Source organism: Talpa occidentalis, unplaced genomic scaffold (genome assembly GCF_014898055.3).
Source record: "Talpa occidentalis isolate TD23 unplaced genomic scaffold, MPIMG_talOcc4v2.1 talOcc4.14, whole genome shotgun sequence".
NCBI classification, from domain to species: Eukaryota; Metazoa; Chordata; class Mammalia; order Eulipotyphla; family Talpidae; genus Talpa; species Talpa occidentalis.
The window spans coordinates 10,113,589-10,185,677 of NW_023601433.1; the positions used below are offsets into that span (position 1 = coordinate 10,113,589).

At 42.6% G+C, this 72,089-nt stretch overlaps 1 protein-coding gene across 3 annotated transcripts; it reads left to right on the plus strand.

The window, feature by feature from the left end:
• The first annotated feature begins 30,364 nt into the window (after positions 1-30,364).
• ARRDC4 (arrestin domain containing 4) lies at positions 30,365-43,502 on the plus strand. Of its 3 annotated transcripts, none has more exons than XM_037510049.2 (8): positions 30,365-30,659; positions 34,764-34,830; positions 35,145-35,292; positions 37,407-37,509; positions 38,724-38,980; positions 39,499-39,661; positions 40,212-40,366; positions 40,749-43,502. In XM_037510049.2, exons 1-8 carry the CDS (start codon positions 30,365-30,367, stop codon positions 40,803-40,805), a joined length of 1,245 nt encoding a protein of 414 aa, XP_037365946.1. In that variant the 3' UTR covers positions 40,806-43,502. The 3 variants fall into 3 exon arrangements, with proteins under 3 accessions (XP_037365946.1, XP_054550730.1, XP_037365947.1); XM_054694755.1 differs by lacking the exon at positions 30,365-30,659 and adding an exon at positions 31,019-34,216; XM_037510050.2 differs by lacking the exon at positions 30,365-30,659 and adding an exon at positions 31,020-34,177.
• The last annotated feature ends 28,587 nt before the right edge of the window (positions 43,503-72,089 follow it).

A 72,089-nucleotide genomic window follows, 5' to 3' on the forward strand; every position in this document is an offset into this window, starting at 1 on the left:
ACTCTCCCACACCGTGCCCTATGTCTTCCGCCCATCTCCCATATAACTCAGGAGTTACATCCTTTTATAATAACTGATGATCTTGTGAGCTTAAAAAAATATAGCAATAGGCTTGATCCCTTGAGCTAACCCTGATTAATGGTTGAACCTGATCGATGACTATCTGATTACTCATTAACTCTGATTAAGAAGTTAATGACTTCCTGCTTGAGGAGTCTGACACGACATGTAGCCTTAGTGCCAAGGAGTCCTACTACCCACTGGGGATACCCATAATAGGGTTAGGGAGAGAGAGAGTGGGGTTGGAGATGCCTTCTTTTGTATAGCAGATGCTCAAATAATATTTCCGTACCCACTCCCCAGTCTCAGCGTAGCCCAGACCAGGAAGGACAATGTCTTAAAGTTCAGAAACATCTTCTGGCCGAAACTCAGGTCACAGAAGAGAATTAAAAAAAAAAAAAAAAGAAAAGATAAATAGTAGTTATTAGTTATATAGGAATTGTATATAAAACAAACAGATGTGAGCTATGGTGCTTCCATTTGTTTAAAAAATAAAAGGGGGCCTCCCTGGTGGTACAGGGGTTAAGCACAGCACTGTGAAGCTATCTGCAGCCTCTTCAGCACCAGTTCAATCCCGGCTGGCCAGGGAGCTACCCACATGGCGTAGCAGACCTTGCTTATCTTGCCCGCTGCTCCCCTCAGCAGTGCATTTCAGTCAATCCACCTGTTCTGTTCCCCACTCTGTCTCTGGTGAATCCTCTCACCCCCAGCAGCACCGCTGGCCTATACCCCAGTTCTTGAATGCATAAATAAATAAATCTTAAAAAAAAATGTTCAGGAACATCTTCTGGCCAAAACTCAGGGCATAGAAGGGAATTTATTATTATTATTTTTTTTATAGAAGGGAATTTAAAAAAAAAGATAAATAATAGTTAATGGTTATACAGGAGTTGTATGTAAAACAAGCAGATGTGAGGTATGGTGTTTGCATTTGTTTAAAAAATAAAAGCAAGGAGCAAAGGCCTTAACAACAGGCCCACTAGTTTGGGTTGGTGCTTCCTACACATGTAAGAGACTTTGACGGGAACAGAGGGGCCTCATCACAGGTTTTCAGGCCATACCAGCCTGTCTTGTTAGCTCATCTCCCTGCATCTTTTTGACTCGTCAGTGTTCTCACAAGGTTGGACCTTGTGTCCCAAAGGTTGGTTTGAAAAATAAATTTCCCAGGAATTCAAGCCTCTGAGAAGGGAACCAAAGAAGACTTTTAATGCTTCCCTAGTGGAGAGAAGAGTGTTGAGAAGCATAAATCTCAAAGACATGAAAGCAGAAAATGAAGCAGTTACCAGGTAACAAGGTAAATATGGAAAGAAAATCTAGAACAGTGTTTTTAACCTTTATGGAGATCCGTGACCCCCATAACCTTTGAAAAGTTGCTGAACAGCATAGTCTTTTACCAAAAATAATTCATACAACAGTATTTTTACAAAAGCATGCATATTGTTTCAAAAGGTTCACAAAACCCTGCAGGCCCTAACCCTGGACACCAGCTTGAGAGTCTCGATAATTCTTTCTCTCAATAAAAATACTGTTATCATAGGTTTTCATCTAAATTAGCACCACTAATTTTTATACTATCTGATTTTATTGATCTCATTCACTCTACAACTAATTCTACCTTTCTGTGTACCTGTAACCTCAATCAACTGAAAATCACAAAGTCTAATTTCCACCACATCAACTATTGCCCAAATGGCATCCAAACTCCCAAATGGATTTACAAACCTAGAATCAAAAGTATCACACTATGCTTAAGATGCCTTGGCCTCTCCACATTAATATCTGTTCTTACAGGGGTCTCCCTAGAGGCGCAAGGGGTTAAGAAACAACCTATGAAGCTGTCCACAGCCTCTGCAGCATAATTTCAATCCCCAGCCAGCCAGGGAGCTACCCACATGGTGCGGAAGTCCTCTCCTGACTCGCCCACTGCTCTCCTCAGCAGCACACTTCAGTAGATCTGCCTGTTCTGTTCCCATCAAAGTCTCTGGTGAATCCTTTCAACCCCCACATCTCTGGCCTGTACCCCAGTTCTTGTATGCATAAATGAATAAATCTTTTTTAAAAAATCTGTTCTTACAAATAGGTATTTGTCTATTAAACAGATACACACATGTTCTTTAACATTCTCTCCACTATCCAGCAAATTATGTAAATATTCACAATAAGTCCGAACCTAGCAATGGTCCTGATTTCTTAATGGAGCAAGGGAAAGAATAATTTGAAGGGAAGAAATGATAGCGCATTCTGTATTGCTTCTACTTTTGTCCCACATTGCTGTAACCGAAAACCTTTGATTAGACCTCTAAAAAAAAGACCACACATTCAATAATTTGAAGCAAAAGGTCAATGGTGTTGTTACAACTATTATCCCTTTTAAAATCATTATCCTCTTGTTTTTTACGGCTATATTACCTTCACCTTTGGATGAACCCACTTTACCAGCTGTTTCCTTCTGTCATAAAGTTTGCTGAACATTATCGTAGGGATAGGATAAATGCCACGTTCTATCAATCAAGCCTAAGGGAATCTGAGGCTTCTTATAACCACAACTGTAAAGAGAGTTTATTGCAAGTTTCTGTTTTGATTTGTAAATTGTCCTTAAGTAAAATACATATCTGATGCCAAGGTATAGAAAGTAAAAATGCAAGACGGTATACTAGAAAAATATGCATCATAAAGTTTGATAGGTTGACAAATGAGAAAACTACTGAAAAACATGTACAGCCTCACTTTTTCAGTGAGCTGACATCCACCAGCATCCCTGAACCAGCCCACACCTGGATTCCCTAAGCCTTCACTCCATACTACCCCAGCCAGCCAAGGTACACATGACAGGTAGACAGGTGTCACAACTGACACAGGCCATGCAGAGATTCCACGGAGTCCCAAATTTGATATAATAGAGAAATTATTGAGTTATCATGCAATAAAATGAAAAAGGAAATACAACAAAAGTTCCAAAATACCACCATAACTTAGAAACTAAAATCCACATTTCTAGTTTAGAAAACATGATGAAAGATTGATAGCTAAGTTATAGCAAATATTAAAACTTGCAAGTTGTAGGGAAATGAGTACTTGGAGATTTGCAGCTTTAATAAGATGGAAAACAGGTGAATGAAATAGTCAACCACAGCAAAAGGGTAAAAGAATAAATCCAAATAAGGTAGAGGAGTAAGTATAGGAATAACAATTAAGGCTTTCTTAGAAAAATAGAGATGAACTCATAAAAAAAGAGAAGCCATAAGTTAGCACAATTAGCAAAAAGGGGAAAAAAAAAAAACACATAGGGATAAGTTATGCCAAAACTTGAAAGAATCTTGTACTGAAGTACTGAAAACTTAGAAGAGGGCCTCCCCTGGTGGCGCAGCGGTTGAGCGCTGGGCTGCGAAGCTGCCCGCAGCCTCTGCAGTGCCAGTTCGAGCCCGGGCCACCAACGAGAGTCCCACACTGCGCAGCAGACCTCTCCTGCGGCCCGCTGCTCCCCTCAGCAGTGTACTTTGGTCCTTCTGCTTGTTCTGCTCCCTGTTCTGGCTCTGGTGAATTCTCTCACCCTCCCGCACTTCTGACTGTACCCAGTGCTTGTATAAATAAAAAAAAGAAATCTTAAAAAAAAAAAAAGAAAACTTAGAAGAAATGTAAAATTGTCTTAAAATATTTAACCACCAAAATGACTCAAAACAATTCTGAGTAAGGCAGAAACCACTGAATAATCTGAATCAGCCTTCTAAAATATCCCCCCAAATTTCAGAGCTTTACACATACAAAGTGCTTCTAACTGCTCCTGAGAACACAGACTCTCCCCCCCCTTACCTAGACAGCACTGTCTAGGAAAATTTTATTCACTTGATCAAGCCCCCCAATCTCCATTTTTTAATACAAACTTTTTTTCAGAATAAAGAAGGAAGGAAAACTCTTCATTATAACCCTGTGCTGAAGCCAGTCACGGGCAGTGCCGAAAGAAAATTAGACTCAACTCATTTATAAGCGTAAATACAAAAATAACCCAAATAGGACCTCCCCTGGTGGCATAGCGGTTGAGCGCTGGACTGCGAAGTTTCCCACAGCCTCTCCAGTGCTGGTTCGATCCCCGGCCACTGGTGATGGTCCCACATAGCTCGCAGACCTCTCCTGCGGTGCCCGCTGCTCCCCTCAGCAGTGTACTTTGGTCCTTCTGCCTGCTCTGCTCCCCGCTCTGGCTCTGGTAAATTCTCTCACCCTCCTGCACTTCTGACTTTACCCAGTGCTTGTATAAATAAATAAATAAATCTTTAAAATAAATCTTCAAAAATAACCAAAATAGTATCAAGTCCTATGAACAGTGTATAAAAATAACCTATCATGGATGAGTAGGATTTATGTTAGTAAGGCAAAAATATTTCAAAAGTATAAAACCAGTCAACTGTAAAGAGTAAAGGACAAAAGAATATGATTATTTTAACAGATGCAGAAGTGTTAGATATCATTATTTATTTATTATGAAAGGTAGGAGTAAAGAAAATCTCTTGATTTTATGTATCATTCTTAACACCAAATTTTTTTTAATGGATCCCAATAAATTCTGGATAAAGGCAAGAATTCCTACTTCTGGCACTACTGCATAATAGTATAGTAGAATTTCTAGCCCATGAAGAAAGAGGTTTAAGGTATGGCTTGAAGAAAAGAAATGTTTTCCTTTTTAAGTAAAATGATGATCTATACTAGGAGTATGCAAAATAAGCCCATGAATCAAAGAAGCCACACCCATATTTATATCGTGTCTATGGATGCTTGTATCTTACACCTTCAGAGTTTAGTAGTGACAGAGACTGCTTGACTCTCTAAGATTAAAATATTAACCATCTGGCCCTTTCCAGAAAATGTTTTCACATCTCTCATCTCTGTAATAAATCAAGCAGAATCCACCAACAAACTCATAGAGTGAATAAGAGACTAATGTAAGATATAAACTGAGGTTCAGTTTTTTGTCTATAAATGACCAATTGCTCAAGTACCATTTGTTTAATAATCTATCTTTCCCCCATCAAACTTCTTTTTCATCTTTATCAAAAATCAGTTGATTATATTTGTGTAGGTCTCTCTGCGTTCTCTCTGCTGTTTCTTATCCACACATCTATCCCTCCACCAATACTACATTATCTTTATAAAATTCTTCTGACGGTGCTAAGTCTAGGTAAGGAGGGGAAGTCTGCATTGTCAGGAGCAGACAGCAGCACTTTGTATGTGTAATGTTCTGCTTACTTCACACATAAAAGCCTATCTCAAAGAAAACAGCAAAAGACCAGCATTTGTTAGATCTAGGTGGAGAATACACAGGTCTTTCCTTCATTGTTTTCTGAACTTCATTTATAGTTTTAATTTTTAAAAGTGTAAATCCAAATAGGAAAAAAAAGCAAAGAAAAGCTAGCTGATATGGAAGTTTGTAGTTCAACAAATACCTTCAGTCGTGCCTACCACGTCTAGGTAGGCATCATTCTAGGATCTGGAAATAGATCAGAAATCCAAGCAAGGTCTCTTTTTTCTTAGGATTTAATTCTAGTGGAGGAAGAAGGAAGGCAGAAAATAAATTGGATCATGCAGTGGAAAAACAAATTATTGATAATGAATTGGAGAAAAAACTGAATCAAGGAAGGGTGGGTGGGAGAATGTGGGCTCACATTCAGATGGGGTGGCCAGAGAAGGCTTATGTGACAATGATCAAAAACCCTAGTGGGGCTTCTGGATGTCTGGAGAAAGAGTTTCCCACAATGAAAAGCAAGCACAAAGTTGTGCTTGGAAGTTTGTAGGGGCAAAGAGGCAAGAGGGGATGAACCACAGTGAACACAAGAGCAGATGCAGATCAAATTCCTGGGGGCATCAGAAGTTAGGTGCTGCTTGGTGAGCTACTGGAACTACACTGACTTTTACTCTATAAATAATGAACAATTGTTTGGAGGACTCTGAGCAAATGAATGCAGTGATCTTCTTTATGTTTTTAAGGGATCAATCGACCCCCGCACTTAGGAAAAACTACTAGGGGAAAACTCAGTGCAATCCTATGAGCTCTTAAAAGCAGAAAAGGAAGGCAGAGGAGTCAGTGAGAGAAATGAAGCAGGAGGGGAGGTCAGAGAGATGTGATACGTGAGAAGACCTTGACCTGCCCTTGCTGTTTTTGAAGGTGGAGAAAGGGGCTGCAAACCATAGAATGCTGCTGTCCTCTAAAAGAGGCCAGCTGAGAGTTAACCCCACCTGATAACCAGTAAGGGACCAGGGCCCTCAGTCCTACAGTAACAAAGGACTGAATTCTGCCAACAACATGAAAAAGCTTGAAAGCAGATTTATCCCCAGAGCCTCCAGAAAGGAATGTAATCCAGGAGGCTGCCCTTGTGAAACCAGGAACAGAAGACGGGAAATAGCAAGAGATTAGATTCTAGATGTGTCAGAAGGCAAGACTTGACATAAGTGAAAACTATTAAAAAATGAAAATTTCAGAACCAAAAAATATACAAAATCTAGAAACCAAAATATGGAAAATTCATTTGATGGATTTAAGAGCAGAATAAACACAAAGGAAATAGCCAATGGCTTGTAAGTACACCAATAGAAATTACTAAATCTGAAGAAGGAAAATGATTTCAAAAGAACAAATACTCAGTCACTTCTCTGCTAAGACTTTCCCTTTTTTCATAGTTACATTCAACTAGGTTGTACCCATAGATACATACAACAAGGTTGTATCCATAGAGACATACAACTAGGTTGTATCCATAGATACATACAACTAGGTTGTATCCATAGATACATATAGCTATGGATTATACATGAGCATAAGTATAACAATGGTTTAAAATCTTTGTCAACTCCAACATATGGTTTACCTTTTGGTCAGTATCCATTGCTTTTTTCACTTGAATCTGGGTCATGTTTATCTGTTTCTGTGCATATTAAGTAATTTTGAAATATCTTAGACATTGTGAATGAAGCATTACAGAGAATACGGCTTCTCATATGTTCACCCAATATGTCTTTTTAATAAAGCTAATGTAACTGAACTGAAGTTATAAGCTCTGTGCCCTCCAAAGGGGGCTGGGGTTTAATTTTTTTAGACTCAGGTGGGCTGCTTAGAGTCAGCCCTGAGTGTGTGTTGTTCAAGTGTTAGAATAAGATTAATGAGTTTATACAGAATTTGGGATTCCTCCTCTTCCCCCCCATTTTCTGGATATATGCCCTACTTTCTAGCTTCAAGTGTCCTATATAAATTTTAGAGTTTGCATTTCCTATCTAAATTTTTAAAGCTCACCATCATAACCCCAAGTGGAACCATCCCTCAAGCTAGAAAGTCCATAAAATATGGAATGCTCTATATCATTCCGTTCACTAAGTGCCATTTCTACTACATTTTCTGCCTGTTCTTATGAGCTCTCCAATATGTTAAAGTTTTCAAGACCATTTTATTGAGTTTATGCTAATGTTCAACAGAACAATGCATGTAAAACACACTATCTCCATTGCCAGAATCAGCACTTCCATTAAACCTGATATAACTTGAAACATGTCTATAGGCAAAACTCACTTAAACATACATGGACTTTTACAATCTTTATTTATAGCAGTTTGGTTGAAGGGGGAGAGAGAGAGAGAGAGAGAGAGAGAGAGAGAAGAGAGATTTCTAAACTTTGATGGGAATATTTTTTAATAACCATTATATGCTGTCATACTTGAAAATCAAATAATTTTGAAGCACACCTGTGTCCAAAGGATACAGACAAGTGATTGAGAAGTTGTATCCATTTCACAAAATGCATTTGGGAAAAATAATATAACATATATAAAAAGAAATACCCTAGTGCATAATTCATTATAGATACATAGCAAACCATAATGTCTTTATCCCACTTGAAATGATCAGGAAGACAGTGGTACTAGTTGAAATCAGGCAGATGGAGGCATATTTAAGGTCTTTCTTGTCAAATTACATTATTTGTTTCTTTGGCAAATTGTCCAATAACAATATATCCAATAACTGTCCATTTTTAAATTCTCAAATTTTCATTGACTGCCTGCTTGACTCTATTTATTTCCAGATTTCTCAACAATAGGTGTTATAGATAAACAAAAGACAAGTTGGAGGCGATTATATTCAACATGCACAGATCAAATAAAGGAAGAAATATGAAAGGGGAGAGAGGGAAAAAAAGAAAACCACTACTTACATTTTAATGTATTATGATAATCATAAAAGATTTAAATTTATTGAATATTTATGATGTGCTAAACTCTAAAATAAAATATAATATGATTATATTTTCTATCACAATTCTATGAGGACGATATCATTATTATTTTCAATTTCTTAGCCTTGGAGAGATTAGTGACTTTAACAAGTCAAACAATGAGGTATTCAGTGGGGATTCAAACTCAAGCAATCTAATTCCAAACCTTTTTCTGTTAATCCTCACCCGTTGAGATAGGTATTATTCCCTTTGCTATTAGATATCATATTAGTATCCTCATTATCATAATATGAGAAAACAGAAGGTTGGATCCATTTAGTGACTTAACCAAATTCACCAGCCTACAAAGTGGTGGTGCTACAAAGTGGTACAGTACCGCCCAAGTCTATATTATTCTTACTGCACCCATCACAGTCCCAGATTCAAGTGACACAGGTAAGGCAGCAGGGGAAGAATAAAAAACTTCAAATATGAATTATTCAGCAGACATGATTCAGCAGACATCTGATTTGGTGTGTAGCACACCTTCAGAAATGTCAATAGACAATTCATTATTCATTGACTTATCAAGGTCAAGGATTTAAATATTTAAATCTTTCTACCAGTGTAACTTAGGTAGCAAACGCATAGTCACTAAAAGCTGTTTATCACACACTAAACATCTACCTTTCACTGGTGAAGTATGACTTCAATTCATCTAGTTCCATTAATTTTCTATAGAAAACAAGCTAAGAGTCTCTGGAGTGCAGAAGTGATGGGTAGGGAGGCAGCCCAGATTACTGATCTACAGTCTGCAAAGATGCTTCCTTCAACTGCTATATCATCCTTCACATCCTTGCATTTCATTCTAGGTAGAAATTTAATTCTTGGCCATAATAGTCAAAATAATGTTTGATGTTTTATTTTCCTTTTATTTCTACATGCTCATCATAGATTTAAGAAGAGAGATAATTCTTGATAAAATGAACACCCATAATAGCCATACTTGAACATCAAGCACGTTTTAAAAATTGAAACTAATCTCCCTGGGAACTACCACAAAATGTGCTTCAGTCAGGAGACTTGCTCAGATGGGAACAGTGAGCCATCAAATTATTTGAGATTTTGGGGGGCAAAGATGGAGTTTGTGATGGACTTTGATGTCCAAAATTAAGTGGATAGCAATCCAAGCTACTGTGTGTAAAACTTGCATTCTAAATCCAATGAATGAACCCAAACAGCCAAGTCCCAGTCTCTGAAGCTTCTGAACAGAGAATCAAAGCCAAATAGATGGAGCTGTCAGCTCAAGCATCTCTATGGATCTTGACATGTTCCCAGGCAGCTGCTGGAAATATTACGTTAACACAGAAGCCTCTAAAGAAATACATCTCTCAATGCCAGTCTTGAGTTAAAAGCCCCATTCAAGCAGGGTGAATTTCAAAGTCAACTCTAGGTGAGAATTAACTATACACAAACCCAATTATTTGCATATTACTATTAAAAGTTAAGCAAGGAATCTGAACCGCAGGGATCCACCCAAGACCTGAGCAGGAAATGGGTATGTCAACTGGTTGGTCTGTTTCGATGTCTAATCTGGCCAGTCCTACTTCTCTGAGGCTGAGAAGTTGGGTAAGACTAAGAATGCAGGTGGGGAGCTAAATGATACTAAAGTGACTAGTAAAGATACTGTTGGTAAGTATTGAACATGGTAAGTATTGAACATGGATCAGTCTTGCTGAATTTCCAAATTTTCAAGAGCTGTTTATCAGTAAACATTAGCACTTCATTGGACAAAGCAATAATAATAGGTAAAGTTTGTCCCAAGTAGTAGGATTTGGTTAAAACTGATCAAAGAATGTCTCTTGCAATATGGCAAACAAAGCACATAAAAAATTATCAATTTAGCTTCCAAAAATCCTAAAGAGATGACAAAAGGAAAATTTAAAAAATTGATAGACGCACTAAAAATCCAAGAACTTTCCACCAGGAGATCAGAAATGCTGGAAATTATCTACAGAATACAAAATAAGGTAGAACAGAACTAAGGTTGAGACCAGAGTAAGTTATGATCTAATCCCAGAAAACAAGAAAGAGGCTAAGGGAATGAAATAATAATTTTTGCAAGAGAGCACCCCCAAATGTCTAAATATAGTAAGGCATGGGGAGCAGGGGCAGGCTGGGGCCTCTTGGGGAACTCATGGCATGGCTCTCAGAGCCAAAAAAAGAACTAGGGCAATATCCAGGCAACTTCAGACCACCATAGTGGATGAGAGTGTGCATCTTAGAAGAAGCTTACCCATCTCTCCTCATCCCATTTTACTCTACAGATAACACTCCCACTTATGGCTGGGGGAAAAGGGACCACCAGTAGCTCTACATCAGTTACTATTGTTGGCTCTTCTAGAAAGTAATATCTGGATATATATACAACTAGGGATCACTGGTATTTAAAGAAAAATAATGGCATGAAAGTAAGGAATCATCCTATAAAATCAAAAGAAGTGATTTCCCAAAACAGAATGAATGCAGAGAAGAATTACAAAAAAAACAATACAAAACAAACAACAACAAAAAAAACAAACAAACCTGAATGTTATTTGTAATAGTGAAGTCAGGGTTGCTCCATATAGTGAGAGCAGACTGGTAAATAGGCACATTCAAAAACTAAAACATAAGTATGACTAGCATAATATACACCATGGAAGACAGAATAACAAAATATGTTCACACATTAAATCTCCAAAAATAGTCATTTAAAAGCCCAATTTGAGAAGGTTAAGCAAAAGACAAATGAGATGTACATTATGTGAGAAAGATTTGAGCCTAACACTAAGCCATCTTATTCTAGTTGCATGAAATTCATTTTATAGTATTTCATATTTTCTCCTTTATGGAAGGATTTGTTTAAGATTATTGGTTATTTAAAGTTTTGGTAGAACTCACTCAGAATTGTTTTAACAACTGATTTGGTTTCTTAATGTTTTTGTTACAGGACTACCTAATTATCTTACTACTTCTTGAACATAGTTACTTCCCGATTATTATTATGGGAAATTGTCTCTCATACTGATGTGACTCTCTCCCTAGAAAGCCCAAAACGCTCATTCAGGACATTTTAGAAATTCATAAGAAGTCATGCAAGATGCTAGGTTAGAAAAGCAATAAATAAAAATTGGTAACAATGAGTATTTTTCAAGACAGTAGAAATAGGCAATGATGACACTGATTCCTAAGAGATGAAAAACTCAGAAGGCAAGCCCTGTGATTTTTGCAGCATACTGCTGGAGAAAGTTTCTAAGCCTCAGAGCAGGAAGAAGGAACCCAGGAGGGAACAGGACAACTTACTAATTGAAAGAGACAGAGCTGACAGTCTAGAGAAACTGAGTTTACTAGAGTCTGAAGAACAGAGTAACAGAGAGAAAAGAATAGGTGATATAATTGGTGGTCTGTAGAGACTCTCAAAGATTCATCTGAGTACTAGTCAGCGTGTGTGTAGAAACAACTGACACTGAGGAGTGAATCACCTGGAAATATTTGAGGTAACGGCTCTGACTCACACAAGACTGAAAACAATGTCTGTTTCCACTGGCAAAACTGGAAAACCTCATGATTCACATGGGATTAGGTAGAGTATGCAGCAGGCTTTCCTGAGAATTGCTCCTGTTTCTCCTAACAAACATACAAGATGTGAAGTGATCAAAATCTTTCCAGATAACTGTCTCCCAGAGCAGAACTTAAAAAGATCTATAGGAATAAAAAATATGCAGCACCCAAAATACAGTAAAATGTCTGGTAGCCAATTAAAATTGCCATGTATGCCAAGAAAGCAGGTTTAAATACAGCTCATAATAAGGGGGAAATTCAACTGAAACCAACACAAAGTTAACATGGCTATGATAATTAACATACAAAGACATAAAACTATTTATGATATTTGTATTCCATATGTTGAAGGAGTTACTCAGAGACAACAAGTGTAATGAAGATCCAAACTAAAGATCAAGAGATGAAGACTACAATGTGTAAGTGGAAAAAAAAAAAACTGAGATGAATAGCAACTTAGACAATGCAGAAGACTGGTGATACGAAGATGTGACAACAATAACTATGCAAAATGAAACATAGAAAGACTAAAAAACAACAGAATATCATGCTATAGGACAACTGTAATATATAATAAACATGTAACTGTGTCACTGAAGGGTAAAGGGATGGACAAAATAAGCATTTGAAACCACTGAGCATTTCAACCATTAGTATTTCAACTAATTGGGCTGAAAACTTTTCAAATGTGACATCAACTCTAAACTCACTGATCCAAGGAGCTCAATGAACTCTATATCATAATCCATTGCTCCAAACCAGTGATAAAGAAAGTGTTAAAAGCAACCAGAGGGAAAGGAGACACTATGAATAGAGGGACAAAAATGACAGCATATTTCTCCTCAGAAACAATGCAAACAAGATGATGAAGCAACATCATTAAAGCAGTGAGAAAAAAAAAAAAAAAAAGGTCAATCTAGAGCCTCCATGGTGGCACAGGGGTTAATCAAGCACAATCAAGCAATCGCCAGCCACTGCAATGTGAGTTCAATCCCCAGCCAGGTAGCTGAACCACATGGAAGAGCAGACCTCTCCTGTCTCTCCTGCTGCTCCCTTCAGCAGTGCATTTCAGTCACTCTGCTTTCTCTGCTCCCCACTCTGTCTCTAGTGAATCCCTCTGCTCCGCACCCCAGTTCTTGTAAGCACAACAGAATAAATAAACCTTTTTTTAAAAAATGTCAATAGAGAGTTCTATAGCCAGTGAAAATATCTCTCAAAAACTGAAGTCAAAATAAGAACAATCTCAGACTGACAAAACTCTAAAATAATTTATTACAAGCAACCTCTCACTACAAAATACGACAAACGAAGTTCTTAAATCAGGGAGAAGAAGACACCAGGTGGAAATATGAATCTACAAAAGGGATGAAGAACACAACAAGCTAGGAATGCATAAGCACAGATGCTTTATCATTTTTAAAAGATAATTGATAATTTAAGTAAAAATGATAACATAGTGTAATGCTTATAACTCATGTAAAAGTAAAATGTATGACAGAAAAAAAAAACACAAAGACTATCAGAAGAGAAATAGAGATATGTTCCCATAAAAAAAAAATTGTATATTATCATTTGAAAGGAGACTATGGTAAGTGAGGGTGTATTTTATAAAACCAACAAATCAGCCAGTTCATGGGTGAGGTGATGATGAGAGATTTATGAGAATTACACCTGAGGGGAAAAATCAAATATTGTACAAAAATGAACAATGATGTGAAAAAACAAATGAATAAATAAAACCAATAAGTCAGCAAAGGGGATTAAAAAATAAAATCATATTGGGTTATATTACATCTGCTTTTATCTCTAGTTTTCTGTTTTGATTTTCCTTTGACATTAACGGTGATGTATCAATCTAAATTTTAAGACATAACCATGAGTAAAAAATCTATATGGGAAACATGGGTAAATAATAAACATTTAAAATATCTGATTAAGATAAAGATGAGAAATTAAAGACCTATTTAAAGGTGGAAAACATCTTAAGCTAAAACTAATTACTTGCATATATATGAGAAAACTTATTTACAATTAATGTGTTGAAATTCCTGTAACATTCAAAGATATGACTTTATCATCACTTAGCTGTCCAGGTGGAACTATCTTTTGGGGTTAAATTATAAATATAGAAATATAAGGGGTGGGGGAGAGCAAAACAGACTACATTGTGTTGGAGGACAAGGTGCTTTGGTGGTAGAGCTATGAGGCCCACACCAGAGGGAAGAAATCCTATATTTTCAAAATATTAACAAAGATGGAAAACAATGGGAATTCATTAATATAGATACCAAAGAATTATGTAAGTACCAAACAAACTATTGCAATGATTTTACTATCTGACATCTTCCTGTTCCTTGCAGAGGTGCCAGTTCTTTGAAGACAAGTATTTGAGTAGACCCCTTTTTGAGTCTAGCAGCATCCTTGGAGACTGTCCGTGGAGAACCACCCCTTCCCACAGCACATGGTCTTAATAGGTATGTGGATTCATTACTGCTGCACAAGAAACCATGCCCAAACCTGGTAGCATTGTTTTAGCTAATGGGGCTGCAGGATGGCTGAGAAATGTTACTAATGTGGATTTACCTGGCTGATCCTGGGGGGTTTGCCTAAGCATTTTTTTTTTTTTGACGCTAGCGTTTGCTTCTTTATTTTTCCTTTATCCTTTTCCTACTTTTACATGTCTTTCTTTTCCCTGTCTTTCTTACTTCCCTGGCCTTCTCTCTGCTCCTCTCGCAGTACCCCTTGCCGTATCTCCTTTTTACAGTCTCCTCGCAGTCTTTACCTCTCTCTCGTGGTTCCCTTCTTATACCCCGGTCGCTCCTCCCATCGTACCTCTCAGTCTCGTGTGATTTACAGGAGAATGCAGGGGTTTCTCCGAAGGCGAAACAGTAAATCGAAATCTAATTTATCGAGCACATGTGCAACACGGCGCATGCTCCAGGCGGCTCCGGACATCTCCCCCTTTTTTCTTTTAAATGAGACACCTGCATTTTTATTCAACTGGAGGATATTTAGATACTGACTCTTAGTGGTGGTTTCAAGTAACTGGAAATTCTTTTATATTCTTCCTTACAAAATGTGGGGCCTAATTCCTCTCCACCCCACTTAGAAAGTGGGCCAAACTTAGTGACTCATTTCTAATAAACAGAATGTAGCAGAGTGATTGAGACCTCTGAGACTAGGTTATAAAAGTCATTGCCACTTGCAACTTGATCTCCGGGATCACTTACTCTGAGCAGGAGTGGGGGCGGTCCTCCTTTTTAGGACACAAAGCAGCCTGTGAAGAGAAGACCCCCCCACCCCCGACCCTGCCCAGGACTATGGTGATCTCCAAACAACAAACACTACCAATTGCCAGCACATGAGGGAGTCCTTGTAAGTGATACCTCCAGCCTCAACTAATTACAGGTCCCACCAATATCTTATCTGAAACTTCCTGAGTGACCCCAAGTCCAAACCTCTTAGCTAAGCTGCAACTGGACTCCTGATCTTCAGAAACTGAGGTGATAAATGTCAATTGTTTTAAGCTACTCAGTTTTGAGAGTCATCTGGAACACAAGAGAGATGCACTGATGAAGATGACCTCAACTGGGACAATTGTCACCCCTGCACATAGCCCCCCTTCTTCCTTCATGCTGACCACACTTGTTCTCCATGCTGAAGGCCCCTTCTGAGGGAAGGCCTCTGAAATGGCATGCTACCTTCTAGTGGCTAAATCAGGTCATCAGGCCAGCTCAGGTTCAAGACATGGAAATAAATATCTCCCCTTGATGGACAAAGATTCAAAGTCACACAACAAGGTGCACAGATAAAGGAAGGGGAATAATTGGGGACATCCTGGCAATTGATCTACCATAACAGATCATCAGTCAAGTCTCCCCTTGACTCAAGAGGAAAATAAATAGTTTCATCTAGACAATGAGCACTATTTTTGGTTGGGTTTTGTCTTGTTTTTATGATTGATGTAAAGCTGGTTTACATCATTTATTTGTTTTAGGGGTTATAGGTTCAAACTACTATAAATGTATGTTTTCTCACCATGCCCACCATCAAAACCCCAATAATACTCCATGTGTTCCAATGAGTCCCCACCCACCCCATTCCACCCTGCATCTTCTCCTTCTGATTGCCTCAGCTTTGCAATCAGATGTCAAGGGTTGCTTATTGGTCTGGTTTTATCTGATCCCTTCTTTTGTTTCTCTATATCCCACATGTAAGTGAAACCATTGGTGGTATTTGTCTTTCTCCTTCTGACTTATTTTGCTTAGCATTATCCTTTCTAGTTCCAGCCATATTGTCATAAATGGCAAAAGTTCATCTTTTTTATAAATAGTAGTAGTATTCTATAAGTATGAGTAGTATTCCATTGTGTAGATATAGCACCTTTTTCTGAATCATTCCTTTATTCTTTGGCACTAAGGTTGTTTCCATCCCTTGGTTAATGTAAATAGGACAGCAATGGAACAAACTACATATAACCACAGTGAATACAGTCTGTGAATAATGCACACTTTGAAAAGGCAGAGTACTAGTTCCTGGTATCTGGATTTCCAGAGATTTCCTACTTCCTGTCTTGTCTGGTTATTGAGGTAAACCACCACATGCTTTCTAATAAACTCCTAGACTTTCTGTTCAAGTTAGCTAGAGTCGGATTCTGTTGCTTGCCACCAAAGAATCTACTCAGCACATGACTACATGGTAGCCTTAGGAAGTACTTCTAAAAAGCATTTGTGTTCCTTGCAAAGGCAGAAGCCAGAAGATTCCATATACAAAGCAGTGAAAGATCCTGTGGATAACAACTACCCTTTTAAAAATACCATTTAAAATTCTTTACACAATCTTAAGGGCAAGCATAATACAAACACAAAGCAGTAACAATTAGTGCCATGTAAACTTATCTTGAAATGTTATATTCCTCAAAACCTGAATTATCTAGCAGCCTTTCCATGTGGCATTGCTACAATATGCCAGGGCCCACCTATGCCAGAAGAGGCCAGAGGTTTGGTGATTAGATGAAATATTCATATTCAGGCTATGAAGGCAATTGTCTCATACTTTGTGCCTCCAGTTGACATATAGCAGCTTCATGGTGAAGTTCTATTTGCTCATTTATTACAGCATAGCTTTACAATCACTCCAGGCATGAAATACTTAGCGATGTCCACTTTTTGCTGCTCTTGCTTCCTTACTAATTCACCACACCAGTTGGGGATGACAAGATATCAACTTCCTTCTCGCATATTTGAACTGTGAGCAGTCACCTAGATGCACAAAGGGTGCAAGTGAACTTTCCAGAACTTTGCTTATGCAGAGCCCAGAGTGCAAAGGCTGCAGAACCAAATGCTTCCCAAAGTATTTCCCTGGATGACACTCAGCATTCAATTAGTGGTGTTTTAGGTCAAACTTCCAGCAGTTGTCAATCAGGGAGAGGACTTGGTCCTCTGCGTGATCTTGGACAGTTTCCTTTACCATTCTAGACCTGCATTTCCCCATTGAGAAATTGTGCCAAAGTAGAAATGGTCTCACCGGTTTCTTCTGGAAATCAAATGTCACAATGCATATGACACACTTAGTCCAGAGCTTGCAACATAAGAAGTACTCAGTAAGAGCTAATGGTTACCGCTTCAATTATCCCACTACTAGCAACAACAATCTAGCATGCCAGCAGCATCCAGGGCTGGAACAGCAAAGGTCAGTGACTTTGGACTCCCCACGTTGCAGGACTGGCCTGAGCTCTCCACTGGGAAAGCGCCAAGACGTGATGGCTCAGGGTCTAATTTCCATCACCAAAGGAGGTCAGCAGCTCATCTTCACCATCCATCTGGGTTGGACCAGCGGTATGGGCAGCAGAGCCAGGTCTCAGAGAAGGGAGGCAGGAACACTTCTAAATTTCAGGGCTGGGATACAGATCCAGGAGAGAACAAGGGACAGTCAGCAGCATCCAGCCTCACACCCATGGACACCAAGGTTCTGGTATCACTCACCTTCTGTCTAGTTCCAGATTCCTCCAGTCATTGGAAGAGCATACAGAGCTGGCCAGAAATGCTCTCCTGCAGCCGGAAGGTGGCCATGCCATGTCAGCTGCCCTTGATTGCCCTTGATGATGGCATCTCCCTCTGGAGCTAAAGGATGGAGTAAAAGCAACCAGGAAAGGGAAAGCCAGGGCCCCACAGATGGCACTTGTGCAGCAGCCAGAGCTCAGGGCAGGACCAGGGTCTAGAACCCGGCACAGGAGCCACCCTATTCAGGGCCCACAGCCCCCTCCAGCCTATGGCAGACAAAGCCCAGGGCTTCCAAACTCTAGAAGAGTCCTTCTTCACAGAACCCTCTGGGACTTTGCTACTCCCCACATTTTCCGAAGGGAATCAGAATCTGCATTTTAGCAAGATACCCACAGAATTCATATGGTTACATGCAGTTTCAGTGCCTTTATCAGCTGGCTGGATTTACTGACGAATTCAGTTCAAACCCATTGGCCATCCCTGCTTGAAAAGAGACTGCAGGTGAGAATGTGGAAGCCCTGAAACCTGTCCCCCATTCCAGAAACTATAACCAAGTCTCTCAATGGTCTCCAGGGTCTTTTGGCTCCTGAGATTATTCCCATGTGGCTAAAGTAAGAAGGTCCCAGCCAAAATAGGGAAGCTAATGAAAGCACCCGGGAAGCGCAACCGAAAGTTGGGGCACATGCACAGTCAGAAAGAGAATTCTCCCCCTGACCTGAGGTGCTTAGGATTCATCCTTTGCTCAACTTGATTATTGGTTCCTCTTCATCATTTGCAGTTTGGATATTGGACTCATTCAGTTGTGTTAAGGGGTATCAGGGAATGATGACTTCTCTGAGCAGAGTGTAGATGGGAGACACTGCAGTCCCCTGGGAACCAGAACTTGTAGGAACCAGGAAAGGTGAGAGTTTGGGGAGCACTCAGGACCCTCCTGCCTGGGGGTTTTCTTTCTTAAAACCTTTGGGTGAGTCTCTGTGTGGGCATGAAATTTATGAAGGTAGCTGCTTCCTTAATGGTTCCTGAAAGATTTGCTGTCTGTAAGCCCTGAAATATAGAGACCCACAGGTGCATTATCAAAACTGGGCATTATTTCAGGGTGTTGTGGAACCGCTGTAGTCACATGGACCTCAGGCTAAGAACTCACCCCTGACACCATCTGTATTTCTCTGTTGGATCTAACTTTAAACCCTGATATTACCTTGTTTCTAAATCAGTGAGGAATACTAAGTTGTTTCCCACGGGTTGAGATCAATGAGAACTAACCTTTTAAATAGACAATGTTCGGAGCCAGGACCTCACTCTGGATGTGCTGATGAAACTGAGTCACTGGGACAAAGAAAACATGGTACACAAGAGGCCTGGGCCAGAAGCTGGAATTCAATTGGTCCAGCTGGAGCCAAGCATCTACATTTTTATGATTCTCCAGATGACTCTAAAGTGCACCCCAGCGGCCTCCCTGGTGGCACAGGGGTTAAAGTCTCAGCGTTATCAAGCTATCACCAGCCAATGAAGCTCGAGTTTGATCCCCAGCCACTGAGCTGACCCACATAGCATAGCAAACCTCTCCTGTCTCGCCCACTGCTCCCCTCAGCAGTGCATTTCAGTAGATTCGCCCATTCTGCTCCCTACTCTGTCTCTGGTGAATCCTCTCACCCCCATACCTCTGGCCTTCACCCCAGCTCTTGTATGTATAAATAAATAAAAATAAATATTAAAAAATAAGTAAGGTGCAACCCAGGTTCAGGACCTCTGGTCTGGTTGCTTTTGCCCTGCACTGGGTCTGGGCTAAGACTCTAGTCACCCCTTTGCCTTTCCCTACACTTCTTACTCCTCACCTGTATGGGAAACAGGTGTGCCCAGGTGTGGACAATGTGAGATGGAGAAGCAGTTCTTCTATTTATATCCTTTCCCCTTGGGTACAAGTCTGTTTAAGTTCTAAACACAAAACCTAAAAAAGGTACTAAGAAAAGTCAAGTTTAACCAACACCTGTCAATAAGCTGTGAACTCCACCTCCACCTCCTCTCTGCCAAGGCCAGAGGTCTTTCACAAGTGAGGCGGGGTCATGCCTCTGACCTCTCTCACCATGTTTTTCATCATCTGTGGTTGTGAAACTTCAGGTGAGTCACTGGTGTTTAGTAAACAAGGGTCAGAATCCCCAAGATGCCTACCTGTGAAACCCCAACTCTGATCTGTGTATGTCTAACATTTCCACATGCTGGATTTTCCAGGCAACCCTTAAATTAGTGAGCAATAAATTTAAAGCTTATGGGGCCTGGCAGCAAATGTGATGAATGATTTAATTGCCAGACTTGAAGTTTTACTTGGAAACGTCCACTATTTCTGATGGCTTCTTTAGAAAATTCTCTCTTTGTTGTTGTTTTTCCCAAGGACAAACACAAGAATACCACCTCTTGGCACATGGTGAGCTTCTCCACTAGAATGTCCAAATGAGCTGCTGTTCGGTTGCATCAAGGGAAAGGGAAGCTTTCCCAGGCTGTTTAAAAAACAATAAACAAACCCAAAACCTCAACTATAGAGTAAATGATGGGTAAGTCTAACTACAGTAAGTGAATTTATAATTAATTCAATTTAAATTAAAAGCATCTGTTAGACAAAAGAGTAAAGTGCCCAAGAGGAGAAGAAATATTTGCAATATTTAATGCCAAATTTCAATACTCTGACTGCATAAAAAAGAAGTACAAATCATTGAGGGAAAAGGACAAATAACTTAGGAGGAAAAAAAAAAGCAAGAGAGCTGGCTTGCTATTTTACAGAACAGCGTGATTTGAAAACAGGTAAAGTCTCACACATATTCACGAACAAGTAAATCTGAGCCCAATGAAATATCATTATTTACCCATCTGATTGGCAAAAATTTCAGACTGATTATATACAGTGTTGGCAAGATAAGGAATGATCCCGTGCTCTGTTAATGAGGATATAATCTTTTTGTAGAGCAATTTGGCAGTATCTATTTGAATTAAAAATGACTTATCCTTTGACTCAGCAATTACACTGTAGGGTTTCTCTCCTAGGGGAAATAATTACGCATGTATACAGAGAGACTTACACAAGAGGGTACAGCATTACCATCATTATTAATAGTCCCAAATCTAATGGAAACTAAATACCTATTAGTGGAGCTATGATTATACAAACAATGGTGCAGACACACAATGAAATCCTATGTTACTCATGAAAACTATGAGGCAGACTTTTATGTACTGATATAAAAGCTCCAGCATACTCAGAAGTGAGAAAAACAAGATGTAAAACCCACAGCTAGAATGTGATTGTGTGTGTGTGTGGGTGTGTAAGACAAACATATGAGACTACATAAATCCTTACAAATGTTATACAAAGCTGGGAACAGCAGGTATGGGAGAAGGAGGCCGGTGGCTTACAGGGTCACAAAGGAACCAGCACAGGAGGGGGTACTTGCCCCCCACCCCTTTGCATGAGTCCATTGGAAAAGAGTCTAAATTCTTTAGCCCACAATTCATAAGGTGATTTTTTTTAGGTTTTAATAATTTATGTTTTCACGATAATTTTATTATTTAATCTGATTAGAATTTTTCTTGAGTCCCTGAACCACCAAATGTTTGCAAGGAGGTGTATGAGATTAGCAACTGAGTCAGCTATCAAGTAGCCTTTTCCACTGGAGCAGACCTTTGTCTGGACAAGGGATGGTAAAAGACAATCATGGATAATAACTGATGTTTGGTCACAGGCGGGCCTTCCTCATTGATGCTGCACTCAATATAAATGGAATTATATTTATTTAAAACCCTTAATTGTTACTTATCTTACATGTCTTGATTTCATGTTTATTTGTTCAGCTTTAGTAATGGAAGTGTAATCTATGATTAGTTCACTTGCAGAAAACACTTTTCCTGCTTTGCCCATTCAGTTGCCATTTCAATACAACTCTATAATGTGTGTGTGAGCCATGCAAGAAAAGAGGACTTTTCTGACATTCAGAATAAATTATGCTTAGCAAAAGAGTCCTTGTGTCCTATCATTAACACCTGTTTCTCCATCAAAATAGGGAACCAAACAAAAAATCTGCAGCCCCTTTTTGGTTTTGCTTTGCTTTCTCTTGTTTCTCTATCCTCAGTTACTTTCTTCTTCTTCCATAAGCTTTCTCCCTTTCTTTCCTTCAAGCAAAAAAAAAAAAAAGATCATTTCAGTTATTTCCTCTATGGCTGCTACAGATCATTTTTGAAAGAAGATGGAGAGTAAGGTTAGGCCACTGGAGAAGTAGTGAGCCACAAGAGCACTGCTAACACAGAGGAACACCTCCATGCTACTGAGCTAAGGAGTCCACAATGGTAGAGCTCAACACCTGTCTTTCCTACTTATTAAGTTCATCTCTTTGACTTGCTGTTTCTCCTCCATCCTTCTCTTCTGCCTTCCTTTCTCTTTTCCTTTCATGATATTGAAGGCAGTGTAGTCAAAAGGATCTCACCTGGGCCCTGGCAGTTTCTGGCTGGCAAATGAAGAAAGATGCTCCATTTTTTTGAATCTTGGGCTCCTTGCCTGCAAACTTGGACCCCTTCACAGGGTGATGTGAGATTGAATGGGTTTGCACAAGTTGAGCATCTAGACTGGCAAAAGAGTATTCAGTAAATGCTGGCTCCCTCTTCCCCTTCCTAGACATCTTTGCTTTGTAAACCGTATGCCCAATTGTGAAACAGAAATCCAGGCCATAAATGAATTTAAAACATCAACAAGCATGCAGGTGTGGCTCCAAAATTAAGAGCTTGGTGTGAGTAAGCACAAATTAAATCTGCAAAATAATAATGTCTAAGCAAAAACAAGATGAGTGTATGCACCATACAAAAATACAATGAAGGCACATTTGTACTTATACAAGTTAATTACTTCTATAAGAACTGAAGGCTCAGGAAAGATATGGATCAGAAATGGCCATGTAGAATTGACACACCCTAGTCTCTCTCATAGTGATTACAATGAAAACTCTGATAGTAGCACAATAAAAAATCATGATAGTAAAAACAATGATAGTAGCAATAATAGATAAGCAGATCGGGAGGTGGGGAAAGAATTCAAAACATGAAAAGCAAATCATATGAAATTTTGAACTTTGTGACAGGTTTTCTCTCTTTTATCTCTTGTGTTGGAACCAAGGGTTACCCCAGTGTGGAACTATAAAGCAGCACAGGAAGCAAATAGAGAGAATCTCATCTTTTTTAGTCAGAGAATCAAGAAAATGTACCTCTACAAGCAGAGAGTATGGGGGAAATCCCTGCTGTTACTTTTGTTGTGTCAGTAGATTTTCACTTTGGAATAATTTTACATTTACAGAAAACCATGTAAAGATAATATAAAGTCCCCAAGACTACACCAACCCCAACTAATTTCTACTATTGTTAAAATCTTATATCACCAGGGTCCATTTTAAAAAAACTAAGAAACCAAAGTTGGTATATTGTTATTACTGAAATTCAGGCTTTATTTGGCTTCATTAGTTTTTCCACTAATGTCCTTTTTCATTCGTAGGATCCAGTCCAGGCTACTATTTTGCATTAAGTTCTCATGTCACCTTTTCTTCTTGGGTATATGTGTTTCTCAATCTTTTTGTGGCCTCAAGGGTTTTGAGAACTGCCCACCAGGTATTTTATAGAATTCCCTTTAAATTAGGTTTACCTGATGCTTTTATCATGTTCAGGGTTTTGGGCAATAATGTCAAAGAGATGAAGTGCCTTTCTCATGACATCATAACAGGGGTGCGTATCAACATGAGTTATCATTGGTGAAGTTAACCTGGCCAAAATAGTATTTGCTGGGATGGAAGCAAGTCACTAAATAGAGCACACACTATTGGGGAGAGGGAAGGGAATCAACATTAATCATTGAATATTTTTCTATAAGGAAGATCTGTTTCTTTTCTATTTATTTATTTGCATAATCATCTACTGACATCAGGATGGATTCAGGTAGATTTGGGTTTTTTCTCTTTTCTGTTTTTCTCTACTTTCTATGGTTCCTGCTCTGAGGATGGTTCCAGTCCTCGACCTGCATTAAAGGGTCATGGTGGCTCAGGAACCAAAAACCCAAGGAAAAAATTCATTTTTAATTTTACAGTGGAAACAAGAACCCCCGTGACCTGGAGTGTAAGGAAATCTCCACTTTTCTCTTTTCCATCAGTACTTTGCATTTAGAGTGATCCCAATTAAACAAAGCTGCGCAACATTATGTGTGGCTAAAACTTCTAGAGAAACACCAAATATCTATTGAGACACTTGGATAAAGTGACCACTGAGAAACATAGGGAACGGGAAAAATAATGAAGAGGAATGAAGTGGATAAGAGCATTCCTTAATTCTATGGCAGAGTGAAGAGTTAGTGAACTTGCAAATAGATCAACAGAATTCATCCAATCTCTACAATAGAAAAGTTTAAAAATATTCTCTGTGTTCAATGCTATTCCAATCAAAATTTCAATGTCATTCTTCAAAGAAATAGAACAATTATTGATGAAATTCATATGGAATCACAAAAAAACCCGAATAGCCAAAGCTCTCCTGAAACAAAAAGAAGGAAATGGAGGCATCACACTCCCAGACTTCAAACTATACTACAAAGCCATAATCATCAAAACTACATGGTATTAGAACAAGAACAGACATACAGACCAATGGAATCGATTAGAAAATCCAGAAATAAACCCACAGATTTATGATCAACTAATCTTTGACAAAGGAGCAAAGACTATGCATTGGAGCAAAGAAAGTTTGTTCAATAAATGGTGCTGGGAAAACTGGGTCGCTACATGCAAAAGAATGAAGCTTGACCACTACCTCACACCATACACAAAAATCAACTCAAAATGGATTAAAGAACTAGACATAAGACCTGAAACCATAAAATATATAGAAGGAAATATAGGCAAAACGCTACGTGATTTGCACATCAAAGACATCTTTACAGACACATCACCCAAAGCAGTGATAGTGAAGGCAAAGATAAACAGCTGGGACTACATCAAATTAAAGAGCTTCTGCACAGCAAAAGAGACAATAACAAAAACAAAGAGAAAACCCACCAACTGGGAGAACATTTTTGTACACAACACTAATGATAAAGGACTGATCACAAAAATCTGCAAAGAGCTGATGAGACTCAACAACAAAAAAGAAAATAATCCAGTCAAAAAATGGGCAGAAGAGCTAAAAAGAAACTTCTCTGAAGAGGAAATGCAAATGGCCAACAGGCATATGAAAAAATGTTCAACATCACTTGTAATCAGGGAAATGCAAATCAAAACTACCATGAGATACCATCTCACACCAGTGAGAATGGCACATATTAAAAAAAAACTAGCAACAACAAATGTTGGCGAGGGTGTGGAGAAAAAGGAACTCTCCTGCACTGTTGGTGGGAGTGCAAACTGGTCCAACCATTATGGAGAGCTGTGTGGAGATTTCTGGACCTACTAAACATAGAGCTTCCATAGGATCCAGCAATTCCACTCCTAGGAATTTACCCAAAGTACACAGAAACATCAATTCCAAAGAACACCTGCACCCCTATGTTTATAGCAGTACTATTTACAATAGCTAAGCTTTGGAAACAGCCCAGATGCCCAAAAATAGATGACTGGATCAAGAAGATGTGGTACATATATACCATGGAATATTACTCAGCATTTAAAAAAGATAAACACATGCAATTTGCAGCAACATGGATGGTGCTGGAAGGGATCATGCTCAGCAAAATAAGCCAGAAAGAAAAAGAAAAATACCGGATGGTCTCACTCATAGCAGGAATCTAGAAAACTTAAATAAGGGACCAGGAAATTGAATAACTATAAGAAAGTGAAAATCAACAAAAATTATGAACCAGAGACACTTTTTGTGGGGTGGGGGGAGGGAGGGGAGGGATTGGGGTCAGAATGGAGGGGTTGAAATTGTATGGGGAATATAAAAATAAAATTTGTTATTAAAAATAAATTAATAAATTAATAAATAAATAAATAAATAAAAAACACAGTGCTTTGTACTGCCTGGAATGATAAATTCTGATAATCAAAAAAAAAAAAAAAAGTATCATCTACCCAGCCTTCTGAGGCCCTTCCATGAAATAAGGAAGGGGTCTCTCTGAAAAAAAAAAAAAAAAATATCCTCTGTGATCAATGGGACCATGTCAAAAAGAATACAGATAAAAAAAAATTAAACATACAAGACAGAAAAAAAATTTGGTAAAAGACATAAATTTGCATCTGCAAGACCACCCAACAAAATAAATTCAAATAAAACCAATCCATTCATATTATAATGAAACTGCTGAAAACTAAAGATGAAGAAAAGCATACAGGAAAAAAAAAATGACCCATTAAAATATAAGAACAACAGTTTGAAAGGCTGCTTGGTTTTTTCATCAGATACTGAGGGTCTCCAAAGACAGTGGAATAGCAGCTAAAAAGTGCTGAAAGAAAAGAACTGACAACCCAGAATTCTATATCCAGCTCAAATATCCTTAAGTAGCAACATCAAAATAAGAACATTACCAAAGGAGAATGTTTAAAAACTGAGAAAACTAATTGCTGGCAGGTCTCTTATGAAACAAATGCTAAAGGAAATTCTTCAAACTGAAATGTTTCCTGAGGGAACATGGAACTTCAGGGATAAAGGGCACTAGATGATAATTAAAATAGACTAGGATAATTACAACATACTATTTTGGTAATCTGTGTAATTAAAAGAGAAAATTTTTCTCTTGAGTTTTTTTATACATATATCTGAACCAAAAGTGTTAACCTTGTGTGGTGGAGTTGTTAGTATATGTACATATAATAAACCTGCCAATTATCCCATAAAGAGGGCCTAGAGAAAATGAGTAAAACAACAGCAAGCTACAAAGAGATATAGTTCAAAAATCAATGAGTACATTTAAATGGGTTACTAAAAGATACTCAAATGATTGTAAAGAAGGCAAAAAGGGAGTACAGAAACGCACAAAGGCACAAAGGCAAATAATGAAATGATATCCTTACAGCAAACCTTACCCATGATTATCATGTAAGCACATCAATTAAAAGACAGACTGTCAGAGTGTATTTTTAAAAAATGGCTATATGCTGCCATTTATGTATATTGATGTTAACTGAACTTGAATCACCATTGCAATGTACACACAATAACAATGAAATTTTATCTGTGATTGAAGAGGGTCACGATTTAAATTATCCTCTCTCTAGCTGCAGAATAGTTTTCGGTGTTTAAATATCCTCCTTTTTAAAGGTCTGGCTGAGGCAGCTCTGCTCTATAGCAAACACAGCCCGACCCTCTCAGACCACAGAGCAGCTCTGTGTTGCCACCCAGCAGTCCCTGGCCCCTCTTCATTATTTAGAGTTCTGACTTCATTCAGCCCTGGAGAAGAAGCACTGGTGTGAGCTGTAAAACTCTTTTTGTTTTGCAAGTTAATGATCTGTGTGTCCACTTATGACTCAGATTTGGCTAAAAATAGGTAAGAAGACTGTTGAGGAATCTAGGAAATATATTTTCTTTGTGAGAGGTGAGAGGAGGAAAAGAAAAACCAGTGTCTTTCCCCTTCTGTTTTTGGTGGGTGTGTACTTCTTTGCTTTTTTTTTTTTTTTAATTCTGTTATATGTGGCCTCCCCGGTGGTGCAGTGGTTGAGCGCTGGGTTGAGAAGCTGCCGGTAGCCTCTGCAGCACTGGTTCAATCCCCGGCTGCTCCCCAGCCACCGGAGGAGGGTCCCACATGGCACGCAGGCCTCTCCTGCCACCCGCTGCTCCCCTCAGCAGTGTATTTCGGTCCTTCTGCCTGCTCTGCTCCCTGCTCTGGTGAATTCTCTCACCCTCCCGTGCTTCTGACTGTACCCAGTGCTTGTATTAATTAATTAATTAATTAATTTTTTAAAATTCTGTTATATGAAGATGAGACTTAGAGCTGTGGTAACCACTGCCCCAGGTAAGGAGTAGGGTAAGCAGAGGAGAGAGATAAAAGGAATCCATTAAGCCAGCCCTGAGACTATCAACCATAGCACTTCTTCCCAAGTAAACAAGAAATATACTTATTGTTTCAGCCACTGTTTGGTCATACGTTCTGCTACCCATAGTCGAAGTGTTATTTAACTGACAAGTGAGCAAACTGAGTCTGGTCATTCTCAGCACAGAATGCCACATGTTTAACATGTCCTTTGGACACTGGTTGGGTCCAAAGGGGTGGAGAAGAATATCTGACTTCAGAGCATGAAGGTGTGTAGCACCATTGTAGTGTTCATTCACTGCAGAGCTGATACCATACTACTGCACAGGCTTGAGTTCATTTGATCATTCCACATTGATTGAGTGCTTACATAGGCTAAACTCTGTTAGGTACTAGAAGTACCACAATGATGAAAAAAGTTCTGTGCTTAAAGTGGGGTGATGGACAATATGCAAATAAGTATACACACTCAGGTGGTATTAAGTGGCAGAGTAAGAGCATATGGGGATTATTGTAGGTAACAATGTGAAAGAGTAATAGCTATTTCAGAATTGTATGCAGACCTAGATTTGTGGCCTTTTACACTTTCATTGTGAGGTGATAAGGAAACTCTGAACTTAGAAAACCTTTGTAAAGTTCCACATTAATTAGCTAAACTCAGAGAGGACAGTAAAGCAACCTATAGTTTGGGATTGTTAAAAAAAAATAATAATAAAAGACACAGCAAGATCACAAATGAGTTTAAATCTTAACATGTAGCATCAAGCCCTGAGAACAGTGGACAAACTTGAAATTTTTATAAGGAAAGAACTTAAAGGGTTTGAAAATGATAGCCAAAGAGTAACATCTATGTTCCATCATAAGAAATCTAGACGAGGGGACCTTCCTGGTGGCGCAAGGGGTTAAGCACTGCACTATGAAGTAATCCACAGTCTCTGCAGCACAAGTTCGATCCCCGGCCGGCCAGGGAGCTACCCACACAGCCCAGCAGACCTCTCCTTTCTCACCCGCTGCTCCCCTCAGCAGTGTATTTCAGTCAGTCTGCCTGTTCTGTTCCCCACTCTGTCTCTGGTGGATCTTCTCAACCACCACCACCCATGTCTGGCCTGTACCCCACCTCTTGTATGCATAAATCTTAAAAAAAAAATGTAGACTATGGACGTGATGGAGGACCAAAGAAAATGAAAACAAGAATGGGGGGAAAGAACTGTGTACACAGGGAACGTGTCCTCCAGCACTGGCCACTTCCCTCAGCTATGCTGCTGAAGGTCAGGGAGTGCTTCTGGGTGGGGCAGAAACTTGGGTAGCAGATATAGTTTAGAAACAACCTGACTCATGACACTATTTAGAGCAGAAGGAAAGAGAGGTTCAGCTTTTCCTGGTTTAGAGGCCATTGGGTCCAGGGCAGAACTCCTCAGGATGCTACCAGGTGGCGAACTGCAGCTGTCTTCATTTCTGTCTGGTCTCTTGGGCTGGGAATTCTTAACCCCTGGAGGCTGGGCTCAGGGATAGCACGTTGTCCACTCAAGTGTTTTTTTGTTTGTTTGTTCCAGTTGGCCAGCCCCTAAGTCTCCCAAGGAAACATTGCTGAGTTCTATTTTTCAGTGGACCTACTTCCTTTCGCGTATGGCAGGTGTCATCAAAACCACAAGACGGGGCCTCCCTGGTGGCACAAGGGGTTGGGCGCCGCACGATGAAGCAATCCACAGCCTCTGCAGCACGAGTTCGATCCCAGCCAGCCAGGGAGCTACCCACACGGCACAGCAGACCTCTCCTGTCTCACCCGCTGCTCCTCTCAGCAGTGTGTTTCAGTCAGTCTGCCTGTTCTGCTCCCCACTCTGTCTCTGGTGGATCCTCTCACCGCCCCCCCATCTCTGGCCTGTACCCCATCTCTTGCATGCATAAATAAATAACTCTTTAAAACAAAAACAATAACACAAGCAGGTTGCAGGCACAACTTCACCTTCTCCTCAGAGCCCAGGATCCTGCCATCCCCTCGCAGCCTGAAGCCGCGCCCCGCGTCGTAACCATAGGAACTTTGACACGCCGCAATTCGCAGAGTCCCCGGGTTCCGCCCCCTCCCTGTCCAATTCTGTTTCCCACTCTCTGTCCACATGGGCGCACCGCCTCGCTATTGGTCCGCGTGCCCGGCCTGTGCCTTGCCGCAGCCTATGAGCGGCCTGTGCACGTGCGCGCCCGCGTCTCCCAATTGGTTATTACCTACTGATCACGCACAGCCGGGCTGCGCCAGCCCGTGTTGGGGGCCGCCAATGAAATGACTCAGTGGCCAGGCACCACCAATCGGCGTGACGCGGGGCTCACAGTCGGCCTATGGGCGCGCGCGGGGGGCGGGCCGCGCCGGCCCCTTTCGCATCCCAGCTGGGTCTGTTAAAGCGACAGGCCCCGCGGCTCGCGGCTTCCTCGGGGCAGCTCCCGGCGGCCGCCACGGCCCTCGCGCGCGGCGGGCGCCCGTGACAGCCGCGCGGCTCTCCTGGCCCGGCCGCCTGCGGGCCGGCGCCGGCCTCCGCGGCGGGATGGGCGGCGAGGCGGGGTCCCCCGCGGCCGCGGGCGCCGGGGGCCGCGTCAAGAGCTTGGGGCTGGTGTTCGAGGACGAGCGCAAGGGCTGCTACGCGAGCGGCGAGACCGTGGCGGGGCACGTGCTGCTGGAGGCGGCGGGGCCGCTGGCCCTGCGCGCGCTGCGCCTGGAGGCTCAGGGCCGCGCCACGGCCGCCTGGGGCCCGGGCGCCGGCGCGGCGGCCGCGGCCCCGGCCCCCGCGGCGGAGGTGGAGTACCTGAACGTGCGCCTGAGTCTGCGCGAGCCGCCGGCCGGTGAGCGCGGGCCGGCCCCGGGGATGCCCACCTGGCAGGTGGGCTGGGGGGGGGGTGCAGGTAGCGATGCGCGCGGCCCCCCACCTCCCGGCGCCGCGGGCGTGCGGCTCTACCTGCTCTTGCCGCGCACCTGGAATCTCTGGACCGCCCAGGACCGCGCCGGTGGGAGCCGTTGCCATGGGAACCAGGGAGGGCCGGGCTGGAAGCCCCATCTGGGATGGAGGTCCTGCCCCTTCTGGCCGGAGGAGTGCAGGGGAGAACCGGGGTCTGCGAGGTTCCAGGCAGTGCGGCTTGCTCGGGGTTTTGTGGGCTCCCCTGCTTCCCGCCCGCCCGCCCGCGCGCGCATAGACCCGCGTTCTTGGTCCCTAATGATTTAGCAAAACCTCAGTCTGGGGCAGAGGGAAGGAGTTCCTGAGTGGTTCAGAGCGCAAAGAAAGTATTTCTTGCCTTCACCCTCAGATTTGATTGCCCGCTTCTGGAGAGCGGGGTCTCCTGAGACTTCTGCCTCTATCTACCCTGTTTCCTTTGTCTTTAGTCTTTGCTGCTTCTTGTTTCCTTTGCATCCTGTTCCTCCCACCTCATGCCACCCCCATATAGGCCTTTAGGAACAATGGGATCTGGGCCTGGTGCAGGAAAGATGAGCTTTCCTACCCACTCTTGTCAAGTCCAGTTGTAGTGTAGGCTTCTCCAGACGTGCCGCTTGGGAACCCACTACATGGTGTTCCGTTAAAAAGTGCAAAAATGATTCTGTGCATGCAGCAAATACTGCCAGTAGCCTCAGTTTTCAATCAGTTCATAGAAGCTATTTTAGCTTTGTGTCTCATGGGCTACAGCTTTTATCTACCAAGAAAGAAAAGGGGGTGGGGGGCTAGATGCTCTCCACCCCCAGCAAAATGCTTTCTATCTGTGTTTAACCTTTACTGTATCTTAATACAAAATCAATAGAAGATGCGATCTTGCCTTGCCCTGCTCTTGAGAGGTAGAACATCCACAGTAAAATCCTCAAGATATGTAGTCCCAAATCAAGTGACCCCAGAAGTTTTAAAGAGGAAAAACATTTTTGGAAACAAAGCTCTCTTTGGGATTAACAAGGGCAGGGCATTGGGTGCCAGTTCTTTGCTGCCCTCAGGCCTTTCATCAGTAAGTAGGGTTTCCAGGACCAGCCCATTCCTACACCCCCAGTGGCGACAGACAGCACAAGTTTGCAAGATGGCTGACTTGGCCTTGGAAAGAGAAGTGAATTGGTTTTTTGCAGAGGACTTTGGACTCTCTGTATCTCTGGGCCCATAACTATTGAGTAAATAGATGTGAGATTAATAGCATTTGGACCTGGAATTGGCAATCAAAACTTGTTTTAGTAAACTCTAGGCTAACACATAGTTTCTTGATACACAAGTAAGATCTGTTGGGTTTTTTGTTGTTGTTTTGTTGGTTTTTTTTTAATTCTGATGGAATAGAATATTGAAGCTTAGTTTGAAACTAACTTGCTATAAAATGTATAACAAATGTTGACAAAATTCATGTTTTACTTAAAAATTATAGTCAGTATTAGTTGATCTCATTGAGGAAAAACAATCATCTCTCTATGTAGATGTCAATTCCCAGGACGGTCTTGGTTTTATTCCAAGACCATCTGAATTTTGGTCACCTGAAGAGGTTTTTAGAAATTCAGATTTAAGGAAGTGTGACTACAGGAATCTATTGTCAAAAATCCCCAGACAAGATGAAGATGTTCTTCATCTTTCATGGAGAGTTGTAGAAAGACAAAGCAGACCGTAGGTTTCCATGCTTGGTTATCCACCAGCGGCGTGACCCTGAGCAAGTCCCACATCCTTCCTGAGCCCATTGTGCCTCTGTGAAGGTCTTCTGGCTCCCACATCTCACAAGTGTCTTGACTTTGCATTTGGCAGGGAGACCATGAATGGTGAAACTTCCTGTGACACTGCAGTCCTCCGTGCCTGCGCAGAAGTAGTCAGCAGGAGGAGAGACGCAGGGATGGGTTCAGCTTGCAAACCTAAATTTGGGTGGAGGAAGGAAGGGCGATTTGATACTAGAACCCGTATTTATCAACTTTCTCGGAAGTGGTTGAAACGCCCCTGTTAAATGGCGTCGTTCCTAGGTTAATACGTTTTTTCGATAAAGAATGAGCATCATTTCTCTCTTACCCATTTTCAGTATTCTGGGAAACTCTGTTCTCCACACATACCTGTACCTATCACCCACTTCTTCCTGCTGTTCCCTTCACCTAAACCCCAGCCCACTTGTGTCCATGCCAGCTCTCACCTCCATGGTGGGCATGGTCCTCAAGGTGCCAGACCCCTTCCATGGGCTCCATCAGTCTCTGCTCATCATTGCCTGTGCACAGGTATCTACAGTTCTCCCCTCCAGGGGGTCTGTATGACAGTTGATCTTTGTATCCACACTTTTAGACATTTTAAAGAACTTGGAAATAGTAAGCTAATGATCACAACTGTAGTTCTAGGTTTCCTGAGCATTCTGTAATTCTCAAAGTCTAGAACCTGGCTTTCTCAGCAGCATGAGGCTTGCCTGAATCTCTCATGACAGCCACTGTGTGCACGTCATTGGGTGTCTCGGGCTGGGGCTGCGCTGGCACACCCAGGCCAGGACGCACTCTGCCACTGTCATTAACATGACCTCATGTCCCTGTGACTGACTCACTTTGCCTCCAAGTCACCCACCTGTGGGATATTTCTGTATTAGTGAACTAAGTGGCAAATACTTTTGCCCCTATTACACATTGAAAACAGAGTTAGGGGCCTCCTTGGTGGCGCAGATGGTTGAGCACAGCACTGTGAATCTGTCCGAAGTCTCTGCAGCAATGGTTTGATCCCTGCCAGCTACCGAACAATCCATATGGTGGGGCAGACCTCTCCTGTCTTACCCGCTGCTTCCTTCAGCAGTGTATTTCAGTCAGTCTGCCTGTTCTGTTCCCCACTCTGTCTCTGGTGAATCCTCTGACCCTCCCACACATCTGGCCTGTACCCTAGTTCTTGTATAAATCTTTTAAAAAAAAAAGAAAACAGTTATATCTCAAAGACCTGATGGGCCAAAGATGTGTGCCTTGTCCAGAGAATATACAGTCTGACTTTTGTGGTGCACTCAAATGAAGTAGATCCATTTTATCTAAATTAGTTATAGATGTAATTTGATATTGGTATCTCATGTCATTTTCATTTTCGTATCCAGCCTATCTCTGTTCTTTAATTGAATCATCCCACCTAAAACTTGAATCTATTATGAGCAGAACATGAGGGAGAAGTTTGTAACTCTTGGAGAGCCACCAAGCCAGCACTGCAGTTGACTTTGCATCTGAGTGGGGCGGCGGGTGTGTCCGTCAGAGCCCTGCAGTGTACTGCCCTTCACGGTCCATCCTCACACTGCGTCCTGGCCTTCTCCCAATCCAGGATCACTCTTCTGCCAGAAACAGTTGCTGGTTGACTCAGGGAAGGTAGCAAGGGCCACAGCCATGCTTGGCAGAGCCTGTTCTGCATTTCAAGGTAACCCACCAAGATCCAGTTCATCAGGAGAACTTGAGTGTAAATATGCGACTCTTACTTAATAACGTCTGATTGGTTGGATTCTTGTATTATACTCAGTAATCATAGTAATACCAAGTAATTTTTCACATCCTTTTCTTTGTCCAAACAATACATAGTCTGATTTGCGGTGCACTCAAATGACGTAGATGCATTTTTTCTAAATTAGTTGTAGGTGTAATTTGACATTGGCAACTCACATCACATAGTATACTGCTGTTAGTGTGGTCACACCAGTGTAAGAGCAGATGTTAGGGTGAACAGATGTTATACGTGTATGTACATAGATTTGTGGGAGCTCTGGACTCTGGCACATTATGGTAACTACTTTTCGTGACTGGTCTGTTTGAAGATAGATGCTATATACCTGGTTTGAAACAGATTAAACTTGGTAAAAATAGATTCAGATCTCAGTTTTACGAACTTTTTGGTGTATCCTGGATATTCGAACCAGGAGGACCTCCTTGAAAGAAAATCTGACTTAGCTTGTAAAAACCCATCATCTAATAGCCGCCGGAATAAAATGAGCCGTGTTCTCTCTCTTTAGGGGCAGGCACCCTGTTATTACAGCCTGGAAGACATGAGTTTCCATTTAGCTTTCAACTGCCATCCGAGTAAGTGAAACACTATAACTTTTTTGAATTTGAATTTCTGATAAACAGTGAATATTTTTTATCTTCTTTTTTGGTTGGTTGGTTGCTTTTTGGTGGAACCATCTACCTTTTGAGTATCCCGCGTGTCAGCCGCAGCCAGGCAGACATAACGCTGCCAGCTGTCCTCAGAGAGATGCACGTCTGTCCTGGATAGACCTGCTCACCTTACGCTCTTATTTTTCTTATTTTTTTTTTTTTCTTTAATGAAAACCACCATTTCAACAGCTTTGTTTAACTGAAAAATGACCTCAATGAATCTCTTCGGTTTGCTGCAGGCCTTTGGTGACCTCCTTCACTGGGAAGTATGGAAGTATTCAGTACTGTGTGAGGGCGGTTTTGGAACGGCCCAAGGCTCCTGACCAGAGCGTCAGGCGAGAGCTGCAGGTGATTAGCCACATCGATGTCAACACCCCAGCGTTACTAGTAAGTTCTTCCACCTGCCCTTCCTCTTCCCTCTCCCTTCCTGAGGTGGTGTCCACACGTGGCCAGTTCTGTGGTCGTCCGTCCTGTCAATTTCTGAATAGTCCCATAACCCATAGGCATTTGCTATAAATATGTGATTCTAGGTTGAACAAATTACTAATTGTGTGTGTTAACACTATTGATTATGTCCCTGTTGTTTAAGGCTGCTTTTGCCAAAAAGTTATACAGGCTTGAAATGCATTAATGAGGCTTAATAATAATAACGCGCACACAGAGAGTAGTTACTTTTACCAGCACGGCCACATTCACAGAACTGTGGTATTCTCAAGTCCTCAATAATAGCAGGTTGAGGAACAGTAATTACGGAAGAGCATCAATCAGGCACAGCCTGCTATTGAAGCACAGGCCATTGTACTGGCGGCTTCCATTTTGCATGTCATTTTCTCACATTAAGTAAGTGTGTGCAGCTGCTGCGGGGCCCCTTTCACTTATTTCCTTATGACAGATTTGGCCACATTAAAGCATTGAACTTCTAATAATCACCAGAAATACTGTAGCCTGATAAGAAAGATTAGGCTATAAGTAACAACAGAATAGGCAAGATGGGCGCTAATGAGCTAGATTCTTTTATCTAAACCCATATTATCAAAATAATATAAAATTATACCTTGTACTTTCATGATAGCTACTAGGACCTAATGGTTCTTCATTTCAATATGAATGAATGATTTTTTTACTTCCTAGAAAATACTGGGATAATTTAAACTTTCCATCATGATGCTGATGTTACAAAGATGTATTTGTAGTATTGGAGATTTCCTTTTCGAGCCAATGTTTTTAAAGATAAGGGGGAGAAAAGAGAACCGGGAGTTTAAAGTTGTCAAACTCTATTTTCACACAAAATTGAAATAGAATGAACTCTCACGTTCATCTTTAGACTGTGAAAGTGTAACAAAGATGCCCCGGTCTCCTGGTTCCTTGTGGCCACAACCATATCCTGCCTCGTACCTGGCTGACCTCACACATAGCTCCTCCTCAGCACCCACTTAAAACTGATTTTGAAAATTGATGATGATAAATGTCTAGTTTTTGGGGGGTTTTTGAGGGGGGGGGAAAACCTACATAGAATTGGGAGGTTAACTATTTCTAAACTATGATCATTGTGCAAATGATTTAAAGGTTTTTTTTTTTAAAGATTTATTTATTTATACAAGAACTGGGGTACAGGCCAGAGGTGTGGGGTGTGAGAGAATTCACCAAAGTGGGGAACAGAACAGGCAGATCAACTGAAATATACTGCCGAGGGGAGCAGCTGGTGAGTCAGGAGAGGTCTGCTGCACCGTGTGGGTAGCTCCCTGGCTGGGGATCGAACTCATGCTGTAATGGCTACTGATAGCATCATAGGTTGTGTCTTAACCCCTTGCGCCACCAGGGAGGCCCTATTTAAAGGGTTTTTTTGGTCAGAAATATTCTTTACTGTCTTTTCTATAAGTTAGAGAAAAAATTGCATCTTGGGATTTTAATGAGCTTTTAGTTTGCTCATGCTGTGCTAATCTTTCGGATCCATTACTAAGCTGGGCGTGTTAATTATGCTGCCATTTTACAAAACTCTTAAGACCATAGGTAATTACACACACTTAAAATTCTGCCCATAGTGCATTTTGAAGTAAAGAAAAAGTGTGTGCTTACTCCACATTTTATATACCAAAGCAAATACCACATTCTGGTTATTGATCTTCATGCCATTTCTCTTTTGAACTGGTCACACATCAAGTGTTAAATAAGAGTTAGTACGTGCCACTGCAGTTTTTGGTGGCTCTTGGAAGGCATGATGTGTCATCCTCAGAAATGTGAAGACTGTAGGGTAAAATAGGATGGCGCCATGCCATCCTATTTTGAATCTGAAACCTTAGTTTTTCTGAAAAGCGCATAAGTTTTATAATGCTTTGTGTTTTGATATTTTTTCTGATATGTCTCATAAGGATGAGGAAAGCGGATTTGTTTTTTGTTAGGCATGTCTTAACAATGTTTAGTAAAAAAGAGCATAGTTTTAAGTTCAGTGAATTTTCTAAAATGGCTTAATTAAAATTGTTTTATGATTTGAAATTTTCAAGACCCCTGTATTGAAAACCCAAGAGAAAATGGTCGGCTGCTGGTGTTTCACTTCTGGGCCTGTCTCGCTGAGTGCCAAAATCGAACGAAAAGGGTACTGTAATGGTAAGCAAAATGTTGGAACATCCGAATGGAAATTCATTCATTCATTCATTTTGCTAGCTAATTTTAAGTGATTTTTAATAGCACGCATTGTAATTTATAGACAGTGCTGTTTTCAAACATGAATAATAAACTTTTATATTAATGTAAATAGTTGATATTTAAATATTGTTTAATGGAGCGGTAGATTCCAGTATAGCTAGATTCTCCAGACCTAGCAGCAAAACTAAACTAGAAGAGTGGGGGGGAATGCCAGCATTTTATTTCAGTGTTCAAAAAGAATGTCAATGCAGTGTTGATTAGAAGAGAGCTCCTGGGCCTCCCTGGTGGCACAAGGAGTTAAGCACAGCACTGTGAAGCTGTCCGCAGCCTCTGCAGTGTGAGTTGGATCCCCGGCCAGGGAGGTGACCCACATGGCGCAGCAGACCTCTCCTGTCTCACCTGCTGCTCCCTTCATAAGTGTATTTCAGTAGATCTGCCTTTTCTGCTCCCCACTCTGTCTCTGGTGAATCCTCTCACCCCCTGCACCTCTGGCCTATACCCCGGTTCTCGTATGCATAAATAAATAAATCTTTAAAAAAGAGAGAGAGAGCGCTACTGTAACATGACAGTAACATTGGGCAGTCTGATCCCATGCTGGGGATGCAGACACATCTGACTGGGACTTAGAGCATGGGCCATCTTCACAGTCAGGTTGACATTTGAACAGTGGTGGGTGGAGGGTCCAATTCCATACAGTGGATGCGGCCCCCACTCCTGGGTCCTGGCGTGTTGGAATGGTGTGCATGAGCACGTTGCACACAGATGTGAAACTTCCCTGCTGCATATGTTGTTGTATTTGTGTCTTAACATTATCTCCATTTGGGCAGGTTTTAAACTGCTCAGTACTAGTGGGTTTGTTAGTCACCTTTTGCACTTAGCATAGTACGGACACATTTATTTGTGTGCCTTAATTTTCATAGATACTGATTTTTTTCCCTGTCCTTACAGTTGATAGCAGACTGTCACTATTAGAAAAGTGAGCCATCAGAAAACAGTGTCTAGCCTATCCTGCAATGAATTTTCATTTCTCTGACTCAGATTTCAGTTTCCCAGCAGGGCTTCTCAATTTGTTAACGGGTTACATTAGCAATTTTAAACTTTCACTGGTAGGGCTCCGTGCCTCTGTGGGGAGAACTTCAGCCAGGTCTCTGAAGGTGGGTTTGTTTGCCTTTTAGGAGAAGCTATTCCAATCTACGCGGAAATAGAGAACTGTTCGTCTCGGCTGATTGTTCCCAAAGCTGCTATTTTCCAAACCCAGACATACCTGGCTAGTGGGAGGACAAAGACCGTCCGGCACATGGTGGCCAATGTGCGGGGAAGCCATATCGCCTCCGGGAGCACCGACACGTGGAATGGGAAGACCCTGAAGATCCCTCCTGTCACCCCATCCATCCTGGATTGCTGCATCATCAGGGTCGATTATTCCTTAGCTGTAAGCGGAGCTCTTCTTCAAAGGAAAAATATGGGGAAAGGAGCAATAGCTGGTGCCCTGTCATTGTGCCTATGCACAGTAATCCCCAAGAAGTGGCGTTTCATGTCGGCATTACAACAAATTGCAGAGTGTCTGAGGATGGGCTTTTGTTTTTAGTCAGAAACTATCTCCCTCGGAGTTTAATTAAATAACACACATGAATTAAGATGTATCCAGGGGCACTTGTTATAGTAAAGTGTACAGACTTGTTATATTAAAGTATACTGTATAGAAGATATTTAGTGATTTATAGTCACTGTGTAAGCTGTGCCCACTTACAGCGAAGTGTGTAAGGCCACAGTGCCCCATCACAAAATAGTCGCTGTATTGTTTCGCTCTTCATTTGCTTGATTCTTCATGTTATTTGGTCAGGACAATTTATGATTGTATTGGCAGACGCTTTTGTCACTGTGAAAAATAAATGTCAGGCTGTCTGCTATGAGGATTGACTTCTCTCTGTTTCTCCCTCTGTGGATTAGGTGTACATTCACATTCCTGGTGCTAAAAAGTTGATGCTTGAGCTGCCCTTAGTGATTGGCACAATTCCATACAATGGTTTTGGCAGCAGAAACTCCAGCATTGCCAGCCAGTTCCTCATGGACATGAGCTGGTTGACTCTGACTCTGCCAGAACAGCCTGAAGGTAAAGTGATCGGAGGCCCTTTCAGAATGAGGTTGTCGTACTGATATTCCTAGGAATGGGATGTGTAGGATACAAGTGCTGCAGCGACTAGCCTCTTCAGCTGTCCTTAGCTCTTCTGGTTACCAAAGATACAAACGCATCCTTCTTGGAAAGGGGTCTGAGGCTTGAGCTTCTCTGTAAGGACAAAGCTTCCAGTGGCAGACTGGGGATCACGTCTGCATCTCCCGATTGCAGTTATAGTCAGAATCGCTCAGTCTAGAGCATGAGGTATTTTCTTATAACCACATCTCAATAGTACTTGTTTTATATAGGCCATAAGACACATGTCTCAAGAGGGAAGAATATAATCAGTGCCAATAGTAGTTAATAAAAGCAGAATCTATTCAATAATTTTTTGTTGTAATGGACGCAGAAACTTGACTAAGAAGTGGGGAAATGCCATCGTTTTCTGATTTCGCTAAATGTCTGGTCCTGGGAGAATTCAGCAGAAATGAATGTCCTGTAATTACTGTCTGCATCAATCTCAGCCCCGACTCTGTCTCTGCCTCAGCTCCCCCAAATTACGCCGACGTGGTGTCGGAGGAGGAGTTCGCCCGGCACGTCCCTCCATTTCCGCTGCCAGTGGACTGTGAGGAGGAAGCCTGCTGTCCGGTGTTCGCCTGCATCCAGGAGTTCAGGTTTCAGCCCCCGCCGCTCTATTCAGAGGTGAGCAAAGCTGGCGGGTGTTTTACTAGAGAAGTTGTGCCTTTTCCGTGTCATTTGTAAATAATCCTTTGTAAGTGACTGTTGCTGGTTGCTAATGATTGCAGTAGACGATACATCTAATGGAGTTTTCATGGTGGTGAAAACAAAGATCAGTGATGCATTTGCCACATTTATCGTATTCACCACATGCGCTTTGGGCACATGCGTGGTGCTAGGGTCACCTGGAGGGTGTTTCATGTAGCCAGGGACTGTGAGAGCTCAGTGGTCACTGGACTTAACTAATAATAGGTTGGGAGCGGTGTGGCCCAAAACTGCCCCACACTTAGACTCCAAGATCACCTAAACAAGGCCCAGGATCACCTTGCTTTGCTTCTCTCTACAGGTCGATCCACATCCTAGTGACATAGAAGAGGCCCAGCCTGTTTCCTTCATTCTCTGAACATATTTCAGAAATCACTGTGTGCATCAGATGTGATTGTAGGTCCTGTCTCCTTGCCTTGTCTGGGGGAAGGAGAACTCAATATAAACGAACATCAAAACTGAAGGTGTTAGAAATGAAGGACTATGTGAACTTTCCAGAGGGCAGACGGGATCGTGCTGCAAGTCCATGTCATGTCATGGTCGTGTGTCCCTTTAAGGGGATGAAGATGTGGAAGGTCAGATTGTGCTGGAAGTCCTGGTGGTGATGGAGTAAGTGAGGGGTGCCTGCCCCTTCCTTTCCAAGGGAAAGGACTCGGGGGGGGGGCTGGAAAACACTATGTGAGTATCTTTAAAAAGGTTTCTCAAGATGGAACTGGAGTGTCCTAAGTGCTGAGGCAGCATGGACTCTGCAGGATGAGACTCGATGGAGAATGTAGTGGCGGGTTCTGCATGAATAGGAGGTGGCCTGTTGTAAAGATCACAAGACCCTCGGCTCTCGGGGTCTCCATGGTTTCTTACCATATTCCGTAGGACAGATGCTTTCTTGAGATCATGGTCTCATTAAGTCTTAATGAAGAAATACAGTTTTCACCCTTTCCATGGTAGTTTAGTTTGTGAACTGGCTGTACAGTATTATGAAGAGTTCCTTGAGAGGCTTGATAGTTCAAGGGGAAAAGATGACTTTCAATATGAAAATACCTTTTTGTTGAAGACTTTATCTTTTATCCTTTTAAGTGCTTTAACATGATGCATGCTTGGTTTGCCTCGTGTCTGACCTACCTAGAAGCACATTAGAAAAAGAACTGGGGGGGAGGGTTGCATCCACAGGACGCCTTGGTAACGGCACAGGGGACTCCTGCCTCAAGTGGGGTTATCTGATCCATGTTCAGACTGTTGGTCTGCTCAGTTCTCACTGGAGTTTCTGCTAATTTGTGGTCTCATCTCACGTATCACTAAGTCTGCAGCTGGAGCAAGGGAGCAATCCATAACGTTAGCATTAGATAGAACTTACTATATGTATACCAAAGGGTATTTCAAAGCAAATGCAAAATCAAAAGAGAGTAGAAATGCCATTTTTATAATTAACCCAGTTTCTGTCAAGGGACTAAAGTCTAATGGCGGTCACTGTGTTAGTCCACCCCTTCAGTAATTCTACTTTAACTGTGATTGTGTTTATTGTCTCGGTGCAATATTTTATTATCATTTAACCTCAGGATATTCAGACCAACAGGATTGTTGCTGCTAAAAGTCTGAGCAGTGTTTTTGCTGTCCCGTCTCCTCTTCACGGTCACACCTCCCCTTGTTTTCTCTCTAATCTATTGGTTTTGTGAGCTGAGAGCGTTTCTGGACACTCAGTGGGAGGTTGGGATTCCCACCAGGGATTTTGGAGCAGCTGAGTAGTTTTCTCCTTGTTGTAAGGGTTTGATCCAGAAACCCTGGTGCTTCCCTTGCAGAATACTGTACCTTAGTCATCAGAATGATGCGTTTTTCTTTCAATCAGTCTATTCAGCTGGGAGTTGAAAAGTTAGTTCTTCTAAGGTTAGATTTTTGATTTGAAAATTCGCTGGCCATCTGATCAGGGATTTTTCTACAGATAAAAGGTAAATGCATGGTTTTCAGCCTTCCGGACATACCTCTCTCCTCCATAATCATGTGAGCGCCATAAGCATCTCCTTCAGTGTAAAATAATGTGAATTGTAAAATCACAAGTCTTTCCTTCCTTATAAGCCACTGTTTAAAATCACATTGCAAAACCATACACCAATAATTAAGCTACTGAAACTGTCACAAAGCTTTACGCCCTGCTTTGGTTTTTTTGTGGCTTTTTGTTTTGCTTTATTTGTGTGTGTGTGTGTGTGTGTGTCTTAAACAGGTATGTGCATTAAGTGCTGTCTAAACAGATTTGGTTTTGCTTCAAAAAAGATCATCTTCAACTGTTTCTTGACTTCTGAGTTAGAGTTTAAACCACCTGTCCATCTTTCTGATACCAAAACAAAGTGAAAGAAGCAAAACAAAGCAATATGGAGGAGGAGAAAGACAAATGACAGGCCTCCTGGTGGAAGAGCAGCTGCTTCATGGAGTCCTCCACTAGGAATGGTTTTCACCATTTTCACCAATGGTTTTGCTGGAGAGGTCATGATGTGCCCCCACAAACTTGAAGCAAAGCTGATTTGGGAGCACTTGAGAGAATAGCTAAGGTGTGCTGTGCCTTACTGAATTGATGTCGGTATATCTGACGTTAAGCAGGGGGGTGAAACTGCATATCTTCGTCATCAAATTATTTTATAAATGCAGGAAATTCTACATTGGAGCAGAGAACACCTGAGAATGAAGATAAAAATGTAGCTGCTGTTACTTGCTTGTTTATTCCCTTGGTTTAGTTTGCGAAGAAACTGTGGCCTTAGAATTTTCTTTTTGATGCAAAAATTTTGAAATTGAAAACGTGCATCTTCTGGCACACAAAATCCTACCACAGGCGAGACTTTCCTTTTCCTTTCTTTGTTTTGCACATTAAAAACTCAATAGGCAGGGGTTATGTTTTTAATAAGTTAACTATAAAAGGTTTTTTATTTTTATTTAAAATTGTAACAGTTTAACCCACAGGAAAAAAAAAAAAAAAAAGATTGTATTTTATACTCTTGTTTGGACCCCATGGGTTCCTTTTGTTAATAAAAATGATTACATGGATGCTGTGAGTTGTTTTGTTTGCTCTGGATTTTTTTTTTTTTTTTTTTGGCTTGACTATGACTTAAATTGCCATAGGCCTAAGGGAAATCAATACTACAAGACAAAAATCTAAGTTAAGATCCTTTCATCTATCACCAGGGCTGGCGTAGCCTTGGGGAATGCTGAGGCTGATTTTATAGTGGATTCACTTTCCCCAGAGTCACAATTTTAGCATCTTAGAAAAGTAGTTGAGATGAGTAGAGACGCTTAAGCCATACTGGTCATTGGAGAGTGTCACCTTCATTCACCCTCAAATGATAACAGTCATTTTCTAAAGATTCCTATTTTTTTAATGTTTGGCCAGAAACTCCCCATGATTCATTCAGCAGACTTGGGGGTGGGGGGGTTATTGGCCCCATTCCTGGAAAATACCCTAAGTAAATCTCCCCTTTCTAGGGAGATACTCAGATGGAATAAAGCCATACTTTTGTACAGGAATACATAATAGTAGCTCATCTAAGGAAAATTGTCCAAATCCTCAATCCTAGAAAATTATAAAACTTAGCTAAGTGGTAAAAAGGTCTCCAAGTATTTATAATGTGTAATGTTGCTTAGTAAATTAAATAGGTCGTTGCTGCATCCATATTTGCAATCAACAGAAATTGAGAATGTCTCATACAATAAATGTTGAGACAAAATTTTATAATACTGCAATTAAAGCTGCTGAAGTTTAAGAAAGTTGTGAATTCTAAAATCTAGAACTAGGAAGCACACTCAAAGAATTTAGGACAAAGCCCTCACATTACAAATGAGGATACTAAAAACCCGGAGGTATAACCTGAAGGTTTGGCCTACATTCTCGGAGAGAGCTAAAAGTTAAAGAAAACAGTAATTGCTTAAAATGACAAGGCTGAAGACTTGCAGACCTGCAAGTGCTAAATCAAGAGTCTTCATTTAGTGTCTACAGCCTCCTGAAAGGACACCAGTCTCACTAAATTGCCTCCTAACTATCTTTAATTAGTAGCTGGAATCCACTCTTCATCAGAGGCATTTGTCTCTGACTTTATGTTTTGAAATAATTATAGACTCACGGAAGATGTAATGACAGTACAGAAAGATCCTGCGTACCCAGCGCCCAGTCTCCCCCAAAAGCACCATCTTACATAACGATAGTACATTATCAAAATCAGGAAATTGGCGTTGACACAATACACACAATTAACTGGAGTCCAGGCCTTACTTGAATTTCTCCAGTCTCTGAATACACTCATTGTTGTGTATGTTTTCGCGTAGTTCTCTGACATTTTATTACATGTCTAGGTTCAAATCGCCACCACAATCAAGGCACAGACCGGCACCATCACGATAAACCTGGCCCGGGGCTGCCCCTCTCCACGCACACCATCCCTTTCCCCAACCAGGGCGGTTCATCGAGCATTTCTATAATTTTGTCATTTTGTAAATTCAAGACTCTGGGGTCATTCAGTGTATACCTTTTGCAATCAGCTTTTTCACTAGGTATTCACAAGTTGTGTGTATCAGTATTTTGTCCCTTTATGTTTTAACTGAAACATTCTGAAAGGAACAAAGCTGCTTATTAAATTTTCATTGTGGAATTTGCAATGAAAATGCGTAACGTTTATGCGCACGTGACACCTTTAAATATTTCGGGTTTTGAGTTTCAGAACTACCTTTTATGTAAATATTTAAAAGGCAACTTTACACAAAGTTTTAGGGTCTCACTTTGGGCTCACTAAAGTACTTGAAGTATTTTGCTTTTCTTTATATAGCAAGTTACTGCATTATTAATGAGCAAGATACACCTAGAATGAAATTATAGCACAAAGAGAAAATACCTGGGGTTATTTTTCCTCTCAATTTCTGAATCTGATCAATTTTAATATAAAATTACATAGGAAAGAAACTACGTTTGCCTCGTGCATTAAATTCCATTATCTAGTTTTCCTTTATCTTCTTTAATTCCCTTCTTCCAGTCCTATTTCTTAATTTCTGAGATGACTAGTACACTTAGAAGCTGAAAAAAGCTTTTAACTACAAAACACATTCTTAAGCAATATTATAAAATATGTGTTTGTTAAGGCCATTAACTTTTTCTAGACAGGAGAATTTATTTAATAGATGCCATTACATGCACACCTTGCTTTTCCCTAAGACAGAAGACTACCAGAAATGGAAGAACCCAGCGAATACACAATGAAAGGAATGAGGAAGCATCAAAGTGATCAGTACAAAGTTCCAGAACATATTACTACAAGTGAATTCACCGCGAACTGTTTCGTTGGAGTTCTTTCTGTGTTCACGAATACATTTCCTCCCTGCTCACATCTTAGAAAAAGTAAGATGTCTTGCATGGACAGGAAGAGACATGCTTTAGGTAGTATCTCCCAGTGAACAGCTAAGTGAAAGCATAGGTGTTTCCTCTCATACTTGCAAGCATTTCCTCCCCATTTGCATGCACATATATATACACACATGCACACGTACAGACACCCTTATTTCTTTTTTTTTTTTTTTTTTTTTTTTTTTTTAATAGAGGCATGTTTTATTTATTTATTTATTTGTTTGTTTTGTTTATACATGCACTGGGTACAGTCAGAAGCGTGGGAGGGTGAGAGGATTCACCAGAGCCAGAGCAGGGAGCAGAGCAGGCAGAAGGACCAAAGTACACTGCTGAGGGGAGCAGCGGGCGGCAGGAGAGGTCTGCGCGCCATGTGGGACCCTCCTCCGGTGGCCGGGGAGCAGCCGGGGATCGAACCGGCGCAGCAGAGGCTGCAGGCAGCTTCTCAACCCAGCACTCAACCGCTGCGCCACCGGGGAGGCCCCCAGACACCCTTATTTCTTAACCTTTCATCCACATTCTATCTTCAGACCTGGCCTATTGTATTCAGGTCAGAATGTAAAACAGCTACAAAAGGTAAAAACCAGCCTTGGCACGGCAGACCTCTCTTGCTTCACCTGCTGCTCCCCTCAGCAGTGTCTTTGGTCTGACTGCCTGTTCTGCTCCCCGCTCTGTCTCTGGTGAGTTCTCTCACCCTCCCACGCCTCTGACCTGTACCCCAGTTCTTGTATAAATAAATAAATCCTTTAAAAAAAAAAAAAAACAGCCTTGGATTTATATGCTGCAGGAATTTTCTAGAAATGTTTTCTGCCAGCATCTTAATAGCCCTCACCCAGACAGAAGACGAGTAATAATATCAGGGGAATATTGTTAAGTGAGTAAACTGAAAGCAAAGCTTCCAGGAATTTCTCTTTTTCTTTTAAAAGACGCGCTGCCTTGTACAGTAGCTGTTTTCCCCACTCTGCCTCCAGACCCATATCCACGAGATGACTGAAGGACAAAACAAAATAACAGCCCAATTCAGTGTTCACTATGTTCTTCATGGATATAAACTCAGGTTACCATGATATGAATATACTCATAATTTAATTGTATCTTTTAACCCTAGAGGCCAGAATCCATGTGAGATTCTCAGTCAATATATGAGAGCTTCTTTGTGTTATAGCTATTACCACAAAGATTCAGACTTGCCTGGACTGGTTAATTGAGTTGATTCAAGTAAAGTATAAAGGCTTATGGCCTACAGTTCATTAGCTTACTTCAAAATACAGCAGCGTGTATGCACATAAGCATACACACAGATGCCCTGCTTATTAACTGGGGATATCCGCCCACATGCAAGGGAGCTAGGCAAAAACCACTTTGTTTATATATACAAGGAGACTCAAGAGGGCACATTATCATCACCAACTGATCCCATTACTAAAAGAACACAAGAGGAACTTCATTTTTTGGGTAGCTGATAGACTGGTGAGCAATTAAAGGGTAACAGATAAAAAATCTGTCAACAAAACAATTCTGTATTTCACACCCACTCTTGCTGCAGGACAGGAAGTTGAAAGTAAAACCCTAAAGTTGCACCATAATAGTTAATTCCATAATTAAGGTCACAGGGGCCCACGGAGGACACAAGAAGCAACACTGAATAGTTATGATTTGAAAGATTGGCTCCAGGTCGGTATTAATAGTTCTAAAAGAGTTGAGATTATGGAAAAACAGTTTAGGAACCTAAACTGTTTCTTTTTTCTCCTGCCCAGGTTAAAACAATTTTACCAAAGTTGTGTGTCGGTGTATATATAGGAAGGATATAATGCTAAGCAAAAGTCTCTAGATTCCTTTATCATTCTTAGCAGAGGAGAAAGTCAGATTCCTGGTAAACCTCTTAAGAGAATCTATTTCTTTCATTTTGTTTTTTTAAGATTTATTTATTTATTTATACAAGCACTGGGTACAGTCAGATGTGCGGGAGGGTGAGAGAATTCACCAGAGCCAGAGCGGGTTGCAGAACAGGCAGACTGACGAAGTACACTGCAGCAGGAGAGGTCTGCCGTGCCATGTGGGACCCTGGCCGACAGCTGGGGATTGAACCGGTGCTGCAGAGGCTGCGGGCAGCTTCGCAGCCCAGCGCTCAACCAGTGCACCACCAAGGGAGGCCGAAGAGAACCTATTTCTTTAGAGGATGATTTAAAGGCAAATCTCAATGTTTGTTATTCTATCCTTATTTCAACCACAGGCCTCTTCAGATAAATACTTAGTCCCAAGGGAAACATCTACTTTTTTTTTAAATCTTATCCGACAGAACAAAAGCCTAGGTAATGATATAAAAGGGTAATTTATCTCAAAAATATATGACCGCACCGGTTAAAGCTATTTCTCTAAAACAGTAGCAGGATTACAGCAAGTAATGTGGTATAATACACCGTGGAATACAATGCAGCAATAAAAAGATGAACTCACCATTTGTAGCAACATAGATGGAACTGGAGGAGATAATGCTAGAGCAAAAAGGAGAGAAAGACAAATATTAGATGCTTTCATTTGTATGAACATAGAGAAACAATCAAAGGGTCAAACAAAGCCAAAAATAAAACCCAGAAATCTGTAGAATTAAGGCTGCCAGAGGGGGTGGGGAAGGTGGAAACCAAAGGGTAGATAGGGCCCAAGGACTATGGTGGAGGACATGGTGGAGGGTGTGGGGTGCTAGAGCCACATGCCTCTGGAAAGGTGTAATCCTGTACCCGTATGAATCATAGACACTGCTGTAAACCAATGTTGCCTCAATTCTTCTAAAAACTGCAAATAACTGCATGATACTTGAAGCCCTTTGAAAACATCCAGTTCTAGAATCATGCTCCAAGAAATGAAACAAAAATAATCCCCACTGCCCACTGGAGGATGTTTTAAATGGCATCTGCATTGAATGGAGATTTACCACGGTCCTGGGAACTCATTCTCCACCCCAGTACAGGAGTCTCACCGGGAAGTCACCGAGTTGGCAGGAGTCAGGCAAATTTCCCGATACCCTTGGTCTCTCTCCAACCTCATCCACTCAGCCAGACCCGGTCTTTGCCCCTCCAGTGTTAGGCTGGTCCAAGATAAACACCCTCTGCAGCCTCGGAGGCAGATGCCAGCAGGGACTGGGACTGGGTCTCATCACCCCAAGGCTGGTGTGAACCCCGCTGCCTAAGCACCCGCAAAGCCCCCAGCCACCTGCGTGGCCACGGGGGCTGGGCGCATGCTGGGAACAGCTCCCTGCCCAGCTGAGATCAAGACCCTCAACTCCAGCACCAGGAACCCCCAGGAGGTTCCTGGAGGAAAGTACAAGGAATTCCTTCGATGGAGGAATAAAATCAGAAGTGGATGCCGACAGCGAATATGAGGACTCCATTTGTCAGATAAGTTCTGTAAGAGGAAACTGTCTTTGGGTGTACTTTTTGTTTTGGTTTGGCTTGGATTTTTGGCATCTGATTTTTATGAAGGAAGTTTATACCTTGAAAGCAAAATTATCCCAAAGTTGGAGACACTCTTCCTGCCCTACTGGACCTTGGTTTCTGCCCAGTGTTTCTCTGCCCTCACCTGGCTGCACCAAATGTGCGCTTTACTGGGGAATTTCCCCACATTTGGGGACCCCCTTCACTCCAGAAATCGGCATAGTCACCTTCCCCTTGCTCCACCCACCAGGGTACACCACTCCTGACACCCACACACCAGCAATGGGCTTTCACTGTCTCCCTCCTCTGAGCCTCCAACACCAAAATTTTCCTTGTCTCCTAACACTCCTGATGTAGAGAATCTTCTTTTTTTTTTTTAAAGATTCATTCATTTTTATACAAGAATTGGGGTGCAGGCCAGAGATGTGAGGGGTGAGAGGGATTTACCAGAGACAGAGCAGGGAATAGAACGGGCAGACTGACTGAAATACACTGCTGAGGGGAGCAGCGGGCGAGACAGGAGAGGTCTGCTGCACCATGTGGGTAGCTCCCTGGCTGGCCAGGGGATTGAACTCGTGCTGCAGGAGCTGTGGATTGCTTCATAGGTTGCATCTTAACCCCTGCGTCACCAGGGAGCCCCTGATGCAGAGAATCTTCTAGAACCAAACAAGGACACATTTAAAGTCCACAGGGTTGGATTCAGAACCCCATGGAAGTCGCCCTATGGCTGGTCCAGTCCCCACCCACTTCATCCCAGTGGCCTCTCTTGTCCCATTCCACTAAAGAGGAAGCAGCACTCAGCCCCCAGGGCTCCGGGACCCAGACCTGACTCTGGACTGTGGTCACACACACACGTGCCCCTCCTTCCCAAGCCCAGAGCTCTGTGCACCAATGGACAAGCTCAGAGGCCACAGCCCCTTTGAATGATTGCAGAGGTACACAGTAGGGCATCCTAAGATTCTGTGAATGTGCAGGTTTCAGCATGTGGGTCACTGCCTGGACAGGGCAGATCCAGGACCCCCAGGCCACTAAGCAAAAACATCAGTCACTTAGCTGGGTGTTGACAGCAAGGAACTGGCACTAATGTGCCCATGGCTTGCTTTTGTACTTCACCTCGGCTGTCACCGCCCATCCCACTGCGACCGGGGATGACTCTGGGAACCTCCAGTACCTACTTGGACAGAACTGTGCTACTTGCAATAAACTTGGCTCCTTTACTTCTTCCTGTCTTCTTTTCACCTGTTCGGTTGGGCTTGAGAGACTGAATCTCGCCGATAAGTTTCTCCTATAAAAGATTTCTATTGGTGCTTCGCACAGACGTGGGAGCCCAGGAAATCTTTATATCCATTGCACAGAGGCAGGCATCATTCTGTTTCCATTAACACAGACTGGCAATTAATGTTTTTGGTTCAAAAGCCTTCAAACATTTGTATATCCATTTGCACGTTTAAATGGCTCTGTATGACAGTCAAGCAGGTGGTTAACTATATGTATATTAAATTCATAGAGAAACTGGTAATTTTCAATTATAATCGTCAGTTCACAGTTTACATGATAAGAATTTTTTGAATAGACCCATTAGCTGATTTAGTTAGCCAGGGTTTTTATAAATCATGGTTTATTTGCTCACCCTGCTTTTAAAGGAGGAATTTTCGGGGTTCTCACATGAATCAATAAATATTTTCTTTGGTCTTTATTCTGCCCAAATGCCAAGTTTGACAATGGATGAAATATCATTGGCTTTTCCTAAACAGCTGTTTGAATGCGGCTGTTTTATTAGTTGTTTTGTTTAGTATTATTACTCAGATAATGATTTAAAAGTTTTATTCATTTGCTATTAATTTGTTTTTTATATATAAAGTCAAAATAGGGCTGACTCGCAGTTCCTTATAATTTTACAGCATATTATACTTTCCTGGTAATATGTTTCAACCATAGAAACTTACAAACCAATGAAAAGCTGTCCCATTTTTCTAAATGATATCCTTTAAAGCAAAACTCGGAAATATATAGCACTGACTTGCGCATAATAAAATTTGATGATTTTGTCACTGTGGATAATATTTCTTTTTCGTACGCAGCAGAAATAATTTAAAAGCTTCTCATTTGGCTTTTACAGCATACACACACAAAAAAAACCAGCAATGTGAGATTCCAGATCTCTGGGGGAGAATGCTGAACTTGTGTTGAGAAGCTGAATACAACTTTGAGAAATACCTTTAACATTCTCAACACTTGTGAGCTTCTCAAGTCTGTTCCTGGAGCTTTCCTTTGAAGCACAAGTAGGAAGGAACTTCTTATCCCTAAGACATGTAAAGAGGGCTAGTGGAGGAATTCTAGGTAGTTTCCAAAACCTGGAACCCCAAATGATCTCTTAGTTCATTTACCATATCTGCAAATGCTTCTTCTACTGTTGGAGGAACAGTATGACCCAAATGAAATCTGCCCACCGATGCTTTATGGAGTCCATCCACATTGTAACAGGGTGGTCCCCAGGAAAGGGGGAGGTTCCCTGCCCCACCCAAGGGAGGGTGGAGCTGAGCGGGAAGAGGAGAAGCTGCAGAAGAGTCTGAGGAAGGAAGCAGGATGGAGCCAGGAGACCTGGAGGAGGTGCATGGAGCCTAGAGACATGTGAAGAAACTGCGCTTGTCTTTTGGTCGTGGACTGGGTGACACAGATGTGGGTGAGACCCGTGGGGAGGTGACAATGGCAGCTTTTATCTTGATGTTGATTTTGCTCTTTTCCTTCCGGGCATGTCTGGTAGTTTCTGACCCTTTTCTGTGGGTCCCCACTGGAAGATGCTTTAAACTTGCAGCAGGCTTTGGGGCCTTGCTCTGGGCCGATCCCATATGGATGGACTTTTACCCACGAGGGGACGGGTAACTTTGGGTGCTTCATTTAGAAACTAGACTCTTTGCCTTTCCTGTATTGTTTCCTAGTCGTATTAAAGTTCCTTCCCATTAAAGTCTTCTATGTTTTGTGTTGATGCGGCGGATGGCAGAACCCATTTAGAATAGGCAGGTTTGCGGGGTTTTGGGCTGCCCCTCTCCCTGTCCTATAACAACATGACCATAGCAAAGAGAGCTCAGGTGTCAAAGATTACAACTCCCATTGTGTCATGAATATGCCATGACTCAGACCCCCTGAAGGGAGTACTGCTGGGAACTAATGGTGGAGTTTAAGCAGCCATGTTTGTCATAAAATTGAACACATGTGGGCTGGCACGTTCTTGCTTTTCCTGCTTTCAGTTTGCATCCAGGGTCTCAGCTTAGACAGTGTTACAAATTAGATGAATCAACCATTTCATCTCTCTCTCTGGTCTGCCTCTTCTCATTCCACTTGTAAATTAGCCTTTCTTCACATGACTGTATTTGAGTCTTGTTGTGAGTTCTTAAATGTGTAGGTAAGGACTCACACAGTAGCAGTACCATCCTTGACCTTGTCGTGCTCAGTTCTCTCTTGCCCCAGCCACTTGGGCATGAACTTCTGCACCAATGCAAGAAACAAGAGATCTTCAACTTGCATCCTATGAGTCCAGACAGGTGATTTTTACACTAAACAGAAGCACTATGGGTGTTGGCATAGCCAACCTCAACTCTGATGACAAAAGCCTTCAAAACAAGCATTCAGAGGAATGATTTTAAGAAGAATCTCAGTTACACAGCTATGGATGAACAGATAATGAAAGAAAACTTTGATAAGAAATATTTTACATGAGTTCCCTGAGAGTTATCACAAACCACATTTCAATTAAAAGTAATCTTCTAATGGTTTTCTCCTGTTAGCCCCCAAATAAAACATTCATCAGGTTAAAAAGATAATAATAAAATTCACAAATTTAGAGAATGGATTGGTTTTACTCAATGATTCGTGGATCACGCAGCATGCCATCTACGAACAAGGACTTACACAAAATGGGAATCTTTATAGACATAAAGAGGGTGGGGCTTGGCTATTAGTAAAAGAAAAAAAAATACTTCAAGTAAATCCACCTTCCCTGATATGAAAGGGGGTCTTACCATGCTGATCAGAAAACTCCTGATTGATTGGCTTAGAACTAGACTAAAAGGAGAGGTTGAACTTCATTAGGTTTTAAGTCTGAGTGGAGGAACGGTATGAAGGACTCCATTTTGGGCCTACTTTTTTTCTATTTTTAACAACTGTTATTCACATGATGCTTGACTCTGGTTTAGGGTCATTTGCCTGCTCTACTTGCAAAGGTCAGTGAAGTAAGCAAAATGAGTCTATCAGCTTTTTGAATCCATGGAGGTCATCAGGCAGATGACCTTTGGCAAAATGTATGCACATAGACAACTGAGAACATTTGCTGGAAAGAGAGATAAGAGCTTATTCTTCAAAAAAGAAAAACAGAGCAAGTTGGAGACTTATCTAAGAGAGAGATAAAAATCAGAGATTGGGCTTTACTTCCTGGCTACCCAAGTACACAACCTCAGGTGTTATTCAACTTTTGGATTAATAGAATTAAAATACAATCTCAGGGGTTGCTTAGAAAAATAGGGTAACATTCACAAAGCATGGATTCCATAAAGGAGGAATGTTCAGTAAATGTTGGCTAAATCCGGAAAAGTTATGTCATTCATTTGCATCAACAAGGACAGGAGTTCAGTTTGGTTCAGGAGATTTAACATCTGACTCTTTTCTGTGCTTTTGCCTAGACTGTTCTCCTACCCCCAAATCCCAGATTATCCCTCATTTCTTCTCCCACAGCAGTTCTGGCGTGTTGAGGTAGAGTCACCACGTAGAACCCTGGCAACACTTCCCCCTCAGCACCCATAGAAGCACCTCTCAGGAGGGAAGTGGTATGGGGAGGTGAGGGCTCATGGAAACTGTTTTTGGTATTTCTGTAAAAGACTTCAGCACTCAGCAGTGAAGGTCAAGGCCTTATCAGCAGGTGATACGCTATCAGGGTTGGTTACAAAACAGAAAAAAAATAACACAATGGTGACCTTAAAGGAGAAAGCATTTGTACAGCAAAAATTAAAGCTTTTAAAATAATACTTTTAATAATGTGTCTGTATTTGCAACATCATTTTAAGTATGATTCTGTATAGGCCCACACACCCTGTGTCCTATTTCTTTTAATCTTACTGCTAGAAGATTCTGGAAATAAACATTTGGGCATGGGGTCAAGGCTTTGGTTATGTCGGGTCTTGGCAAACTTGAATTTCCACTTGGTAGCTCATTGTGACACTCAGTCATGGAAGTTTTAAAATATTTATAATTTTTAAAACTATTAAGTATTTCTAACTTAGAAAGTAAGAATACAATGAAACCCTTATTGGTTATCCAATTTTTCACTTACCTATATTTTGTTTTGTCTGGTTTAGGTATTTCTAAATGCAGAACTAAAATGGTTTTGATAAAGTCAAAGAACCAGTTGCAGGTACCTGATGTAGGTACCACCTTCTCTTTTTCCTAGAGGAGACCAGGTTACCAAGGTTGTGTTAGTCTATCTTGTGCATGTTCTCATAATCTTACTCTATCTCTTCCTTCAGAAACAATATAGGGTATGGTTGTGTGTATGTGTGTGTGTATGTGGGGGGTGATGCTATACATTAATGTCAGATTATTCTATACCTCTACAAGTAACCTTTGTCATTCTTTATCATTCTCTGTTATTTTCAGGGCTTACCTGTGTTAATACATATAGATTAGATTCAATGTGTTCATTGCATGCTTGTATTTCACTGTAAGAATTTGCCACAATCACTAATACTTAGCACTTCCATTGTTTTCTTTGTAGGATATGGTCCCTCATTATTTTAGATTTCATTTCCATTACTAGTGAGTTCCTTTGACGTTTTATTTGCTTACTAGCCATTTGGGTTTAATCTGTGAACTCACTTGTTCCTTCTCTTTGCTCATTTTTATAATTAATCCTTTTATATTAATTCATTTTTATATAAAAAATAGAACTATTAATACATCCTAGATTCTAGCCCTCTTATCGATTGTGTGTACTTAAATAACTTTATGGAAAATCACCTTCAAAAACTTTCATTTCAGATAGAAACATTAGTGAAAATACCCCTTTTAGTTCCTCAAGTGTAGAACTTCTCTCACTAGCATGTTATCCTATTAATTCATTGCCTGATTGTAAGAGTAGCCGTCATGGCTTCTGGTTCTCCAACAGCAGCAGAATTTGCTTGTTGCCATCCCAGCACAGCAGGGAGAGAAAAAAAATGCACAGTTTTGGAGAAGAACACATCGACTTTAAACCTGGCCTGTGCTAGTCAGATACCCAGAGCTTTCCTGCCCGGTTCTGGCATGAGTTAAGGCAGGGCAGATTGAATGCACTGCCGGGGTTTTGATTTTGAACAAGCTGGTTTTGAAAGTGGACCAATCAGGTGCAAGCTCCCACTGGCAACAATCAAGCCTTAGGAACAGCTTGTTTGGAAAATGGACCAATCGGGTTTGAAAAGTGGGTACCCTGAGGTGGGATATAAGCTGAGGTTTCAGTCATATTCAGGAGAGACTCATCCAGGGAGACTTGGCTTCATGGGAAGACTTCAGAGAGACTCATCAGATTCTCTCTGGAGCAGACATTTAATACCTATCCTCGGAGACCCCCAGAGACCTTTGCAGATCTTTGCAGATTTTTAACACTTTTGTTTCAACTGCATTCATCTGAGTACCACTGGCCTGTTCCCAGGATCTCTAAAGAGCTGTAACACTGGTTCCATAATCCTCTGGTATTGCTTCTGAGAGCTCTGGTCAGCTGCAGCCTCAGCAGCTCCACCTTGACTGCCCCCAGCTTCCACAGAGTAGTTGGATTCTGCTCTGTCGCTTACCAGTTTGCCACCAGTCCCAGGCTCTCATTAGAAAGTCAATGCTATCTTGCACAAGCAGTTTTTAGTTTTTACTACTGGATACATCAGACACTACCTGGGGCAGGACAGTCAGTCATTTGTGGCCTTAGGGACTCTTTCCTTACCTCGACCACCCCTCTGTAAATAAACCCTGATGTTATTGCACCCTCAGCTTGAGATGTGTTTTACAATTGTGAGTACGTGGGTGAGAACCCACAAACCATGACATTTCCTCTGTCCTGTCTGGTTTCCATTTTGCTTATTAATTCATTTTACATGTATTTTTGAGTACTATATACTATATAAACAATCAACTGTGACAGTTTTAGGCAAAATAAGGATCAACAACACAAATACCTAAAAACATGGTGAAATGTAACATGGGACTTAAGAGTCCAGCTGACGGAGCTTCTGGACAGTCCAAGGTAAGAGTGACATAAGAGGGCCTCCGTGGTGGTGCAAGGGGTTAAGATGCAACTTATGAAGCTATCTGCAGCCACTGCAGCACAAGTTCGATCCCTGGCCAGGAAGCTACCCACATGGTGCAGCAGATCTCTCCTGTCTCACCCACTGCTCCCCTCAGCAGTGTATTTCAGTCAATCTGCCTGCTCTGTACCCCACTCTGTCTCTGGTGAATCCTCTCACATACACCCCCACCTCTTGCCTGTACCCCAGTTCTTGTATTCATAAATAAATAAATCTTAAAAAAAAAAAACAAGAGTGGCATGAGAACCCAACTCAAAAGTTGTGCAGAAATTGGACATGCACAAAGAGGCATCCGCACATCTAGCTCATGTACCAATATCAATCCACCTCTTGAACAGTTTATATATTTGTATCATTTTAGCCTTCAGTCAGTTTTACAAAGTGCTTATTGCAAAGTGATTACTTTAAAGATTCAGAGAACTTGGGAAATTTGACAAACTCTAAACTAGTTAATATTGTGATTTCACTTACACCTAGGTTGCCTTGACTTCATTCATAACCTTTGCTCTTCAAAGCACCAGCTCCGAGCTCACTCAAGGGTTCGAGTGAGATGAACGTGCGAACATACACGATAGGCCCAGTGGTAGAACCCAAGCACCACGCCCTGCTTGGGCACAGGGGAGGCTACGACTGGGGAGGAGAAGGCAGGTCAGAGGATGAGGGTCTCAGCCTGAGGAATGTGAGCTGGTGATGTCCAGTGACCTGTTCCTTAGCCCGCTAGAGAACAAAGGAGAGCTAGCTATTTGTTCTAGAAGTGACGCCTGAGAGACTTTTAACAGTCTGTCCTTGAGAAAAGCTAAGTGGAAAAACAACAGCTCTTTCATTTGAGAAAACGAAAATTTAGCAACAAGAAAACACAAAGCCTTGGTACACAATTACACAGATGAAAAAGTCAGTAGATCGTCTACCTTCTCAATAATTATTTATTGGATGAGTGTATACAAGAAGAAGGAAAAGAATGATATATACACAGCACAGGGAAGTGCCCCAGAAAAATATCACTTTGGCAGAGAGAAAAAGCAGATAAGGCCACTCTGGGGATCTCTCCCACCCCTTTCTTTCTCACGATTTGTTTGCCTTTCCATATTTGCATTGTAGAAAGGGACATGCCCTTCACCTTGTTTCTCTTATTATTCTTTAGGGGCCTCTTCATCTATCCCCAGTGCATTATACAAGGTTACCTTTATCTCCCAGATGAGGCCAGCTGACATAGAAGGAACCCAACAGACCATTGAAACCAAAGTACCCATTTTATAAAGAAGGCTGCCGAGTCATAGAGATGTTCAATTTCTAGGGAATAGAAATTTGGACAAACAGACTTTGTCCAAGGTCACTGAGCTCAGACTCCTCTCTGGCCATTTCCGTTTGTTCATACTAGAGTTTATCTTTAGTTTTTTAGAACCAAGATATAGTGAAAGTGCACATATGAAGAATAAAAGGGAAACTGTGTCTGTCTCACAGCTCACTGGTTCTTTCTAAAATATCCTCCGGAGTATGAAACTGAGAAGCGATGGTTCTAGTAAGTGAGGTAAGGAAACTGGACTGAGTTAAGTAGAGGACCCCTGCAGTGAGTCTTCACATCTATGCAGGTTTTGGGGGGTGACAAAACTCTTTGAGTTCATTGTCTCAACTGCCCCCTCCTACCATGTCCTGCAGCCTCTTTCCTTTTATGCATGAAGCTCAGGAAGCCAGAGAGAGCAGATGCAGAGGGAAAATGGACATTCAGCTCCTGCAAGTCCTGCTAAGTCCTTTCCAACGTAGGTGGGAAGACATAGATACGTTCATTGGCAAAATAACACTGCCACCGTCACCATCACAAAATGTAGCATTCATCGTTCATTCATTCATTCATACATCCTTTCAACTTGTTTATTTGAGGGCCTACTGTGTGCCAGTCACCATAATAAGCCTGCACGTAGAGGTCTCTCCTCTCTAGAAGCTTAAAAACAATTTTGTAGACAGTGTTTTTGTGTTTCAAAGAAATAAAACAAGACCCTTGACCAGAAATTTCCCCCTTCTTTCTTATTTTATCTTTCTTATAATAAATAAAAAGATTTATTTATTTATTTATACAAGAACTGGGGTACAGGCCAGATGCGCGGGAGGGTGAAAGGATTCACAGAGACAGAATGGGGAACAGAACAGGCAGACTGACGAAATACACTGCTGAGGGGAGCAGGGGGCGAGACAGGAGAGGTCTGTTGTGCCATGTGGGACCCTCGCCGGCCAGCCAGGATCGAACTGGCACTGCTCAACCGCCTGCACCACCAGGGAAGGCCCCCCTTCTATCTTTCAAGGAAATGAATTTACCAACACTGGCAATATATCCTTGTTTCATAAGCCTAGATAAAATCTGGGAAGTGTCCACATGGAGGCAGTTCTTACCACTCCACTCCTCTACTTGCTGGTCAAGTCACCCACCGAGTCAACAGTACAGGAGTATTGAGAGAGAGTTAGGTAAAATAACATAAATGTACTTGAAGTAGACACATCGCCGTATCCAACCCTTATCACCCCAACAAACTTGTCGATCCTAAGAGTCCACTAGGACCTGTGTTGAAAGTGGAGATTCCTGGGCTCCACATGAGTCTTCTGGTTCAGACCTGCTGGGAAAGCCTGTCACACTGATCACTTTCTGCCACTGCAGAAAACAGAAAGAACGCCAGATATGCAAACAGCAATAGGTGTTGCTAGTAAACAAATCAGGTGGATGAGGGGCCTGATGGGTCCCCTATTCAAGGTGAGAGAAATGAGAGATAGACAGGAAGATAGACAGGAGATAGGAAGATAGACAGGAGATAGATAGACAGGAAGACAGGAGAGACAGACAGGAAGACAGGAAGATAGACAGGAGATAGACAGGGGATCAGGAAGGTGAGCTCTGGGTGATGTTTGAGCACCTTTCTCTGAGCACCAGGTCCTCGGTAGGGACGTACAAACACAATAGGCCCAGTGGTAGAACCCAAGCACCATGCCCTGCTTGGGCACAGGGGAAGCTACAGCTGGGAAGGAGAAGGTAGGGCAGAGGGAGAGGGTCTCAGCCTGAGGAATGTGAGCTGGTGATGTCCAGTGACCTATTGCTTAGCCTACTGACTGAGAGTCAGCCATGCAAACCTTGGCTTTCCTAGGACTCCCTCTCTCTGAGATGGGTCCAAGAAGCTGCTTCTGCCTGGAAAATCTGGAGAGAGCACCACAGTCTTAGACCTTCCCTACCCCCCAAACATGCATGGAGACCATTCTGAGAGGCAGGCAAATTGATCCTGAAAGAACCTCCCTCGTAAGGGGCTCAGCAGCAGCAGCCCAGTCCCTGGGCTGGGGTCTTAGTGGTGTCCATTTCCAGTTTTCTCACTTTAGTCAGTGGCACAACCTTTCTGAGCCTCAGTTTCCACTAGTGAGGGACAATGAGAGGTCCTAGTGCTGCCTTCATCACTGGATTGTCAAGACTTCAGGGCAAAGCACCATGTGTTAAGGGTGGAAGCCCAATGCCTAGCATATTCTAAGCTTTTGACAAACGTCAGTTATTATTGTGGTATTTTTCACACTTGAATATACTTTTTTAATGAAATAGCTGGTCTGGTGAAGACCTGCAACTTAGCAGTTAAACAACATCCAATGACATAGTCAGACATCTTTGCCCTTCAAGCCCTATTGCTCCTGAGCTTTAGGGGTGATCTCAAAGGATCCCCAGAGAATACCTCTCATTTTAGACAAGATAGGGACCTAAAGAGGTGGCACTGTCCAGAATCACAACAGGGACACACCAGGACTAGTGTTTGGCTTTCCTCTGCCTCATTGCTCCTTGCTCTACTGTACCAGTCTCTCCTCTCTGGGCTCACATGCCTCAGTATTCAAATACAAGCCTCCTGAAGGGAGAAGCCTCAGTCACAGCCCTCATGATGGGTTGTCGGCCAAGCTTGCTGGGAGATTATGTCTCCATGAAGATGGAGCCATGTCTAGTTTTGGGGCTACTGCGTTTTAGAAATACCCTAGAACTGTGTTTATCAGCTGCCTTGCTGGAATGTGGAACAGAGAAGGGAGAGTCAGGTGACTGGCCAATAGGGGCAGAGGACACATTCCATGGTCCTTCACACCTACTCAAGATTTGGGAAGTGATAAAGCCCATCGAATCCATTGTCCTGTCAAGATGGCGGCCGGTCAAAAATGCTGCTGCTGTTGTTGTTTCAAAGCAAGATTTAGAATAGAAGACATTTATTAAAGTGTTGGCTTTTCCATAGCACTTAACAGGTTGACCAGAACAATAACATCACCACGAAGCAAGCAGAAAACACTTAGTCCACCAAGTCTGGTCTAGGCTTCTCTTGGTCAAGCTGTGGCATGTCCTGAGGTTTCCACAGTCTGATTATTTAGGTTTGCCATTCCCGCCTGGGTCTGGGTGCCACACTGTCTTCTAGGAATTTGCAAATAAACAGGCTTTGGAAAATTGCCAGTGTGTTCTCTAACTTCTTTTTCTCTGGTTGTTTTTCAGAATTCCGGTAAGTTTCTGTCACCAGATTTCCTGCCGTACATTATTGGGCTTCAGTGTTGGGTTTTTCCAAGAGATACAGTGCAAATACTGCAACTGGGTCACCCTCTGACTGCAGTCACGTCGGTCTCACTGTGAAAGGTGATCAGCCTAACTTTTTAACAAAAGGGATTGATGTGAATCAGTGTAAGCAAACATGGGATGAGGTTGAGTTTTGTGGCAAAGCTTTGTTTCTTAGACTTGGGGCAAACCTCAGGGGCCCTGCTTCGGGCCACCCTGTTTGGCCAGCATTTACTCACAAGGGGGATGGGTAATTTGGGGTGTTTTATTAGAAAACTAATACCCTTTCTTCTCTTCTCTCTCTGTGCGTACTAACACCATTGAAGTTATTTTGCATTAAGAGTATGCTTTGTCTTTGTGCACACAGATGGCCAGACTCCTTTAGATCATGCAAATCTGGGGGTCCAGGCTACCCCTTGGTCTCGAAAAATCTTGGCATAGTGCAGTGGGCAAAAAGAAATGATTAGTAGAGGAGGTTACAGGACATAGGCAGGAAGGCCTTCAATAAACCAGCTGTGGCTCCAGATCTACACACGGCCTTGCATTCTTGGAATTCGGATGAGCTGGTAGAATTTCTGTGTGTGATGATGAGCCCTGACATCTCATAGAATGTGACTGGCTGGTGAAGTCCTAGTGAAAACTAAAGAATAAAAGAAAACAAAGCATAAAATTGAGTCATTTCTCAGTGCTGTTTTATTATCCCTGAGGAAATGAGAAATTGTCTGAAACAAGGGTGGCACCAATGCTCCTTAAATTTGATGATTCTTAAAGTCTGAATGTCTTACTGATGTTTGTCGAATACAAAGCTGGGTCTGGAGAAACAGAACTGGATGTTTTGTTATGCTGCTTAAAAGTGACAGTATAATATCTTGGGAAATGTATGTGCTGGGTTCCTTAACTGCTGTGTAACCTTGTGCTAATTATTCAGCCCTCTCTAAATTTGTTTCCTCTTCTGTAAAACCCTCACAGGGTTGTTGTACAGATTCTATGAGATAACAGTAGCAGTTCAGGGCCTCCCTGGTGGCGCAGCGGTTGAGCGCTGGGTTGCGAAGCTGCCCGCAGCCTCTGCAGCGCCGGTTCGATCCCCGGCTGCTCTTCGGCCACCGGAGGAGGGTCCCACATGGCGCGCAGACCTCTCCTGCCGCCCGCTGCTCCCCTCAGCAGTGTACTTCGTCAGTCTGCCTGTTCTGGCTCTGGTGAATTCTCTCACCCTCCCACGCTTCTGACTGTACCCAGTGCTTGTATAAATAAATAAATAAATCTTAAAAAAAAAAAAAAAAGTGGCAGTTCAGCTGCCACTAGTTTTAGCTTTTCTGTCCACTCACTGCCGCCGTGAAGATGATGGGAGAGTGAGTCTCAGTAAGAAGACCGGAAAGAGAGGAAAAGGTAGAAATGAGGACAGGGATATTGTCCAAGCCCAGTCTTGTGCCTGGAACAAAGGGTTTGTTAGTGAAATAATCCATCCCCTAATATTTTTACAGATTCCACTCCCATCTCCTTCACAAAGAGCTCTCAGATGCTGAGCGTAGCTCCTAGTATGCCATGAACCTGACTCCTGAAGTGGGTGGGAGTTTCTGGGAACTAAGGACAGAGTTAGGAGGCCATGCTTGCCTTATCATTGAACACGTCTGTCTTACTCGCCTGTTTCTCAGGCCTCAGCTTCCACCCAGCTACTATGAGATGGAGTTTGATGGAGGAGAGACATGTAGACGCACTTGGTGTCTGACTCATGGCTCTTCTCTGATTTAAAGACTAGCAGGGAAACAACCTGAAGAACGAATCTGAAAAGCAGATTTTCGCCACAGCCTCAAGGTGGAATGAGAACAGCTGACACCCAGATGCTAATTCCACAGCTGGAATCCAACCCTGACCCACCTCCTCTCCATGCTCAGGCTGAACATCTTGGACCTGCGGTATTGGCCACTTGTTTGTCACTTGACATCAGAATGCACTCCACCTAGCTCTGCAGATCTGGAATTTCACCAGAGCAAAGAGCAAAAATATCTAGCAATAGAAGGTCTGAAAGTGAACTTAATCTCACTTTCCTTTGACCCCTGCCCGTGTCTCCACTGAGGAGGAAGAGACAGCCTAGGCCCCCTCGGTTCCCTGGAGCCCCAAGCAGAGCACCCCTGGGATAATGTTGCACTGTGGGCACGTGAATGTGTCCTGTGTCTCGAGTCTGTAGCTCGGGCCAGGACTGCTAAAACTCCTGTTTACTTCCCCACCACTTTGCATATTTCTTGGCCCAGGGCAGGTATTCCAACAATATTTGTTGCTCTTTATTTGCTAAAGGGAAAAAGAATCCAAGCTATAAAGTAGATTTTAAGAAGTTAAAGAGCAGCCTGTATCTCCACAGCATGCTAACACCTCAGAGTTTAGACAGTCACCGTGGGCTCACTGGCGTTGACAGTTTTGCAACCTTTCTTGGAAGGACCTTCCGAGCTGGATGATAAACTGTCCGTGTAAACAAATGTGATGGCTTTTTCAGCAGAACCTCCCTTTTAACTACCCATCACTCAGTCCTGTCACCCATTCTTCACCTGATTTAGCTCTGGCAGTGACTGGCAGTTTCCACAAGTGAAAGCTGAAGAATCTGCTGCCATGTAAGTTACTCTACTTCAGGGCTTTCTGGAATCCCCCAAATGCTCTGAGCACTGGCCAGAGGGCTGGGCTAACAATCAGCTGTGCAGGAGCCAGGGTCTAGGTGACTCAAGCAGGTGGAAGGGAGGGTGGAGCCCTCTGTGCCATAACACCCCATTTGTTGGCAACTTAAAATCCAGTTTCTAACAGCCCCCAAATAGCCCACTGCAGATCTCACTTCAATCTGAAGTGGAACAGAACGGAAGTGGGATGACTGTCTCCACTGAGCTAATGAGGCGGCGCGACTGCAGTCAGCCCAGGCCAGCTGTGAGCAGCAGACGCACAGCTCTAATGAAGCCCCAAGGGAGGTGCTGGGGAATTCCCTTGAAGAGTGACTCTGACAGGAAGTGGCCTCTCAGTATTTAGTTACAGCAATGAATGCCTGTCTAATTTAAAGCTTCCTTGTTTTTGGTAAAAACAGTCTTTAACTGTTTAAAATCATAGTAGAGGAGGGATGTGGGCAGCAGCTACTCTAAATGGCACGTCTGAGGGCTAAGGCTCAAGCTCTTTCTTCCTCAGTGAGCCTCCAAGGGTGGGAAGCTGCAAACAGCATGTGTCAGGTTGAGCACAACTCACCTTGTGGGTTGAAAGGACATCACATACGGCTACACTCCACAGACAAACCACCAACTCAGGGTCCCTGAGCTCTGTGTATGCGGGGGAGGTTGGCAGAAGCCTGTGAGGCAGGGCTCAGTGCCAAAGGCCGTTCACGTCTGAGGTGGTGGATTTTATAGTCTACACTGGGCCTGGACCACCTCCTTGGCCTTTCCTGGAATACCCAGTGGGAGCATGAAGAAAGTTCCAGAACGAATGATCCTAACCACTAATAGAGGGGCTTATCTCAACCAACTCCCCTAGTGCCCCACAGAAGAATATCTGTGTTTTCTGTCACCGGGCCTCCACATGGTGAAGGACCCAGGAGGAAACTTCACTTCTGCTGAAATGTTCCTTAGCCCTGGCCTCCTCTGCACCCCTCTCCCAGCCAGTCATCTTTTATTCAAAGACATAGGAAGCTGTAAGATCTGATCTCACAGGCCCGCCAGGCATAAGAGTCACTTTGGACACTAGTCTCAGGCCCCGGTTCTCCGAGACCTGTGACTATCTTCTCTGCTTTGCTACAACAAAGCGGCCACAGAAGGTGAAAGAATTCTCTTCTTTGCCTAAGGGGCTAGACATGGGAGAGGAGCAGTCTTCCGTCATTTGTCCCCAAGGACAGATCTTCTAGGAGAGGAGCTGCCAAAGAATTGACCATGTACACGTGTGTGTGTGCATATGTGCCCACCTGTGTGCACATGTGTGTGTGTGTGCATATGTGCTCACCTGTGTGCACGTGTGTGTGTGCATATGCATGAGACCATCACGAGGGCATGGAGGAGGCTACTTCCAGGGCATCCTCTGGGCAGGTAAGGGCACTGTTGCTCCCACTACATCCTAGTGAGGTCAGTGAGCTCTGGGCGACTCCTGGGGGCTCCCCCCACCCCTCAATTTCTATGGGGGGGCACCAGACAGAGCAGAAAGGGGCAGTTGGGAACAATCAGAGGAACAAAGGGGCCTATTTCCACCTCCCTCCCTCAGGCCCGGGGCCTGGAAGACCCACACTCAGGAGCCCACACTCAGGGGCTGTGCCCACTGGAGTCACTGGGGGTTCTGTGAGCCTGTGCTGTGTGAGCAGCACCCAGGCCGCATCCAGCTGGCCTGGAGGTGCAGGAGACCTGGAATTGGGCAAGACAAGCCATCTGTCAACGACCAAGGGCCAGAGGAAACAGAGTTCAATATTTTGCTTGCATTCTCAAAGACCAGAAAGTGTCCCTTCCCTGTGCTCAGCTCAGGCTTTTGGTGCTGGGTGCTCAAGGGAAGTTGTCAATTATCTTAAATCTAGACTCCAGGCCCCATTCCACTTGACCTCCTTGTCAGGTCAAGGGCTGTGCAAACTGAAGGGACAGATTTGTTGACAAGAATGCATGACAGTGCCTTGGGGGTCAGAACCAGTTCCTTTCAACAATCATCCACTAAGTGGAGTGCTTACTAAGTGTCAGGCCATGGGCTGGTGTCAGGTAACCAGAGAAAACGTGACAGCAAGATGAGGGGCCGGCCAAGGGATTTCACGGTTTTATCCAGAAGATAAGTAGATAATCTTGAGATTAGTGCTAATCAAGAGCCCAGGATACTCAGAATTAACCTGTTTTTTTTTTAAATAAATTAATTTATTTTTAATTGTGGTAATATTTGGATGCCCCTATCAGGTATTTCCACTGTAGAGCTTCCACCACTAAATCACCCACAGTCCCCACCATAATCCATTGTGCTCTTTTTTCTCTTTGTTTCACCCCTCCTGGGTGTTTAAGGAAAGCTTCCCAGAGAGTGTTACACCTGAGTTCATACCTGAGAGATGAGTCAGACCTGACCTAGAGGTAACAAGCAGGAGGAGCATTCCTGGAAAAGGCAGGGTTACAGCTAAAGGTATGAAACCCAGGGCCTCCCCTGGTGGCGGAGCAGTTGAGCACTGGGCTGCGAAGCTGCCAGCAGCCTCTGCAGCATCAGTTTGATCCTGGGCTGCTGGAGAGGGTCCCACATGCCTCACAGACCTCTCCTGCCACTCCTGCTGCTCCCCTCAGCAGTGTATTTCTGTTGTCTACCTGTTCTGTTCCCTGCTCTGGCTCTGGCAAATTCTCTCACCCTCCTGCGCTTCTGACTGTACCCAGTGCTTGTATAAATAAATCTTAAAAAATAAATAGATAGATAGATATATAGATAGACAGATAGATAGATAAATAAATAAAGGTATGAAACCCAGTGGGGAGATGCAGGCAGTTGGTCTTGCACAGCCCACCAGGTGGAGAAATATGTCATGACAGGTTAGAGGAGAGGGAGACTTGACCGAGGCGCAAATTAGGGTGCTACTGAGACTGGATTGTAGCAGGTGGGTTGAACAGAGGCAAAGAGGTAAAGAAACTGGGCAGGATACTATGGGAACATTCTCGATGACCAAGGTGGCAAATATACTCAGGTCCACCTAGATAGAAGCCATTGCGAATGGACTTCCGTCTGCGACACATCAATTTGGGAATTTCTAGAATGAAGGATCAAGTTGAGTGTGTCCACTGCCTTGGGGAAGAAACTATCCACATGGTGTGACACATGGCACTCAGTAACCTATAATTGCACAGAATCCAGCCACCTCCATTACTCATCCACGAAGGTTGGTTCAACCAGCGTATGGGAAAGAATGACCTGCTCCTAGGCCCATGGATAATTAGCCAACAAAAGCATTATTCACATTCATGATCCATAGAGAGAACATTTAAAACCAAGGGTAAAGACTGACAAAGAGGAGGGTTAATTAGGCCTCACAACCTAGTACTATTTCCATAAAATGAGAAGGAGTCAAAGAACCTCTTTGACTGGGTGATGACTTGCTCTCTGAAGCATCCTTTTAGTAAAATTAAGCTAGAAGGTTTTCTTCCTTTCTTTCTCTCTCTTTCCACCTTCCTCTTATTTTTGGATGCCCCGTTCCAGGCCCTGATGCTTAAAGAATCACATCTCTCATGGGCCCAGCTGGTGCCAATACCTCAGCCCTTCTCTTCAATTGTTTTTTCTTTCTTTTCTGTTCCTGAAACTACTCTGAACCAAGTAAAGACTCCCCTTGGAGGTTTCCTGCACTCTCACACTACTGCCATGCTCAAAACACTTCACTCTGATACTTCTGCCACCCAGTGTGTGGGGGGGTTTTCTATTCTCTAAGTAGCTCTCAAGACACCAACCAGAGGCCCCATCATTCAGTTCAGTTCTGACACCACCTACCTGTCAGACCGACAAGTGAAGGGTATAGCTCCCCAGATAGTTCCCACATCAAACATCACATCCCAAGTTGTCACCTGTATTTCTGACCAGCTGGCTATAAGTTGGGGTTCCCACAAAACCTTTCTTGGGTTCAATTATTTACTAGAATAGCCCACAGAACACAAGGAAGCTCTTATTTCTTGGCTGCTATAAGGATTTAAGAAAGGACACAAATGAACAGTCAGATGAAGAGGCACCTAGGACAAGGCCCAGAAAGATCCTAAAAACAGGGGTTCTGTCCCTAAGGAGTTGGGGTGCTCCTCTCATCATTTAGATACGTTCACAAAATGAGATGTTCTGTGAAGTGGGTCTGTTAGGGGGAAAAGGATGTCCCAAAGCAAATTCCATATAAGCTTTGTGGACTCCACCCCCACCCCAGGTCAAAGCCAAAGACACTGGGAACTCCAAATCCCATCCCCACCAAAGGGAAGGTGGCTGGGACCTGAGGGTGGGGTTAAGCAGCCAGGTGGATACAAAAGGCAGACACGTGGGCTTTGGGGGCTCTCCATTTTTGGGCTCCCCGCCAGCTCGCAGCATCCGGCCAGCTCGGAGAGTGACTTTGGGTTTCCAGGTCGTCGGATCGGGTAGGACGCATTAAAGACTTTATTTCCCTATTTTCTCCCTGAGTTGTACATTTTCCTTATTTCTTTTTCTCTTGTAAATAAACCTTTTATTAACCCTTTTGCGTATGTCTGTAGTAGAGTATTCATAAGTCCCTTTAAAGCGCGCGGGTGAGGACCCACAGCCAGGAACCCGTTTAATATCGGGGTTGCTCTATAGCAGGTCTTTCTGGGATTTTCTTCAGCATGATCAGTCATCAGCTCTCTCTCCTCAGAGGACAGGGGGTAGAGGCAACAGTTCCAACTTCTCATGGCTTTGTCTTTTTGGTGACTGGTCCCCATCCAGAAGCCACTCACTCAGAGTCAGCTCATTGGAACAAAGCACTTGTCACCTAGGAAGATTTAAGATTCAGCAGCTTTGTGCTGGGTAGAGGGCACATGCACTCGCGCCTACATACAGACACACACACACACACACACACACACACTCACTCACTTCATTATGTCCCAATCTACTGCCCCCCTTTACTTTTCCCCTCCCTAGACTACAGAACTTATCTTTCAGTGTCTACTTTCACCATTCAGTCAAAAGAAGGCCATCTCCCTGCCCACCCCACCCACAAGTCCATTTTCGTGGAAATGAACATGTCACGTCAGCCAGGTCAACAGGACACAAGACCAGCATCTGGTCAGTGTGGTAAAGAAATGGGGACACGAACACAAGAAGGAATCCAAAGCACTTTATCTAGAGCCCACCTGGTTCATTCAGAGAAGTCAACAAAAGCAATAATTACTGTCATTGTCTACCTGAACTAAAGAGTTGCTTGACTCATCAGTTCTGCTCAGCCAAGAGGCCCTACACGTACATCTTCACCTCCCAGCACAGAGGGAATGTCCCTCTTTGCCATTTGTTTCCCTCATGATATTTTTTAATAAAGATTTATTTATTTATACATACAAGAACTGGGGTACAGGCCATAGTTGTGGGGGGTGAGAAGATTCACCAGTGACAGAGTGGGGAACAGAACAGGCAGACTGATGAAATGCCCTGATGAGAAGAGTAGCGGGCAAGTCAGGAGAGGTCTGCTGTGTCATGTGGGTAGCTCCCTGGCCAGGGATCAAACTCCTGATGCAGGGGCTGCAGCAAGCTTTATAGGTTGCATCTTAACCCCTTGCGCCATCAGGGAGGCCCCTCCTTCATGATCTTGAAGAGACACCCAGCAGGTTTGCTTCAGCGAGACAATGAACAGAGAGGAGGGTGTCCCAGGCACACCCACGACCAGGGGGACAATGAGTCACCACACCAGCTACCATTTTAAATCCTCCATGGAGCCTCCTGTCATCCATCACCTCCCTGCACCGAGCTTGGCCATCCACCCTGGGGTGGTGATGTCACAGTCTCATCAGGAAGTGAAAGGTGGTTCCAACCATGAAATCTTGAACTTAGATACTTGCAGAACTTAAAAAACCAGTATAGCACTTGAAGGCTCAATCAAATTTCTCATTTTGGAAGCGCCCAACATCTCATTGCCATGAGGTGTCTAAAAGCAAGGACACTTCTTTTATTGTTGTATTTACTGACTCATTTAACCCTATCTCAGCCCTGCAGAAATAACACTATTTACTTTGCTCATTTTATGGAGAGGGAAGCTGAGTTAAGGTCACAGGTTCAGTGTGGAGAAGCAGGGGTTGAGAAGTGTGGGATGAAGAGAGCAGACTGCACCCGAGGCTTGGTGTCTCCGTCCCCCCATCAGGTGTCACCTTGGGGAAAGCACCCCGTTGTTCAAAGCCTCTATTTTCTTGGCCTCCCCAGTGGTGCAGCAGGTTGAGGGCATCACTGTGAAGCTGTCCACAGCCTCTGCAGAGCGTTTTTGATTTCTGCGCGGCCAGGGAGATACCCACATGGGGCAGCAGACCTCTCCTGTCTCGCCCGCTGCTCCCCACAGTAGTGTATTTCAGTCAGTCTGCCTGTTCTGTTCCCCACTCGGTCTCTGGTGAATCCTCTCACCCCCCACATCTCTGGCCTGTACCCAAGCTATTGTATAAATAAATAAATAAATCTTTAAAAAAAAGGTCTGTTTTCTCTCTAGAATAAATGGATAATTATACTTACTTCCTTGGTCAGTTGTTAGGATTGGATGGGCCTGTGCTTGCAAGAAGCATTACCCAGGGTTTCAGCCCCAGGGTTAGTCCCCTCCCCCTGTGTCTCTGCTGCTGCCATTACTGTACCTGCCTGAGGTCTCCAGCAGGCCTGCTCTGTTATTAAGTAGCTACATCCTGCCTTCAGCAACCCCCCACCCACGACTCTTATGTGAAACCACTAGCATTTCCCGGGCCAAGGAAGCTGATTATCACACAGGGCCTGTCACTGTCCTTGGCCTCAGCCATCTGGAGCACAGGCCTGCCCTTTGGAAGAGCTCTTTTACAAACCTGAAAGTAAGTCTGTTTATGTTCTAAATGCTATAATTTATGTCAGATTGTCTCAAAACTCAATAATCTCCAAATCTGATGAGTTTTTCTTCAGTTTCACATGCTCAGAAATGATCCCCATGCCCCCCACCCCCAAAGGTCATTTCTAGATCACTAGGCAGCATATATTGTAAGTGAGTGTATGCCCCAAACACTCTCCAAATTTCTCGAGAATCCGGGCAGCCGTTTGCATATGATAGTAATATATTTCATTTTTATGAGTTTATCATTTGTATAAATATGTATAAGATTAGTAAGCACATATCACAGCCCTTTCGGAAAGAAGTTACTGCTGTTTTAAAATCTACAGGCAGGGCCTCCCTGGTGGCACAAGGGGAAGCTATGGAGCTATGGGCAGCCACTGAAGCACGAGTTCAATCCCCAGCTAGGGAGCTACCCACATGGCACAGCAGACCTCTCGGTCTCGCCCGCCGCTCCCCTCAGCAGTGTATTTCAGTCAGTCTGGCTGTTCTGTTCCCCACTCTGTCTCTGGTGAATCCTCTCAACCCCAACACCTCTGGCCTGCACTCTAGCTCTTGTATGCATAAATAAACAAATCTTTAAAAAAAATCTACAGGCAAACACGGGACACACAGGCTGTTTCTGTCCACACCACTTTGAGGAAACCCAGGAGACTTGACCGAAGGTCAGGCACTGAGCACCCAAGCCCCAGCTTCTGCCTGTCACATGGATAACAAGAGTCATAACACAGATTTACCCACAGTGTTCCAGAAACTGTTCATGGGTTTTGCACTATTGAGTTACTTATTTTTTCAATAAATCTATTTTATAGCCATAACTATTATTTCCCATTTTACAGACATGCTGAAAACTCGATTATAAAGCTCTATCAGGGGGTCGGCGACTCTTGCATCCAGGCAGTCTGACTCCAGGGCCTAAGTTCTTGGTCAGGACATTCTTCTGCCTCCCATTAAAAGCCTGTCTAATTGAGGGGTTCCCATGGCCAGTGGATGGGCCCCAAATGTATCATCTTTGATATTAATATGTTGTACTAACAGCCTGAAGACATGAGTCAATGCTGTTTAAGAGCCTCCAACCAGAACCTCTCAGTATACTTTAAAAATCAAGCAGAGACATCCTGTAGGGGAGGAGGAGGGAGAGGGATCGGAGGGAAGGCAGGAGGAGCACAGGGGACTGAGGTGATGGTGCAGAGGTGCACTGGTGAAGGAAATTCTACGTGGACCACACCCAGTGGAGGAGGAGGCCGGAAGCAAATATTGTTTAAAAATGAACAATGATGTAAAAAAACGAAAAAAAAATCAAGTATGCATGCTTTGGACAGTCATTTCTAGTTTCTTTGAGTACCTTCCAAATATTCTCAGAAGGATTAGTAGAAAAGAATATACAGAACTGGTGATAGATCCCTGTATAAAAATTCTATAGTGAAGTTTGTAAAGATTTTACGGTAGTTCTTCCAAGTACATTTTTAAACAACATCTTTCCACATATTTTCTTTC

Bases quoted from the DNA above. Each gene is read 5' to 3' on its own strand.
- ARRDC4 (XM_037510049.2), top strand. From the start codon at position 30,365: ATGGGCGGCGAGGCGGGGTCCCCCGCGGCCGCGGGCGCCGGGGGCCGC. The intron at 39,662-40,211 runs GTAAAGTGATCG...TCTCTGCCTCAG, and splicing joins TCTGCCAGAACAGCCTGAAG to CTCCCCCAAATTACGCCGAC. The intron at 40,367-40,748 runs GTGAGCAAAGCT...TTCTCTCTACAG, and splicing joins CCCCGCCGCTCTATTCAGAG to GTCGATCCACATCCTAGTGA.